The sequence below is a fragment of the Hemitrygon akajei genome, chromosome 9, assembly GCF_048418815.1.
Source record: "Hemitrygon akajei chromosome 9, sHemAka1.3, whole genome shotgun sequence".
In the NCBI taxonomy this organism is placed as follows: domain Eukaryota; kingdom Metazoa; phylum Chordata; class Chondrichthyes; order Myliobatiformes; family Dasyatidae; genus Hemitrygon; species Hemitrygon akajei.
Genome location: NC_133132.1, coordinates 167,330,345 through 167,402,433, shown reverse-complemented (window position 1 = coordinate 167,402,433; position 72,089 = coordinate 167,330,345). Strand labels below are relative to the sequence as shown.

Here is a 72,089-nt window from a genome sequence, read left to right as displayed (position 1 = left end):
GGTGCCAACATAGCATGCCCACAATGCTCGGCAGGAAACACAGAGCACAACCAGTCCCGTTTCTCCCTCCAACCCATGCATGAACATGGTCCTCTACCCCAAGATAATCCATATTCTTCAGCCTTCAGCCTCCAGTGCACTCTGTTTTGGACGCAGTCACAAAGACCTTAGTAATCTTAGTCATGAGCACTAGTCTCCGTAGTCTTCAGGCCACCTTCAAAAAGGCGGCATCCATCATTAAGGACCCCCATCACAAAGGAGGTGCCCTCTTCTCAATGATAGAATCAGGGAGGAGGTACAGGAGCCTGAAGGCACACACTCAATAATTCAAGAACTGCTTCTTCCCCTCTGTCATGTGATTTCTGAATGAACTTTGAACCCATGAACACTACTTTTTTTTTTATTTTTGCACTTGTACCGACCATGTAATCTACTCTAAAAGCTGCCTAGAATTTCCCTACCGCCAAGCCCTCTTTCTCTAGGCTCCATGTACCTATCTAAGAGTCTCTTAAAAGACCCCATTGTATCTGCCTCCACCACCGTCGCCGGCAGCCCATTCCACACACCCATCACTCTCTGTGTGAAAAACTTAACCCTCTGTACCTGTTTCCAAGCACCTTAAAACTATGCCCCCACATGTTAGCCATTCCAGCCCTGGGAAAAAGCCTCTGACTATCCACATGATCAATGCCTCTCATCATCTTATACACCTCTATCAGGTCTCCAAGAGAAAAGACCAAGGTCACGCAACCTATTATGTATTGCATTGTACTGGTGCCATAGGGACAACAAATTTCACAACATCTACTGATTCTGACTCTGATCTGAGTTCAACTATCTCAGCAGACTTTCAGATCCATAGACCCAGAGGTCTAGCCAACAGACCTCGACTTCCGGACTTCTGAGTTGACCCTCGGTGGATGCCGTGACGGGGAGATCTGTTGGGAGCAAGGCGACAACTTGGCTGACTACTTTTCTGGATAATTTATCAGCTGAATTTGTATACTGTGGTAAGTCACCCGGTTTTGCCTACACATTGTAAAAATTTGTCACTTGAGAACCAAGAATTTGTACGTACATGACCAAGGAAAACAATGCAGTTACTTTTGTGGGAAAGAAACAGGTCAGATAGGAATAAAACTTCCTGTTCACTGTCTCGTCAACACTTTCCCTTAGGTGGGGATGACAGAGATAGACACATTCAGTGGCCACTTTATTAGGTACACCTGTACACCTGCTCGTTAACACAAATATTTAACCAGCCAATCATGTGGCAGCAACTCAATGCGTAAAAGCATGCAGACATGGTCAAGAGATTTAGTTGCTATTCAGACCAAACATCAGAATGGTGAAGAAAGGTGATCCAACTGACTTTCACTGTTGATTGATTGTTGGTGCCAGATGTGGTGGTTTGAGTATCACAGAAACTGCTGATCTCCCTGGATTTTCACATTTAACAGTCTGCACTCCAGAGCAGGGGTTTTCAAACATTTTTTTGTATTCCATGGGCCTTTCCCATTAGCCAGGGGGTCCATGGATCCCAGGTTGGAACCCCTGCTCTACAGTTTACAGAGAATGGAGGGAAAATATTCAGTGAGCAGCAGTTCTGTGGGTGAAAGTGCCTTGTTAATGGGAGATCAGAAAATGGCCAGACTGGGTCAAATTGACAGGAAGGTCACAGTACCTCAAATAGCCATGCATTACCACAGCGGTGTGCAGAAGAGCATCTCTGAATGCACAACATATAAAACCTTGAAGTGGATGGGCTACAGCAGCAGAAAACCAGGAATATACACTCAGTGGCCACTTTATTAGGTACCTCCTGCATACTGAATGTGTAAATATGAGTGGGGAAGTGTGTGTGATGTGTGTGAACTTGCCCTTTGTCCTGGCTTGTCAGCGCCCAGTTCAATCTGGGGCAGGTCTGGAGCTGGAAGTAGAAGTGACCATAACTGGTAACGTAGATAGAAGCAGGAATTAATGATGTTGCCATAGCTGGTGTGGGATCATGGTAATATTTATGATGACATGCTGGAAGAAGGTAGTGATCAGGCAGCATCTGTGGAGAATCAGAATCAAAATCTGTAATTCTCTGCACTCTCCTGCAAACAGGGGCCTCCAAAGAAAAGAACAGTCAATGTTTAGAGTTGAGACTCTTTGTCTTGACTATCAGAGCTGTGCTGGCTAGAGGTACGAATGTGGCTGAATGTGCAACTCAATCTTATAAAATAAAACTATGCTAACTTCTTTATATATACGCACGGTAGCATAGTGGTTAGCACAACGCTTTACGGTACAGGTGACCTGGGTTCAATTCCCACTGCTGCCTGTAAGAAGTTTGGACATTCTCCCTGTGACCACCTGTGTTTCCTCCGGGAGCTCTGGTTTCCTCCCACAGTCCAGACACAAACCTATTGGTGGGTTATTTGGTCATTGTAAAACTGTCCCATGATAGGTTCAGATTAAATCAGGCATTGCTGGGTGGTGCAGCTCGAGGTTCCGGTACCATAAAGCCATAAGATATAGGAGCAGAAGTAGGCCATTCGGCCCATTGACTCTGCTCCACCATTCAATCATGGGCTGATCCAATTCTTCCAGTCATCCGCACTCACCTGCCTTCTCCCCATACCCTTTGATGCCCCGGCTAATCAGGAACCATCTATCTCTGCCTTAAATCACCCAATGACTTGGCCTCCACAGTCGCTCGTGGCAACTAATTCCACAGATTTACCACCCTCTGACTAAAGTAATTTCTCTGCACCTCTGTTCTAAATGGACGTCCTTCAACCCTGAAGTCATGCCCTCTTGTCCTAGACTCCCCTACCATGAGAGATAACTTTGCCACAGCTAATCTGTTCAGGCCTTTTAACATTCAAAATGTTTCTATGAGATCACCGCTCATTCTCTTGAACTCCAGGGAATACAGCCCAAGAGCTGCCAGATGTTCCTCATATGGTAACCCTTTCATTCCTGGAATCATTCTTGTGAATCTTCACTGAACTCCTTCCAATGTCAGTATATCTTTTCTAACCCAGGACGGGTTCTCCGGGCCTGTGCAAGCGAGCTAGCTGGAGTGTTTGCTGACATCTTCAACTGCTCCCTGCTTCAGTCTAAAATCCCCTCGTGTTTTAAGAAGGAGTAGCGGAACGCACAACCCAATCTACATTGGTGGTGCGCAGGTGGAACAGGTCAAAAGCTTTAAGTTCCTCGGGGTGAATATCACAATTGACCTGACTTGGTCTAACCAAGCAGAGTCCACTGCCAAGAAGGCCCACCAGCACCTTTACTTCCTGAGAAAGCTGAAGAAATTTGGCCTGTCCCCTAAAACCCTCACTAATTTTTATAGATACACCATAGAAAGCATTCTTCTAGGGTGCATCACAACCTGGTATGGAAGTTGTCCTGTCCAAGACCGGAAGAAGCTGCAGAAGATTGTGAACACAGCCCAGCACATCACACAAACCAATCTTCCATCCTTGGACTCACTTTACACCACATGCTGTCGGAGCAGTGCTGCCAGGATAATCAAGGACACGACCACCCAGCCAACACACTTTTTGTCCCTCTTCCCTCCGGGAGGAGGCTCAGGAGCTTGAAGATTCGTATGGCCAGATTTGGGAACAACTTCTTTCCAACTGTGATAAGACTGCTGAACGGATCCTGACCCGGATCTGGGCCGTACCTTCCAAATATCCGGACCTGACTTGCACTACCTTACTTTCCCTTTTCTATTTTCTAATTATGATTTATAATTTAAATTTTTATTATATTTACTTTGATTTGTACTTCAGGGAGCGCGAAGCACAAAATCAAATATTGCTGTGATAATTGTACGCTCTAGTATCAATTGTTTGGCGACAATAAAAGTAAAGTAAAGCTTATCTTTGCCACTTGAAAGAATGGTCACAAACCTGAAATGTTAGGTCTGTGTAGCTCTCCACAGTTACACACTGGCCTGCTGAGTAGTTCCTATTTTTAATTAAGGATTTACAAAATTCTGCTTCTGTAAATAGAACTTGAATGTAGTAAATGCCAACATTCCTTTATTGTGCAATAAGAGTACATCTATCATGATAATATTCACTCCTGCAGCTCTGTCTTCAATGCCTTAATATCTAGTAAGCTCATTGTTACATGCTTGGCTTCTGGATTTTCTCACAGATACAGATGAACTTTACAAGGATGTTGCCAAGACTGAAGAACTTGAGTCATAAGGAAAGATTGAATCTGTTAGGACTTTATTCCTTGGAACGTAGAAGACTGAGAGGAGATTTGATGAAGTATACAAAATTATGAGGGGTATAGGTAGGGTAAATGCAAGCAAGCTTTTTTCCATTGAGGTTGGATGGGACAATGTAATGGGTTAAGGGTGAAAGGTGAAAAGTTTAAGGGGGACACGAGGGGAAACGTCTTCACTCAGTTGGTTATGAGAGCGTGGAATGAGCTGCCTGCATCAACTGGTGTATGCAAGCTTGATTTCAATGTTTAAGAGAAGGTTCAGGAGCATGAAGATTCGTATGGCCAGATTTGGGAACAGCTTCTTTCCAACTGTGATAAGACTGCTGAACAGATCCTGACCCGGATCTGGGCCGTACCTTCCAAATATCTGGACCTGACTTGCACTACCTTACTTTCCCTTTTCTATTTTTCTAATTATGATTTATAATTTAAATTTTTATTATATTTACTTTGATTTGTACTTCAGGGAGCGCGAAGAGCAGAAACAAATATCACTGTGATGATTGTACGCTCTAGTATCAATTGTTTGGTGACAATAAAGTATGATGATAATGATAATGATAAAATAAGGAGCCCAAAACTGCACACAATACTCCAAGTGTGGTCTCACGAGTGCCTTATAGAGCCTCAACATCACATCCCTGCTCTTATATTCTATTCCTCTAGAAATGAATGCCAACATTGCATTTGCCATCTTCACCACCCAGTCAACCTGGAGGTTAACCTTTAGGGTATCCTGCACAAGGATTCCCAAGTCCCTTTGCATCTCTGCAATTTGAATTCTCTCCCCATCTAAATAATAGTCTACCTGTTTATTTCTTCTACCAAAGTGCATGAACATACACTTTCCAACATTGTATTTCATTTGCCACTTCTTTGCCCATTCCCCTAAACTATCTAAGTCTCTGCAGGCTCTCTGTTTCCTCAACACTACTCGCTCCCCCACCTGTCTTTGTATCATTGGCAAATTTATCCACAAATCCATTAATCCCATAGTCCAAATCATTGACATACATCGTAAAAAGCAGCGGTCCCAACACCGACCCCTGTGGAACTCCACTGGTAACTGGCAGCCAGCCAGAATAGGATCCCTTTATTCCCACTCTCTGTTTTCTGCTGACCAGGTCTATAGTTTCCTTTCTGCTGCCTCCCACCCTTCTTAAATATCTGAGTAATATTTGCAATTTTCCAGTCATCTGGTACGATGCCAGAATCTATCGATTCTTGAAAGATCATTGTTTATGCCTCCGCAATCTCTCCAGCTACTTCCTTCAGAACCTGAAGGTGCATTCCATCAGGGCCAGGAGATGTATCCATCCTCAGACCATTAAGCTTCCTGAGCACCTTCTCAGTCGTAATTTTCACTGCACAAACTTCATTTCCCTGACACTCCTGAATGTCCGGTATACTGCAGATGTCTTTCACTGTGAAGAATGATGCAAAATACACATTCAGTTCCTCGGCCATCTCTGCATCTCTCATTACAATATCTCCAGCGTCAATTTCTATTGGTGCTATATCCAGCCTCAACTCTCTTTTACCCTTTATATACTCAAAAAAGCTGTGCCGAAGATGTCCCTACCTTAGAACTACCTAGGCTGTACCTATAGCCCTCTATTTTTCTAAGCTCCATGTAGCCATCCAGGAGACTCTTAAAAGACCCTATCATTTCCACCTCCACCACTGCCGCCGGCAGCCCATTCCATGCACTCACCACTCTCTGTGTAAAAAACTTACCCCGATATCTCCTCTGTACCTACTTCCAAGCACCTTAAAACTATGCTCTCTCGTGCTAGCCATTTCAGCCCTGGGAAAAAGCCTCTGACTATCCACACGATCAATGCCTCTCATCATCTTATACACCTCCATCAGGTCACCTCTCCAAGGAGAAAAGGCCGAGTTCTCACAACCTATCCAGGCAATCCAGGCAACATCCTTGTAAATCTCCTCTGCACCCTTTCTATGGTTTCCACATCCTTCCTGTAGTGAGGTGACCAGAACTGAGCACAGTACTCCAAGTGGGGTCTGACCAGGGTCCTATATAGCTGCAACATTACCTTTCACCTCATAAACTCAATCCCACGGTTGATGAAGGCCAATGCACCGTATGCCTTCTTAACCACAGGGTCAACCTGCGTAGTAGCTTTGAGTGTCCTATGAACTCGGACCCCAAGATCCCTCTGATCCTCCACATTGCCAAAAGTCTTATAATGCTATATTCTGCCATCATATTTGACCTACCAAAATGAACCATCTCACACTTACCTGGGTTGAACTCCATCTGCCACTTCTCAGCCCAGTTTTGCATCCTATCACTATCCCGCTGTAACCTCTGACAGCCCTCCACACTATCCACAACACCCCCAACCTTTGTGTCATCAGCAAACTTACTAACCCGTCCCTCCACTTCCTCATCCAGGTCATTTATAAAAATCACAAAGAGTAGGAGTCCCAGAACAGATCCCTGAGGCACACCACTGGTCACTGGCCTCCATGCAGAATATGACCTGTCTACAACCACTCTTTGCCTTCTGTGGGGAAGCCAGTTCTGGATCCACAAAGCAATGTCCCCTTGGATCCCATGCCTCCTTACTTTCTCAATAAGCCTTGCATGGGGTATCTTATCAAATGCCTTGCTAAAATCCATATACACTACATCTATTGCTCTACTTTCATCAATGTGTTTAGTACTTTGATAATAAATTTGCTTTGAACTTTAAAATGCCATGGCTGCTAGAAAAACAGCAGAAAGTAGACTGAATATTCATCCCCTTGTCCAGGGGCTCTCTGTGTCAGATTAACATCAGGCAGCTGTGTTGTTTTCACCCAACAATGATGCTTGATCTTGCATTCCCTGCACACCAAGTATCAAATTAAGAATCAGGTTTAATATCACCGGTGTGTGTCATGGAAGTTGTTAACTTTGCAACAGTAATACAACACAATACACATTAATGTAGAAAGAAAATAAATAAGTAAATCAATTACAGTATGTATATATTAAATAGTTAGATTAAAAATTCTACAAAACAGAAATAATATTAAAAATGTGAGGTAATGTTCATGGATTCAATGTCCATTTAGGAATCGGATGGCAGAGGGGAAGAAGCTGTTCCTAAATCACTGAGTGTGTGCCTTCAGGCTTCTGTACCTCCTTCCTGATGGTAGCAATGAGAAGAAGCCATGTCCTGGGTGATGGAAGGTCCTTAATAATAGATGCCGTCCTTCAGAGGCATCGCTCCTTGAAGATGCCTTGGATACTATGGAGGCTAGCACCCAAGATGGAGCTAACTAATTTTTCAATTTTCTATAGCTTCTTTTAGTCCTATGCAGTAGCTTCTTCCCCACCCCCCCCCCACCCCCGTTCCAGACAGTGATGCAGCCTGTCAGAATGCAATCCATAATACATTTATTTTGGAGTAAGATTAACACGGGGCAGACAGTGTGAGTCTGCAGATGCTGAAAAGGCAGAGAGCAAAAGTGCAAACACACAAGAGGCTTGGATTGCAATACCATCTGTTGAAGAGAGGTCATTTCAGTTCAGGTGTTGCCAGTGGCCTGAGGATGTGTGAGCAGCCACGTGAATCATTCACATTACACATGGAGTGATTGGAGATACTTTCCTGGCCGACCATGTGCCCTAAGTGGACAATGCCATTGACAATGCACAGGCCTTGAATGCTGCAATGGACAGATTAAAGTTCAAAGTTCACACTAAACTTATTATCAAAGTATGTATATGTCATGCAGAGTTGAGATTCATTTTCTTGCAGGCATTCACAGTAGAGCAAAGAACTACAATAGAATCAATGAAAAGACTACACACAAAGACTGACAAATAAAGAAGACAAACTGTGCAAATACACAAAAAACAATGAACAGAAGACCAAAAGACCATAAGACAAAGAGCAGAATTAAGCCATTTGGGCCATCGAGTTTGCCATTCAATCGTGGCTGGTCCTTTTTATTTCCCCTCCTCAGTCCCATTCTCTGGCCTTCTCCCTGTAACATTTGATGCTGCGTCCAATCAAGAACCAATCAAGCTCTTCCTTAAGTATACCCAATGACCTGGCCTCCACAGCTGTATGTGGTAATAAGTTCTACAAAGTCACCACCCTCTGGCTGAAGAAATTTCTCCGCATCTCTGTTTTAAATGGATGCCCCTCGATCCTGAGGCTGTGCCCTCGTGTCCTAGACTCCACCACCATGGGAAACATCCTTTCTACATCTACTCTGTCTAGGCCTTTCAACATTCAAAAGATTTTAATTAGATCCCCCCCCCCCATCCTTCTGAATTCCAGAGTGTACAGATTCAGAGCTATCAAGCACATTGCTCACATGATAATCCTTTCGTTCCCAGAATCATCTTTGTGAACCTCCACAGAACCCTCTCCAATGCCAGCATACCTCATATCTTTTCTTAGAAGTGGAGCCCAAAACTGTTCACAGTACTCAAGGTGAGGCCTCACCAGTGCCACGTCTGAATCCAATGATTTTTGAAAGATCATTACTAATGCCTCCACAATCTCTACCACTACTTCTTTCAGAACCCTAGGGTGGAGTTCATTTGGTCTGGGTGACTTATGTACCCTTTGGTCTTTCATCTTTTTGAGTACCTTCTCTCTTGTAATAGTAACTGCACTCATTTCTCTTCCCTCATACCCTTCAACATCTGGCACACTGCTGGTGTCTTCCACAATGAAGACTGATGCGAAATACTCAATTATTTCATCGGCCATCTCCTTGTCCCCAGTTATTATTTCTCTGGCCTTATTTTCTAGCAGTCTATATCCACTCTCAACTCTCTTTTATTTTTTACATACTTGAAAAAGCTTTTACTATCCATTTTGATATTGTTTCCCAGCTTTCTTTCATATTTCATCTTTTCCCTCCTAATGATTCTTTTAGTTGCTCTCTGTAGGTTTTTAACAACTTCCCAATCTTCTGTCTTCCCACTAATTTTTGTGTTGTTATATGACCTCTCTTTTGCTTTTACATTAGCTTTGACTACCCTTTTCAGCTATGGTTCTACTATTTTGCCATTTGCGTATTCCTTTGTTTGTTTTTGGAATACATCTATCCTACACCTTTCTCATTTTTCCCCAGAAACTCACACTGTTGCTGCTCTGCTGTCATTCCCGCCACATCTCCTTCCAGTTTAATTTTGCCAACTCCTCTCTCATACCACTGTAATTTCCTTTACCACACTGAAATATTGCTACATCAGACTTTACTTTCTCCCTGTCAAATTTCAGGTTGAACTCAATCATATTGTGAGCATTGCCTAGTGAGGGTTCTTTTACCTTGAGCTCCCTGATCACCTCCAGTTCATTACGTAACACCCAATCCAGTATAGCTGATTCCTGGTAGGCTCAACAACATAAAAAGGGCATCACTAAGGCATTCAACAAGCTCACTCTCTTGGGCAGATTTTCCCAATCGACCTACCTGTCGAAATCTCCCGTGACTATCATAACTTTGCCCTTTTGACACACTTAGAACGAGTTGTAATACTGAGAACATGAGTAAACGGAGGTTTGAGATCAGAGTTTTCTTTCTCCTAGATGTGCTGCGAACTATGGCTTATGATCCTTTTTATTCCCCAAAACAATCATTTCTGGTGTGTTTTGGTTTACAATTTTTTCAAAGAATGTGTTCAATACATCATGTATTGTTTGCTGAGAAGGAAACAGGAACATAAAACAGTGCGTCCAATAAGGGGAACCTCTGAAGGATGTTCTTCACTAGGAGGGTGGTGGGAGTGTGGGAAGAGCTGCCCGCTCAAGCAGAGGATTTGGGGTCAATTTAAACAGTTAAAAGAAGTTTGGATAGGCACATTGATGGGGTAAGTATGGGGGACTCCAGTCCAGATGTGGACAGATGGGACCAAGCAGCTTTACAGTTTGGCATTGAGTCCTGAATAAGGGAGTCGGCCTGAAATATTGACCTTTTATTCATTTCCACAGATGCTGCCTGACCTGTTGTGTTCCAGCATTTTGTGTGCATTGGTAGGCATAGACTAGATGGGCTGAAAGGACTGTTTCTGTGCTACAGTATTCTATTGCTCAAAAATTTGGAGTAGAATATGAAAGAACTTTCAAATTAGACTATATATCTGATTACAGTAATATATTTAACTCTCTATAATCTGTTCCTAATATGAACTATTTACTGTAACTAAGGGACTATTTGAACGCTTTGATAGTATGTTTACCTCTGCACTGTTGTTAGAACTGACATTAGTAATCACAAACTAAAAGTTATTAAGAACTGATTATATGCAACAAATTCAATAGATGGGAAAATTTTAAATGCTTTATATAAGAGTGAAAGGTAACTCAATAAATACAGAAAAATTGTTCAAACTTCAATTAAAAATAATGGAAATCTAAATAAAAGGTTTGGTAGGTGTTTGTGAAGTAAACTGTCACTGTAAATTGGGAAATGAAAGGGAGCGAGCAACGCACATAAGTACAAGACACTTTGGAAGAGATCAGCTCTTGTCTATTCAGACAGAAATAGTGTCTGTGTTTTCAGGTCTGAAAATTTTCATCAGAACTAAGAAACTTCAGGTTTCTTACAAAGGGATCTCCAACCTGAAATGTTAACTGTTCCAGTTCCTTACAAAGGGATCTCTGGCCCGAGCTGTTCAGTGTTCCGGTTTCTTACGGAGGGACTCCAAAGTGAAATGTTAACTGTTCCAGTTTCTTACAGAGGGTCACCAACCTGAAATGTTAGATAGATAGATAGATAGATAGATAGATACTTTATTCATCCCCATGGGGAAATTCAACATTTTTTCCAATGTCCCATACACTTATTGTAGCAAAACTAATTACATACAATACTTAACTCAGTAAAAATATGATATGCATCTAAAATCACCCTCTCAAAAAGCATTAATAATAGCTTTTAAAAAGTTCTTAAGTAGTTTACTTAAATACATTGAGTCCTAACCCCGGCACTTTAACATATCTTACTCCTGGCGGTTGAATTGTAAAGCCGAGTGGCATTGGGGAGTATTGATCTCTTCATCCTGTCTGAGGAGCATTGCATCGATAGCAACCTGTCGCTGAAACTGCTTCTCTGTCTCTGGATGGTGCTATGTAGAGGATGTTCAGGGTTTTCCATAATTGACCGTAGCCTACTCAGCGCCCTTCGCTCTACTACCGATGTTATACTCTCCAGTTCTGTGCCCACGACAGAGCCCGCCTTCCTTACCAGCTTATTAAGACGTGAGGCGTCCCTCTTCTTAATGCTGCATCCTGACCTGGTGAGTATTTCCAGTATTTTCTGTTTTAGACTTTGATTAGTTGAAGGGCACCACGGTGGTATAATGGTTAGCATAAATCTATAACATTTTGTGACATTGGAGTTTGGAGTTCAATGCTGGCACTGTCAGTCCTCCCTGTAACAGCATGAGTTTCCTCCGGGTGCTCTGGTTTCCTCCTACAGTCCAAAGATGTTCCGGTAAATTAGTAATTTTAAATTGTCCTGTGATTAGGCTGGTATTAAATACATGGGTTGCTGGATGGTGCGTCTTATTGGGCCGGAGGGACTTGTTTTGCACTGTATCTCTCAAACAAACATTCCTGCATCTGCAGTTTTGATCTGATTTCCACCAGGGGCCTGGCATTGAGCTAACTATTGGAGGTGAGAATGTCTATGTCCTGATAATCCTAATAAAAGATATGGCCACTGAGATGGTTGGCACATTGGTTTAAATCTTCCAATGGAATACGAAAGTAAGCTAGGCAGTAATATTAAAGAGATTACCAAAAGTTTCTTCAGATACATAAAGTATAAAAGAGACAAGAGTGGATCTTGGACTACTAGAAAACCATGCTGGAGAGATAGAAATTGGAGGACAAGGAAATGGCAGGTGAACTGAATAAGTATTTTGCATCAGTCTTCGCTGTGGAAGACACTAGCAGTGTGGTGGAAGTTCCAGGTGTCAGGGGCCATGAAGTTACCATTGCTAGAGAGAAGGTTCCTAGGAAACTGAAGGGTTGGAAGGTAAATAAGTCACCTGGACCAGATGGTGTACATCATCTATGGATGCTGCCTGGCCTGCTGAGTTCCTTTAGCATTTTTTGTGTATTGCCTGGATTTCCAGCATCTGCAGATTTTCTCTTGTTTGGGACTTTCACTTATTAGTTTCATTAGTTTCCAAGTACCCCGAAACCTCATCCTTAATAATGGACTCCAACACTTTCCCAACCACTGAGGTTAGGCTAACTGGCCTATAATTTCCTTTTTTTTGTCTTCTTCCCTTCTTAAAGAGTGAAGCGACATGCGCAATCTTCTGGTCTTCTGGGACCATGCCAGAATCAAGTGAATCTTGAAAGATCTTCAGCAACCTCTCTCAGGACTCTGGGATGTAGTCCATCTGGTCCAGCTGACTTAACCACCTTAAGACCTTTGAATTTGCCTAGCATTTTTTCCTTTGTAATAGCAATGGCATTCACTCCTGCTCCCTGACACTCATGGATCTCTAACACACTGCTAGTGTTTTCCACAGTGAAGACAGATGCAAAGTACCCATTATGTTCCTCTGCCATTTCTTTATCCCCCATTACTACCTCACCAGCATCATTTTCCAGTGGTCGAATATCAACTCTCACTAAAGAGTAAAAACTCTTTATATAACTGAAAAAAACAGTTGGTATCCTGCTTCATATTATTGGCTAGTCTGCCCTCATACTTCATCTTTTCCCTTCTTATAGCTTTTTCAGTTGCCCTTTTGTTTTGCTACCTTACATGCTCTTTATTTGGCTTTTATGCTTTTCTTTAATTTCCCTTGTCAACCACGGCTGTCTACTCCTACTATTTGAGAACCTCTTCCTCTGTGGGACATATCTAACCTCAACCTTGTGAACTATTCCCAGAAGCTTGAGCCATCTCTACCCTGCTGTCATCCCTACCAGTATCCTCCAGTCCACCTGGGCAAGCTCCTGTCTCATGCCTCTGTAATTCCCTTAATTCTATTGTGATACCGATACATGTGACATGCTTCTCCCTCTCAAATTGCAGAATGAATTCAATCATATTATGATCACTGCCTCCTAAGGGTTCCTTTACCATAAGCTCTGTAATAAAATCTGGATTACACCACAACACCCAATCTAAGATAGCCTTTCCCAAGTAGGCATAGGCACAAACTCCTCCAAATTACCATCTCATAGGTATTCAACAAATTCCCTCACTTGTAATCCGATACCCCAACCTAATTTTCCAAATCCCCTTGCACGTTGAAATCCCCCATTACAATTGTGACATGACCTTTATTACATGCCTTTTCAACCCCACATGTTGGCTACTATTCAGAGGCCTATATAGGATTCACATAATGGTTTTTCACCCTTGCAGTTTCTTAACTCCACCCACAAAAATTCTATGTTCTCTGACCCTATGTCAACTCTTTCTAAAGATGTAATTCCATCTCTTACCAACAGAACTACACCACCACCTTTGCCTTCCTGCCTGTTCTTTCAATACAAAGTATATCCTTCGATATTAAGCTCCCAACTGTGTCCTTCTTTCAGCCACAAATCATTGATGCCCACAACGACATACTGACCAGTCTCTAAATGCACCAGAAGTTCGTTCACCTTATTCTGAATACCACCTTGCATTTAAATCTAGCACCTTCAGTCCTGCATTCTTCACCCTTTTGAGTTTTGTCTCTGTGGTACAATTTAACTCTTTGTTCTGTCTGTATTTGTACCCAATCATTGGCTTGTCCTTCCTTACATTCATATCACACCCATCATCTATTGTAAACCTTCTGGCTCATCCTCAGCTCTATCATACTGGTTCCCATCCCCCTGTCATATTCGCGTAAACCACTCCCAACAGCTCAATCAGATCAGCCTGTGAGGATATTGGTTCCCATCAGATTCAAGTGCAAACCCTCCCTATTTGTACAGGTCCCACCTTCCCCAGAAGAGGTCCCAATTATCCAGAAATCTGAATCCCTGCACCCTGCTCAAATTCTTCAGCCACACCTTTATCTGCCACCTCATTCTATTTCTATCCTCACTGTGATGTGGCACAGGCAGCAATCCTGAGATAACTACCCTTGAGGTCCTGCTTTTCAGCTTCCTTCCTAACTGCCTGTACTCTGTTTTCAGGACCTCCTCCCTTTTTCTACTTGTTGGTACCAATATGTACCATGGACTGCTCACCTTCCCTTTTCAGGACATTGTGGATGCGTACAGAAACATCACAAACCTGGGTACCTGGGAGGCAAACTACCATCTGTGTTTCTTTTTTGTGTCCACAGAATCGCCTACCATTCTGAGCCGCAGGGCCAGACTCAGAGCCAGAGGTACTGCCACTGTTGCTTCCCCCAGGTAGGTTCTCCACCATCCCCCAACATTACTCAAAATGGAGTACTTATTATGGAGGTGCACAGCCACAAGGGTGCTCTCCACTATCTGATGTTCTCCCTTCCCTCTCCTGACAGTCACCCATTTATCTGTAGCCTTGGGGTGACTAGCTCCCTGTAGCTCCTGTCTATCACTACCTCACTCTCCCTAACAAGCTGAAGGTCATCGAGCTGCAGCTCCAGTTGCCTAACACGGTCTCTAAGGAGCTGCAGCTTGATGCACCTGGTGCAGATGCGGCCATCGGGGAGGCTGGGAGTGGTCTGGAAATCCCACATCTGACACCCAGAACAGAACACTGGCCCTGCAGACATGCCCCCTATTCTTTCAATAGTTAAGGCCTTTGACAAAGTCCTTCATGGGAGGTTCGTTAGGAAGATTCAGTCCCTAGGTATACATGGTGAGGTAGTAAATTGGATTAGAATTGGCTCAATGGGAGAAGCCAGAGAGTGGTAGTGGAGTATTGCTTCTCTGAGTGGAGGCCTGTGACTAGTGGTGTGCCACAGGGATCAGTGCTGGGTCCATTGTTATTTGTCATCTATATCAATGATCTGGATGATAATGTGGTAAATTGGATCAGCAAATTTGCTGATGATACAAAGATTGGAGGTGTAGTGGACAGTGAGGAAGGTTTTCAAAGCTTGCAGAGGGATTTGGACCAGCTGGAAAAATGGGCTGACAAATGGCAGATGGAGCTTAATGCAGACAGGTATGAGGTATTGCACTTTGGAAGGACAAACCAAGGTAGAACATACAAGGTAAATGGTAGGGCACTGAGGAGTGCAGTAGAACAGAGGAATCTGGGAATACAGATACATAATTCCCTAAAAGTGACGTCACAGGTAGATAGGGTCGTAAAGAGAGCTTTTGATACATTGGCCTTTATAAATCAAAGTGTAATGCTTACACGACCGGCTGGTGTATGTCTAGGGGAAAATTCGTCCACCCGCCAAACCGCGTCTCCTGTATACGTGGATGCTGTGAAATATACACTAATACAAACTCGCACACACAATATCAAACTCACACCAGGTACGTTTACAGAATACACTTTATAAATCTTACTGGAACTAAGTGATTAATAACGATACAATATATATGAAGGGAAAGAAAATAAAGAAAAGGCGCCAAAACTTATCAGAGTTCAGTCAATTAGTGCACATTGTTGGAGCTCAAACATCGAATCTTCCGACCACTCGTCGATCTTCTCCGACCTCCGCGACCCGCGCACCTGGGACCACCCTTGGTGATCAACCAGCAGTGCTGCACCCGTCCGTCTTCCTCGTGGTCTTCTTCCCGACTCCCAAAAGTCCACGCAATCACAGCTCACAGACCCACAAGAGAAAATAACATCTAACCCAATTGGTTATCAAATGAATACAATCCCCGTTATCAGTAACTATAACCTAAACAAGCTTTGAGAAGCTTCGAGAGTGCTCTGCAAGAAAAGCGCTCTCTCACCAGTTAGCATAACAAAGAAGCATTTTTACTTTTAACAAACAAAGAAGCCATCTTGACTAACATACGCAGTACAAAAGTACTGAGTATAGAAGTTGGAATGTTATGGTGAGGTTGTATAAGACATTGGTGAGGCCGAATTTGGAGTATTGTGAGCAGTTCTGGTCACCGAATTACAGGAAGAATATTAAGAAGGTTGAAAGAGTGCAGAGAAGGTTTACAAGGATGTTGCCGGGACTTGAGAAACTGAGTTACAGAGAAAGGTTGAATAGGTTAGGACTTTATTCCCTGGAGCGTAGAAGAATGAGGGGAGACTTGATAGAGGTATATAAAATTATGATGGGTATAGATAGAGTGAATGCAAGCAGGCTTTTCCCACTGAGGCTAGGGGAGCAAAAAACCAGAGGACATGGGTTAAGGGTGAAGGGGGAAAAGTTTAAAGGGAACATGGGGGGGGGGCTTCTTCACACAGAGAGTGGTGGGAGTGTGGAATGAGCTGCCAGTTGAAGTGGTGAATGTGGGCTCACTTTTAACATTTAAGTCTTACTGCTCCGACTGTGATGATGACCATTCCACTAGACAGTATCTCTCTTGTATGGAGACTGGGTTTTTCAAGCTCTGCTCCGGACATGTGCAGGAATGCTTCTGCAACCCCGGTATTCTACATTCAAATCTGACCTTTCAAAGCGGTTCACTTCATACTTCTCCAAGTTGAACAAACTTAACTCAAACGGGAAGAGAGACAGGTTACAGGCAACTACAGGAGATTTAACAACATCTGTTATAGGGGAAATGTTGGCAGCTATTATTAAAATTGTAATCGCCAGGCACTCAGTAAAATTTAAGGTAATCACATGAAATCAACATAGTTCTGTGGAAGGGAAATTACATTTGGTCAATTAATTTCAGTCCCTTGAAGTTATGAGGAGTGCATAAACGGGAAACAGTGTGTATTTATTTAGATTTCCAGATTGTATTTGATAAAATGCCACATCAAATGTTGAGTCAAATAACAAATTGCCATGGGTAGAAGATTGGTTGGTGAACAGGAGATAGAGGTTCAAAGGAAGTTCACAAAAATGATTCTGCCATTGTATGGTTTGTCATATGAGGAGCATTTGATGGCTCTGTGCATCTATTCATTGGAAATCAGAAGAATAGGGGGTGACCTCATTGAAACCAATCCGATGTTGAAAGGCCTCGATAGAGTGGATGTGGAGAGGATGTTTTCCTGTGATGGGGGAGCCCCAGACCAGAGCAGACAGCTTCAGAATAGAGAGGTGTCCTTTTAGAATGGAAATGAGGGGGATGTTCTTTTGCCAGAGAGTGGTGTGGAATCTGTGGAATTCACAGTTATTGGGAATAACTCCTTTCCACAGGATCATGCTTTCTCTGACTTCTTGGTACAGTCATCACTCCTCAACCACTTAGACAAGCTTGAGTATAATTAAGGCAGAGGTTTATAGATTCTTAATTAGTCAGGGAATGAAGCGACTTGGGAAGAAGGCAGGAGATTGGTACTGAGAGGGAAAATTGATTAGCCATGATGAAATGGTGGAGGTGACCCCATGTGCTAAATGGCCTAATTCTGCTCCTACATCTTGTAGTTTTATAGTAAGTATAATTGGGTATTGTCTTGTTGGCAAGACATGACAAGAAGTGTCCTACAAGCCTCCCTTACACCCACTCACACATAAAAACAAACCTCCAACCCCACAATCACCCACCTCTGAACTTCCCGTCATTTCTTCAGCAGTTTGATCAGGGAACGACTGCGCAAGCGCATGGACGTCAGCCAGAGAACAGCGAGAAGAGTTTAAAAGGCGTCAGCTTTATAGAGCGGGCGAAAGAATAGAGGGAGACAGAGTAGGAAGGCTTTGGCTCAGCGGGGCTTGGGTGATAACGGGTTGAGGCGAGGTAGGTTATCTGTGTAGATTAGAGAGAGGAAGTATGTGTGTGAGGATGGTGTTCTGTGCTCAGTGTCAGATGTGGGGAGTCCGGGAAACTCTGAGCAGGAAATAGGCATAGGCAGGAAAAGGGAGGAGGTCCTGAAAACAGACTACAGGGAGTTAGAAAGGAAGCTGAGAAGCAGGAGCTCAAAGGTTGTCATCTCGGGATTATTGCCTATGCCACGTGACAGTGAGTGTAGGAATAGAATGAGGTGGAGGATAAATGCGTGGCTGAGGGATTGGAGCGGGGGGCAGGGATTCAGATTGGGGAGATTTTAAAATAGGATTGCTGGTGAGGGGGTGGGAACAAAACTGAAGAGATGGAGGAAGAGGTGGTTGCATCACAGATACAGAAGGAGGGAGGATAGGCAGGTGATAGAGAAGGGACGCGCTCAGACCAATGATTTGAGATGTGTCTATTTTAATGCAAGGAGTATTATGTACAAAATGGATGAGCTTAGAGTGTGGATTTGTACTTGGAGCTATGATGTTGTGGTCACTATAGAGACTTGGATGGCTCAGGGCAGGAATGGTTACTTCAAGTGCTAGGCTTTAGATGTTTCAGAAAGGACAGGGAGGGAGGCAAATGAGGTGGGGGTGTGGCACTGTTGATCAGATGTAGTGTCACGGCTGCAGAGAAAGGAAGACATGGGGAGATTGTCTATGGAGTCTCTGTGGGTGAAAGTTAGGAACAGGAAGGGGTCAATAACTCTACTGGGTGTCTTTTACAGACCGTCCAGTAGTAACAGGGACATCAAGGAGCAGATAGGGAAACAGATCCTGGAAAGATGTAATAATAACAGGGTTGTCATGATAGGAGATTTTATTTTCCCAAATATCGATTGGAATGTCCCTAGAGCAAGGGGTTCAGATGGGGTAGAGTCTGTTAGGTGTGTTCAGGAAGGTTTCTTGACACAATATGTAGATAAACCTACAAGAGGAGAAACTGTACTTGATCTGGTATTGGGAAATGATCCTGGTCAGGTGCCAGATCTCTCAGTGGGAGAGTATTTTGGAGATAATGATCACAATTAATTGGAGAGGGATAGGAACAGACAAGTTAGGAAAACGTTTAATTGGAGTAAGGGGAAATATGAGGCTATCAGGCAAGAACTTGGAAGCATATATTGGGAACAGATGTTCTCAGGGAAATGTATGGAAGAAATGTGGCAAATGTTCAGGGGACATTTCCGTGGGGTTCTGCAAAGATATGTTCCAATGAGATATGGGAAGGATGGTAGGGTAAAAGATCTGTGGTGTACAAAGGCTGTTGTAAATCTCATCAAGAAGAAAGGAAGAGCTTACGCAATGTTCAAAAAACTAGGTAGTGATAGAGATCTAGAAGATTATCAGGCTAGCAGAAAGGAGCTTAAGAAAGAAATTAGGAGAGCCAGAAGGGGCCATTGGAAAGCCTTGGTGGACAGGGTAAAGAAAACCCCAAGGCATTCTACAAGTATGTGAAGAGCAAGAGGTTAAGACGTGAAAGAATAGGACCTATCAAGTATGACAGAGGAAAAGTGTGTAGGGAACTGGAGGAGATAGTGAAGGTACTTAATGAATACTTTGCTTCAGTATTCACTATGAAAAAGGATCTTGGCGAGTGTAGGGATAACTTACAGAAGACTGAAAAACTTGTGCATATAGATATTAAGAAAGAGGATGTGCTGGAGCTTTTGGAAAGCATCCAGTGGGATAAGACAAGATGTATCCCAGGCTACTGTGGGAGGCGAGAGAGGAGATTGCTGAGCCTCTGGCAATGATTTTTGCATCATCAATGGGGACAGGAGAGGTTCCGGATGATTGGAGGGTTGCGGATGTTGTTCCGTTATTCAGGAAAGGGAGTAGAGATAGTCCAAGAAATTATAAACCACTGAGTCTTACTTCTGTGGTTGGTAAGTTGATGGAGAAGATCCTGAAAGGCAGGAATTATGAACATTTGGAGAGGCATAATGTGATTAGGAATAGTCAACATGGCTTTGTGAAAGGCAGGTCATGACGGAAGTTTTTTGAGAATGTGACTACACACATTAATGAAGGTAAAGCAGTAGATGTAGTGTCTATGGATTTCAGCAAGGCATTTGACAAGGTACCCCATACAAGGCTTATTGAGAAAGTAAGGAGGCATGGGATCCAAGGGGACATTGCTTTGTGGATCCAGGACTGGCTTGCCCACAGAAAGCAAAGGATGGATGTAGATGGTTTGCATTCTGCATGGAGGTCGGTGACCGGTGGTGTTCCACAGGGATCTGTTCTGGATCTCCTCCTCTTTGTGACTTTTATAAATGACCTGGATGAAGAGTAGAAGGGTGGGCTAGCAAATTTGCTAATGACACAAAGGTTGGGAGTGTTGTGGATAGTGTGGAGGGCTGTCAGAGGTAACAACAGAACATTGATAGGAAGCAAAACTGGGCTGAGAAGTGGCAGATGGAGCTCAACCCAGTTAAGTGTGAGGTGGTTCATTTTGGTAGGTCAAATATGATGGCAGAATATAATATTAATGGTAAGACTCTTGGCAGTGTAGAGGATCAGAAGGATCTCAGGGTCCGAGTCCATAGGACGCTCAAAGCATCTGCGCAGGTTTACTCTGTGGTTAAGAAGGCATACGGTGTATTTGCCTTCATCAATCTTCGGATTGAGTTTAGGGGTTGAGAGGTAATGTAGCAGCTATATAGGACCCTTGTCAGACCCCACTTGGAGTACTGTGCTCAGTTCTGGTCACCTCATTATAGGAAGGATATGGAATCCATAGAAAAGATGTAAAGGAGATTTACAAGGATGTTGCCTGGATTGGGGAGCATGCCTTATGAGAATAGGTTGAGTGAACTCAGCCTTTTTTCCTTGGAGTGACGGAGGATGAGAGGTGACCTGATAGAGGTGTATAAGATGATAAGAGGCATTGGTTGTGTTGATAGTCAGAGGCTTCTTCCCAGGCTTCTGGGAAGTCAGAGGCTTCTACTCACTGTGAAAGAGTCTGCCGTTCCTCCGCACCCGGGGTCAGTCACTGTCAGTGCTCACCGTGACAGAGTCTGTCGTCCCTCCGCACCCGGGGTCAGTCACTGTCCGTACTCACCGTGACAGAGTCTGTCATCCCCCCGCACCCGGGGGTCAGTCACTGTCCGTACTCACCGTGACAGAGTCTGTCGTTCCTCCGCACCCGGGGTCAGTCACTGTCCGTACTCACCGTGACAGAGTCCGTCGTTCCTCCGCCCCCGGGGTCAGTCACTGTCCGTACTCACCGTGACAGAGTCCGTCGTCCTTCCGCACCCGGGGTCAGTCACTGTCCGTACTCACCGTGACAGAGTCTGTCGTCCCTCCGCACCCGGGGTCAGTCACTGTCCGTACTCACCGTGACAGAGTCTGTCGTTCCTCCGCACCCGGGGTCAGTCACTGTCCGTACTCACCGTGACAGAGTCCGTCGTTCCTCCGCCCCGGGGTCAGTCACTGTCCGTACTCACCGTGACAGAGTCTGTCGTCCCTCCGCACCCGGGGTCAGTCACTGTCCGTACTCACCGTGACAGAGTCTGTCGTCCCTCCGCACCCGGGGTCAGTCACTGTCAGTGCTCACCGTGACAGAGTCTGTCGTCCCTCCGCACCCGGGGTCAGTCACTGTCCGTACTCACCGTGACAGAGTCTGTCGTTCCTCCGCACCCGGGGTCAGTCACTGTCCGTACTCACCGTGACAGAGTCTGTCGTCCCTCCGCACCCGGGGTCAGTCACTGTCCGTACTCACCGTGACAGAGTCTGTCGTCCCTCCGCACCCGGGGTCAGTCACTGTCAGTACTCACCGTGACAGAGTCCGTCGTCCTTCCGCACCCGAGGTCAGTCACTGTCCGTACTCACCGTGACAGAGTCCGTCGTCCTTCCGCACCCGGGGTCAGTCACTGTCCGTACTCACCGTGACAGAGTCTGTCGTTCCTCCGCACCCGGGGTCAGTCACTGTCAGTGCTCACCGTGACAGAGTCCGTCGTTCCTCCGCCCCCAGGGTCAGTCACTGTCCGTACTCACCGTGACAGAGTCTGTCGTCCCTCCGCACCCGGGGTCAGTCACTGTCCGTACTCACTGTGACAGAGTCTGTCGTCCCTCCGCACCCGGGGTCAGTCACTGTCAGTACTCACCGTGACAGAGTCCGTCGTCCTTCCGCACCCGAGGTCAGTCACTGTCCGTACTCACCGTGACAGAGTCCGTCGTCCCTCCGCACCCGGGGTCAGTCACTGTCCGTACTCACCGTGACAGAGTCTGTCGTTCCTCCGCACCCGGGGTCAGTCACTGTCCGTACTCACTGTGACAGAGTCTGTCGTTCCTCCGTCACCCGGGGTCAGTCACTGTCCGTACTCACCGTGACAGAGTCTGTCGTCGTCCCCCCGCACCCGGGGTCAGTCACTGTCCGTACTCACCGTGACAGAGTCCGTCGTCCCTCCGCACCCGGGGTCAGTCACTGTCCGTGCTCACCGTGACAGAGTCCGTCGTCCCTCCGCACCCGGGGTCAGTCACTGTCAGTGCTCACCGTGACAGAGTCCGTCGTTCCTCCGCACCCGGGGTCAGTCACTGTCAGTACTCACCGTGACAGAGTCCGTCGTTCCTCCGCACCCGGGGTCAGTCACTGTCAGTACTCACCGTGACAGAGTCCGTCGTTCCTCCGCACCCGGGGTCAGTCACTGTCAGTACTCACCGTGACAGAGTCCGTCGTTCCTCCGCCCCCGGGGTCAGTCACTGTCCGTACTCACCGTGACAGTGTCCGTCGTCCCTCCGCACCCGGGGTCAGTCACTGTCCGTACTCACCGTGACAGAATCAGTCGTTCCTCCGCACCCGGGGTCAGTCACTGTCCGTACTCACCGTGACAGAGTCCGTCGTCCCCTCCGCACCCGGGGTCAGTCACTGTCCGTACTCACCGTGACAGAGTCCGTCGTCCCCTCCGCACCCGGGGTCAGTCACTGTCCGTACTCACCGTGACAGAGTCCGTCGTCCCTCCGCACCCGGGGTCAGTCACTGTCCGTACTCACCGTGACAGAGTCCGTCGTCCCTCCGCCCCCGGGGTCAGTCACTGTCCGTACTCACTGTGACATTCAGTCCTTAGCAATGAGCTCTCAGTCTCACAGACATCCATCCTCCTACTTTGGACTTCACACCAGGACTTGTTGATCATGGTTTTGACATTTAGGACTTGACTTATGGATGCACAGAAACCCCTGACTCCAGTGACTCGGGCCCTTGTGACTATGTCAGTCCTTCACCTTTGGTCTTCGATCTTCAGGCTTCTACCTCTGGACTCGCCATCTTCTGGACCCCAAAGCCAATGGAGAGTCTGCACAGGAATGCCAGCCTCACTTGGACGTATATGTAGGTCTCTGTATGATGCCAAGGGAGGTGGCACTTTGACAAGCTTTGCAACTGGGAAGCAGTGGTCGAGGAGTGGTGACTGTACCAAAAAGTCAGAGAGAGCATGATCCTGAGGAAAGCATAAAATGAAGGAGAGGGGACGATGTAATAGGCAGCGGGATAAATGGTGAAAGATGATATGCTGGATATTGAGGATGATGATGATAAAGGAGCTCGATCTCTGTCTATCTGGCGGGAGACAGGATGAGGCCAGGTGGCCAGGAAATGAAAGAGAAGCTGGTGAGAACTCCATCAAAGATTGTAAACAGAAGGCCGCGTTTCCTTAAAAGAGACTACATAGATGTACAATGGAGAACATCCTAACTGGTTACATCACAACGATACCAGGGCGGCATGGTAGCACAACACTTTACGATGACCGTGGTTCAATTCCCACTGCTGCCTGTAAGGAGTTTGTACGTTCTCCCCATGACAGTGTGAGTTTCCTCTGGGTGCTCCGGTTTCCTCTAACAGACCAAAGACGTACTGGTTGGCAGGTTATTTGGTCATTGTAAATTGTCCCAAGATTAGGCTCGGATTAAATTGGGGGTTGCTGGGCGGCGCAGCTCAAAGGGCCAGAAGGGCCTATTCCATGCTGTATCACAACAAATAAATAAAAGTAAAGAAAAATAATGCCTAGGAATGGAAAAGGCTACCGAAAGTGGTAGATGCAATCAGTCCATCACAGTCAAAGGCCTCCCCACCATTGAATACATTTCATTTGAGCTCTGCTACAAGACAGCATGTTCATCAGGGACCCCCACCATCCAGGCCATGGCCTCTTCTGTACGGGAGATACAGAAGCCTTGGGTCCTCCACCACCAGGCTCACAGAGTTAATACCCTACAACTGTCAGAGTCCTGAATTAATGTGGATAACTTCGTTCCCCACAACTCTGAACTGATTACTACAGACTCATTTCAAGGACTCTTTACAACTCGTGTTAAAAGCATTACTTTTTATTTGCACAGTTTATCTTCTTTTGCACATTGGTTGTTTGTCATTCTTTGTCTGTTTATGTGTAGCTTTTCATAAAATCGTCTTGTATTTCTTTTCTTTCTTTTGTGGAGAGGATGTTTCCTTTGGTGGGGGTATCCAGAGCTAGAGGACACAGCCTCAAAATTGAGGGGCGACCATTTACCACAGCGGGAAGGAGGAATCTTTTTAGCCGGAGAGTAGTGAATCTGTGTAATGCTTTGCCACAGACTGCGGTGGAAGCCAAGTCCGTGAGTATATTTAAGGCAGAAGTTGATAACTTCCTGATCAGTCATGCCATCAAAGGATGTGACAAGAAGGCAGGTGTATGGGGTTGAGTGGGATCTGGGATCAGCCATGTTGGAATGGCGGAGCAGACTCGATGGGCTGAATTGGGAAGAAGTGGGTAGAAGGAGAGGAGATGAAATAAGAAGCTGGGAGGGGATAGATGTGAATGAAAGGTAAAAATACAATGATGAAGCCGTTCATGGAAAATGGAGGATTTTCATTCCTTCCTTGCTCTATTTCTACAGCCAGGAATTAAAATGAAATAGTCTTGATTATGTCAATTCCCCAAGGCATTAAGACAAAAGTTAACCAGGCAGGACCAGGATCAGAATCAGATTTACTACCATTAGCATACGTTGTGAAATTACGGCAGCAGTTCAATGAAATACATCATAAATACATATAGAGAAAAAAACTGGAGTTACATTAAGTATATATGTGTCTATTTAACAGTTAAGTTAAAATAAGTACCGTAGATTCCGGACTACAGAGCGCACCTGATTAAAAGCCGCTGGCTCTAATTTTAGAAAGAAAATCAATTTTTTACTTGTACAGGCCGCACCGGATTTTAGGCCGCACCGGATTTTCGGCCGCACCGGATTTTCGGCCGCAGGTGTCCCACGTTGTAATATGAGATATTTACACAGAAAGATATTACACGTGAGGATTTTTTAACTTTTAATTAAATCCATATGGTAACATAAACAAATACATATTGCAAATGCTTTTTTTTCGAACCGTGCCTGTAACGCGGCTACTTTTAAATATACGTTGCGTATACTTTTTTACTGAACAACATTCCAATATCTCCTAACGACTGGTAAAAAATATATATACTGCAGCCTACCAGGAAAAGTTATTGATCGCCTTTAACTTAAAAGCAGCGTTCGCTCAGATCCAATGCCGCTCGCGTAATGTGCTCGCCCCCCTCCTTCCCGTTTATCGCAAACTGGCATTTTTCCCACAAGACGCGGCGAAACCGGGTGTGACGTCATAGCATCCCGCGATGTAGTACAGAAAACAAATATAGTTAAAACACTTCTAACTTTAACTAGAAAATGAATTACTAAGCGAAAATATTATAAACTAAATAACTGCCATAAAGGCAGCACAATGCTTTTCTTCGAGTGTTTTCCATGTTGATGAGGGTGAGTACAAATGATTGATTTACAATAATTTAATTGTGAAAGTGCGCTTGATTTATCGTACAATTTCATTGGACCTCTGTGAACTACTCATCAATTTTATTGGTCTACTGTTACGAGGCAAAATGTTTTTGGCGGCATGAAAAAAATCATGCATTAGCCGCACCATATTAAAGGCCGCAGAGTTCAAAGCTGTTCAAAATGTGGGAAAAAAGTAGCGGCTTATAATCCGACATCTACGGTAGTACAAATTAACAGAAATAAAAAAGTAGTGAGGTAGTGTTCATGGGTTCAATGTGCATTTGTAAATCGAACATATAAATTTGGGGTGGGGGGAGTTAGCAGAGATAAATGATCTTTGTCGATCGACAGTTAGGTTCCCACGTCACTGTCTCATTCAGATCATACAACCTCACACCATGATCCTGTAAGAAAAGAGTTAAATGTGATTACTCCTTGATATATGCTAAAATAAAATGTTAGTTTGCAAGATAAAATGGCATTAGTTCAGAGCAGGATTGTTCTGAGAAATTACAAGAGAACCAATCCACAGGAATGTTGTGATAAAGGTCGGGAAGTACAAGTCTATGGAAGAGGGGAAAAACATGTTTTTCACAAGAAACAACACACACCAAATGCTGGAGGAGCTCAGCAGGTCAGGCAGCGTCTATGGAAAAGAGGAAATAGTTGACATTCCAGATCTGATGAAGGGTCTTGGCCTGAAACATAGAAAACCTACAGCACAATACAGGCCCTTCGGCCCACAAAGTTGAGCCGAACATGTCCCTACCTTAAAAATTACTAGGCTTACCCATAGCCCTCTATTTTTCTAAGCTCCATGTACCTATTCAAAAGTCTCTTAAAAGACCCTGTCGTATCCGTCTCCACAACCGTTGCCGGCAGCCCATTCCACGCACTCACCACTCTCTGAGTAAAAACCTTACACCTGACATCTCCTCTGTACCTACTCCCCAGCGCCTTAAACCTGGGCCCTCTTGTGGCAGCAATTTCAGCCCTGGGAAAAAGCCCCTGACTATCCACACGATCAATGCCTCTCATCATCTTATACACCTCTATCAGGTCACCTCTCATCCTCCGTCACTCCAAGGAGAAAAGGCCGAGTTCACTCAACTTGTTTTCATAAGGCATGCTCCCCAATTCAGCCAACATCCTTGTAAATCCCCTCTGCACCTTTTCTATGGATTCCACATCCTTCCTGTAGTGAGGCAACCAGAACTGAGTACAGTACTCCAAGTGGGGTCTGACCAGTGTCCTATATAGCTGCAACATTACCTCTTGGCTCTTAAACTCAATCCCATAATTGATGAAGGCTAATGCAACGTATGCCTTCTTAACTACAGAGTCAACCTGTGCAGCTGCTTTGAGTGTCCTATAGACTCGGACCCCAAGATCCCTCTGATCCTCCACACTGCCAAGAGTCTTACCACTATACTATATTCTGCCATCATATTTGACCTACCAAAATGAACCACTTCACACTTATCTGGGTTGAACTCCATCTGCCACTTCTCAGCCCAGTTTTGCATCCTATCAATGTCTCTCTGTAACCTCTGACAGCTCTCCACACTACCCACAATACCTCCAACTTTTGTGTCATCAGCAAACTTTCTAACCCATCCCTTCACTTCCTCATCCAGGTCATTTATAAAAATCACAAACAGTAGGGGTCCCAGAACAGATCCCTGAGGCACACCACTGGTCACCAACCTCCATGAGAATATGACCCATCTACAACCACACTTTTCCTTCTGTGGGCAAGCCAGTTCTGGATCCACAAAACAATGTTCCCTTGGATACCATGCTTCCTTACTTTCTCAATAGCCTTGTATGGGGTACCTTATCAAATGCCTTGCTGAAATCCATATACACTACATCTACTGCTCTTCCTTCATCAATGTGTTTAGTCACATCCTCAAAAAAATTCAATCAGGCTCGTAAGGCACAACCTGCCCTTGACAAAGCCATGCTGACTACTCCTAATCATATTATACCTCTCCAAATGTTCATAAATCCTGCTTCTCAGGATCTTCTCCATTGTTACGAACCCCGTAACTGGGTCACTTACCAGCAAAGATAAAGAGGTCCGTTGAAGTCTGATGGTACTATTTTTAACAGTATTTATTAGTAAAAATACAAAAAAAATCATATCAATGCAAATATACAGATAATATACGTCGTCAATACTAAATCTAAAAGTGCGGGTATAATAATAATCAATACGAAATAAGCTCTTTCGTTGTCTAGGGGATAATGAATTGTCCGATGGAAATATAAAAGTCACTCAGTTCATGCAGGCTGCAGCCTTTGGGGACCGCTGGGTTTTCAATGGCCGGCTTTCCTTTTATGATTTTGATCCGTTGGGAGTCCCGTTGGTGTGGCCGTTCACTTGTGGCCTCTCCTTTAGCTAAGCCGTTCTTCCGTGGCGAGCCCGCCAATCCCAGGCAAGGGAAGGATGCACACGAGCCCCCCACCGGCTGTCGCTATTAAACGCTGTCACGGGATTTCTAGCGTTTCTCCTGGTGCGTCTAAAGGGGTTGTTCCCCATTTCCTCTTTTATCCTTACTCACGGGGTCTCAGATGTCAATCAGGTTGGGATGATGCAATCCCTCAACCAGCCCACTCTGGTCGTCCCCTGAGGGCTTCAATGAATAGTACAGTACTCAATACACAATTCCGTCTCCAAGAGACAATAGCCGTTATCAGTGGCTTTGTTTCGCTGAGGCCAGGACACATTCCAAATCTTGTGGATTCTCTCTCATTTCCTGGGTCCCAGACCCGAATTAATAGCGATCTTGCAATTCTCAAAAAGGAGGGGGCGACTTTGTACCGTTCGGCCCCTCAGAGTTGTGGCACATTCGTAACACCATCAACTTACCAACCACTGAAGTAAGACTCACTGGCCTGTAATTTCCTGGGCTATCTCTACTCCCTTTCTTGAATAAAGGAACAACATCCGCAGCCCTCTAATTCTCCGGAACCACTCCCATCCCCATTGATGATGCAAAGATCATTGCCAGAGGCTCAGCAATCTCCTCCCTCACCTCGCACAGTAGCCTGGGGTACGACTTGTCTGATCATGGTGATTTATCCAACTTGATGCTTTCCAAAATCTCCAGCACATCCTTTTTCTTAATATCTACATGCTCAAGCTTTTCAGTCTGCTGCAAGTCATCACTACAATCACCAAGATCCTTTTCCATAGTGAATACTGAAGTAAAGTATTCATTAAGTACCTCTGCTATTTCCTCTGGTTCCATACACACTTTCCCACTGTCATACTTGATAGGTCCTATTCTTTCACGTCTTATCCTCCTGCACTTCACATACTTGTAGAATGCCTTGGGGTGTTCCTTATGCCAAGGCCTTCCCATGGCCTCTTCTAGCTCTCCTAATTTCCTTCTTAAGCTCCATCCTGTTCGCCTTGTAATTTTCTAGATGTCTACATTGCCCAGCTCTCTGAAAGTTTTGTAAGCTTTTCTTTTCTTCTTGTCTAGATTTATTACAGCCTTTCTGTATCCTACCATAACTTCCCTGTCTCATTGGAACGTACCTCTGCAGAACTCCACACAAATATCCCCTGAACATTTGCCATATTTCTTCCGTACATTTCCCTGAGAACATCTGTTCCCAATTTAATCTCCCGATTTCCTGCCTGATAGCTCATATTTCCCTTTATTCCAGTTAAACGCTTTTCTAACTTGTCTGTTCCTATCTCTCTCCAATGCTATTGTAAAGGAGATAGAATTATGATCATTATCTCCAAAATGCTCTCCCACTGAGAGATCTGACACCTGACCAGGCTCATTTCCCAATACCAGATCAAGTACAGTCTCTCCTCTTATGGGCTTATCTACATATTGTGTCAAGAAACCTTCCTGAACACACCTAACAAACTCCACCTCATCTAAACCCCTGCTCTAGGGAGGTGCCAATTGATATTTGGGAAATTAAAATCTCCCATCACGACAACTCTGTTATTATTACACCTTTCCAGGATCTGTTTCCCTATCTGCTCTTTGATATCCCTGTTACTATTGGGCAGCCTATAAAAAACACCCTGTAAAGTTATTGACCCCTTCCTGTTCCTAACCTCCACCCACAGAGACTCCATAGACAATCTTGCCATGGCATCCACCTTTTCTGTAGCCGTGACACTATCTCTGATCAACAGTGCCATGCCCCCACCTCTTTTGCCTCCCTCCCTGTCCTTTCTGAAACATCAAAAACCCGGCACTTGAAGTAACCATTCTTGTCCCTGAGCCATCCAAGTCTCTGTAATGGCCACCACATCATATCTCCAAGTACTGATCCGCGCTCTAAGCTCATCTGCTTTGTTCACAATACTCCTTGCCTTAAAATAGACAAATCTCAAACCATCGATCTGAGCTCATCCCTTCTCTATCACCTGCCTATCCTCCCTCTCATACTGTCTACAAGATTTCTCTATTTGTGAGTCAACCATACTCTTCCCCAGTCTCTTCAGTTCGGTTCCCACTCCCCCAACAATTCTAGTTTAAACTCTCCCCAGTAGCCTTAGCAAACTCCCCACTAGGATAATGGTCCGCCTCAGATTCAAGTGCAACTCGTCCTTTTTGTACAGATCACACCTGCCCCAGAAGAGGTCCCAATGATCCAGAAATCGGAATCCCTGTCCCCTGCTCCAATCCCTCAGCCATGCATTTATCCTCCACCTCATCCTATTCTTATTCTCACTGTTGCGTGGCACAGACAGTAATCCCGAGATTACATAGAACATAGAATATGGAACATAGAATAGTACAGCACAGTATAGGCCCTTTTTATAGAAAACAACTATAAAACTGTCAGCTACTGGTGGATAATCGGCTGACTGATAAAATATCCATGACACGTTAAGCACATACAGTACTGTAACGAAAGTCTTAGGCACATACATATAGCTAGCATGCCTAAGACTTTTGCACCATATTGTACTGGTCAACGTGGAGCAGAGAACAAGTTTGTAAAGGGATCAAAGGATGTTGGGAATGGCGAGGATGAAGCCTCATGGGAGGGTTGTGGGATAGGTGGCAGAGAAGGAGAGCCAGCAGCAGGTGGGTGGCATGGGTGCAGATATAACCAGCCCTGAGACACCAGGCAAGGTCATTTGATTCCAAACAATTGGCTTATTGATCATTACAGAATGTCTCTCTGGTCCTTCCTACTCTCTCCCCTTTCCCTTCCCATTTCCCAACCATGATTCCCCCCTCCCTACCCCCTTCCCACTCTCTGTCCACAATAGAGACCCATATCAGAATCAAGTTTATCATCCCTCACATATGTCATGAAACGTGTATTTTTTGTGGCAGCAGTACAGTGCAATACGTAAAATTTTTACAGATCTGTGAAAAAGTCTCGGGCAAACTAACTATATATACGTGCACAGTGTTATATTTCAACACTAGTGATAACAGCTCATTTAAACATTATCAAAACAGCCATCCCTCTTCTTATTGACAAGTCCCAAATGAGTTTTTTTCTGCTAATTAGACCCCAATAGTCCAGAGTCAGAAACAAGATCAAAATTGGGCTTATTACAATTGACATACGTTGTGAAATTTGTTGTTTTTGCAGCAGCAGTGTAGAGCAGTGTCTAACTCAATGTCCCCGTCAGGAGAGGGGGAAATGGGTAAGCCCGGCCAGCAGGTGAAGCTGTACTGGCCAATCCCCTGTACACTGGATTACAGAAACATTGATGAACTCGACTTTAGACAATGGAGACGGGAGGTCATCAATGGCCTGTGTTTCATTGGGAGCTAAATACCCAAGAAATACAGTGCAACACATAAAAAAACTGTAAACTACAATAAGTATTAGATAAATTGAATAAGTACTGCAAAAATTGTGAGGTTCATTGTCTGTTTAGGAATCTGAAGAACCTGTTCCTAAAATGTTGAGTGTGTGGCTTTAGGCTCTTGTACTTCCTCCTCGATAGCAGCAATGAGAAGAGAGCATGTCCCGGCTGGGTGGGGGGGTTCCTTAATGGTGGATGCCACCTTTCTGAGGCATCGCCTTTTGAAGTTGTCCTCGATGCTGAGGAGGATAGTGCCATAGAGTGATAAAGCCATAACACAGAAACAAACCCTTCAGCTCATTTAGTCTGTACTGAGCCATTTAAACTGCCTACTCCATTGACCTCCACCAGGATCATAGCCCTCCATACCCCTACCATCCATGTACCTACCCAAACTTCTCTTAAATTTTGCAATTGAGCTTGCATTCATGACTTGTGCCAACAGTTCGTTCCACACTCTCACAACCGTCTGATGAGAGCTGGAAAGAAGCAGTCCTGATGGAACCAGCTGAGTTTAGAACCCTGTCCAGCTTTTTGCAACTCTGTGCCTAAGCCTGAGTAAACATGGCTTCACAATTCACTTCATATCTTTGTGGTCCTGTCCACTTATGGAGAATTTGTTCCTCATTTAATGTTGAATATTTATCAGCCTAAGAACAACTGAGTGAAACATAATATGAAATCATAATTTAATGCCTGCATAATGCGAATCCACCGAGCTCGTTTGATTGACACCGATAGTGTTTCTGCAATCCAGGAAATCACCTACCAAACCAACAGGAGAAGCTAAAACAGATTTAAATAGGGTGTGGTTAAATACTTACGACATGATTTTCTATGTAACCATGAGATACCAGGAACTTGTGAACTCTGTGAAGGTAATCACTACCCGAGCTAACCGCTCCAATTAGAAAGAAAATGGCAAAATTTTCCATAATGGCATTTCTAATTCTTGTCTTGTTTGTGGTGCATGCCTCATCGACCAAAGCACCAAGTACCTGCAAAACTATGTATGAATCTTACCAGGTCTGGTCTCCAGGTGATATCATGATTGGAGGTCTCTTCCCAGTACATGTGAAGATTGCAAATGAACTGGATGCCAAAAAACCAGAGGGTCAAACTTGCAAAGGGTGAGTGACTGATTTAAAATATTATCAAAGGCATTTTAAGTTAACTAAAGTCTATATGGCATATGAAGCCATCGGTTTAAATTTTACAAGTAATTCATGAATTAATAAATGGCATAAAATAAGGTAAGTGATACAAGTTTATTTTCTATCTTACTTTTTTTCTTGTAGTGAAGAGGGGAGAGGTGACATTGACCATGGTAGTATATTCTGTAACACAAGTAATTTAGTAGAATTCCTATCATCTCTTTTAGAGTTAGTAATACAAATTAAATCTGTCTATTGATTATTTAATGTGTTAAGTCAAGGAAATAATTCTGCCTTTATAATAGAAACAATCATGAGAAAATCTGCAAATGCAGGAAATCCACAGCAACACACACAGATTGAGGGTCTCGGCCCGAAACGTCAACCGTTTACTCTTTTCCGTAGATGCTGCCTGACCTGCTGAGTTCCTCCAGCATTTTGTGTGTTTAATGTCATTTCTAGTACACATGTGTGAAAGGGAACAAAATATTTGTTACTCCAGATCCGATGCGGCACAAAAAGAAAATGCAATAAGATAAAGCGCACAATAATTAAAAAACTACAATAAATATAAATACATAAGACAGCTTATATACTTAGATTAATTGTATATCCATAAAGTGACACTCGGCACAGGAGAGCCTGTATATAAGGTGACTCTGACAGGAGATGATAATGTCGTGGTAGTTCAAGGTGTGGAGGTGTGGGTTAGTGGGTGGAGATGTCATACTGCTTTTGGAATGTAACTGTTTTTGAGTCTGGTGGTCCTGTCGTGGATGCCACGTAACCTCCTCCCTGATGGGAGTGGGATGAACAGTCCATGAGCAGGGTGGCTGGGATCCTTCATGATATTAATACCCTTTTCTGGCACCTTTCTGTATAAATGTCCTTGATGGGAAGTAGGCTGGTGCCAGTAATGCACTGGGCAGTTTATAAGATTACAAAATTCAGATCAAAGCTGCAAAGATTCATTTAACGCTCATAGATATTTAGTCTTCCCCTGACAACACAATTAGATGGGGAACATATTAGCTGTGATCCTACTCATCATCCTCATCATGATCATTACGTGCCATACCGTATGACATCATCATTATGAGCCGTATCGTATGGCGTGGACGATCATAGTCTTTGACCATGATTGTTGTTGGCAATTTTTTCTTCAGAACTGGTTTGTCATTGGTTCCTTCTGGGCAGTGTCTTTATAAGACAGGTGACACCCCCCCCCCCACCACCACCAGCCATTGTCAATACTCTTCAGAGATTGTCTACCTGGTGTCAGTGGTCACATAACCAGGATCTTGTAGTATGCTCCAGCTGCTCATACGACCATCCACCACCTGCTCCCATGACTTCATGTGACCCTGATCAGGGTGGAGGGGCTAAGCCGTTGCTACACCTTGCCCAAGGGTGACCCGCAGGCCAGCGGAGGGAAGGAGCGTCTTACACCTCCTTCAGTAGAGCCTTCCCAGGATCGGATTAAAGCTTTTAATTAGCAGCAAAGGTACATGCTTCAGTATTATATCTACACACCTATGCGTGATTTACCATGGAGCTTTAGAGTCAGAATTAGAATCAGGTTTAATATCATCGGCATATGTTATGAAATTTGTTGTCCCCGCAGCAGCGGTACAATGCAATACAAAATAATAGCATAAAAAACATGAATATGAGTATATAAGTAGTTAAATTAAATAAATAGTACAAAAAATAGTGAGGTGGTGTTCATGGGCTCATTCAGAAGGGGAAGAAGCTGTTCCTGAATCATTGAGTGTGTCCCTTCAGGCTCCAGAACCTGCTTCCTGATGGTAGCAATGAGAACAAGGCATGACCTGGGTGGTCCTTAATGATGGTTGCCACCTTTTTGAGGCACCGTTCTCCTGGTTACTAAGGAGGTTAGTGCTCAGGATGGAGCCGCTGATTTTACAACTCTCTGCAGCTTATTTCTAACCTGTGCAGTGGGCCTCCCATACCAGCTGGTGATGCAGTTCGTTAAAATGCTCTCCACGGTACCTCTGTAGTAATTTGAGAGTCTTTGGTGAGATTCCAAAGCTCCTCAAACTCTAATGAAATGTTGCCACTGTCATGCCTTCTTTGTAGTTGCATCAATATGTTGCGTCCAGGAAATCACTGACATATGTCATGAAATTTGTTGTTGATGACGTATTTCAGTGATATTAAATCTGCAACGTAAAAGCTCAGCATAACTATCCCAAGCTTTGTCTGCATGTTATTGTTCGTTAGTTTGATGAAACGAAATGGATTTTGAATCCATTTCAGAGGTGCTTAAGTGTAAAAGATTTGGGTCTGGGGCTTTTCCTGACTCTACCAACTTTGCCTGTTTTCCGTCTTTATAATTAATGCTGTCATCGCTACTGGCAAAATACTTAACAAACACAAGAAATTTTGCAGATACTAGAAATCCAAAGCAACGCATGCACACACACACACAAAATGCTGGAGGAACTCAAAGTTGCCCTTCAGGCCAAGACTGCTTTTCAGGACTAGAAAGGAAGGGGGAAGGCACCAGAATAAAAAGGTGGGGGGAGGGGAAGGAGACCAGCTGGAGAGTGATTGGGGAAGCCAGGTGGGTGGGAAAGATCAATGGCTGGAGAAGATAAAATCTAATAGGAGAGGTTAAGAGGCCAGTGTGGGGAATAGAGAAGAGTGGAGGGAAATTTTTAAAATACTCATCTTTGTCCTCAAATCCTTTAATGGATCCTTCTCAGTATATTTCTGTGGTCATTTTCAATCTCACAGCTCTCTGGGTTCATCGAACTCTGAGCTCCTCTGCGCCCCAGTTTTCTTCAGTACATCACTGGCACCTCCCTTGTTTATTGACCAGAAGCACAGCTACAGAATACCACTCACGCCGAACTTTACTGATTTACCATTTCACTCCAGCCTGAAGATCAGTCATAGAGCCATATTTTTCCATGAAGTTATTGATCATCTGACCTGTTATGTCTTCTTTGGTACTAAATTAAATTTTGGTTGAGAATGCTTCTTTGAAACCCTGTGGCTTACTTTTGTGAATGAGGGTGAATGACATGAATACCGACTTGGTAGCAGACTGTAGATACGTCTCTACCAGAGGAGGTGTAACGCGCTCCTTCCCTCTGCTAGTCTGCAGGTCACCCTTGGACAAGGTGTAGCACCTGTGTAGCTCCCCGATTAGGGCCACATGAATCCATGGGAGCAGGTGGTGGATTGTCATATGAGCAGCTGATGGACATCACAAGTCCTGGTTAGGCGACCACTGATGCCAGGCTGACAATCTCTGAAGAGTATTGATAATGGTTGGGGTCACCCGTCTTTTAAAAACACTCTAAAGAAGAAGACAATGGCAAACCACTTCTGTAGAAAAATTTGCCGAGAACAATCATGGTCATGGAAAACCATGATCACCCACATCATATGACACGGCATATAATGAAGGAAGGCTATGAAAACGAGGAAGAGAATGATAACCTAAGACAATATACCCACGATCAACATGACCATAAGACATTAAGACCAAAGAGAATGGAGCAGAATTAGGATGTTCAGCCCATGGAGTCTCATCTGCGTCATTCAATCATGGCTGATTTATTTTCCCTCTCAACTCCACTCTCCTGACTTCTCCCATAACTTTTGAAGCCCTTACTCATCAAGAACCTACGAGGTCCAAAACTGCTCACAATATGCCAAGTGTATCTGATCGATGCCTTATAAAGCCTCAGCGTTACATCCCTGATTTTATATTCTGGTTTTCTCATAAGACAAGGTATGGATAGATAACAGGACAATCCGGGAATATAGTTCTGAGGGAGATAAGCAGCCATGATTGTATTGAATTCTGGAGGCTGCCTCAGAAAGCTTGCGGAGGTGGCATGTCACGACTGAAATGTTCTTTTGGTTGTCTACTCAACCCCATCCATTGTGTCTTCTTGCGTGCATTAGAACATTTAAGGCCAACGTGCTCAGAGTTTTTTGTGCAAGAGTAGTTGCACAAGTGCTCTGCATGGCTCAAAAATTACTTCCCTGTCCTATGCTGGGGTTAGAGGCCTGTCTGTGTGTGTGGGGGGAGGTAAAGGGATTATTTTCCTGAGATTGGAGGTCTGTCTGTGTTTGTGGGGGGTGGTAAGGGGGTTTGTTTTTCTGATATTAGAGGCCTGTCTGTGTGTGAGGGGAGTTAAGGGGGTTCGTTTTCTGATATTAGAGGCCTGTCTGTGTGTGAGGGGTGGTAAGGGGGTTTGTTTTTCTGATATTAGAGGCCTGTCTGTGTGTGAGGGGTGGTAAGGGGGTTTATTTTTCTGATATTAGAGGCCTGTCTGTGTGTGAGGGGTGGTAAGGGTGTTTGTTTTTGTGATATTAGAGGCCTGTCTGTGTTTGTGGGGGTTGGTAAAGGGATTTGATTTGCTGGTGATCTATTGTTTTGTACTGGTTTAGTTGGTGCTGCTTGCATTGTTCTGTGGTGTGTTCTTGTGGTTCATTAAGGTTGTTATAACCGGGAGGGGGTGCGTCTCAAATAGCCTCTGACAACCAAAAACAACTCAGAAACTAAGCCCAGCGGAGCCACTTCTACTGACAGGAGAAGGGGCAAAAACAGGTTACCGGCACATTAAAACCAGTCATTTCGGGCAGATGGGGCTCTTCAACCGTGGTTGGCAGCTCATTGAGGAGAAGGAAAATTCTGATCTCAAACCTCCACTACCTTGTGGTTATACCCTCTCATGGGGAAGGCTTTGGGAGTGAATCCCAAGGAAAAATCCGGAGCTGAAGTCGCTAAGGCAGTCCCACATTGAGTTCAACACTGACTGGCAACTCCTGCGACATTGCTGGCACCAAATTATCGGTCTCTGCCGTTCCTTTGGGTTCATCAGATGCGTGGAGACAGGAAGCTCGCTACTTGGGCAGCAGCTTGCTCTCCATAATCGTACTGCCCAGGCTTGCGTTTGACAGCTAGATGCAGCATCCATGGTCAACCAAGACCAACTGAGGGCCTCACTCACTCACTCACTGCTGTACATTGGAAATTGTCGGCAGGCTTTGAGGGTGACAGGCGTAAAGTTCAGCAATGAATCCCTGCGAGTCTGCTGGGGAGGTCAAGGCCTGGAGTCACAGGCCCAAGGCTGGTGGTTGGAGACCTGACTGTGTATGAGTGTGAGTGGGAGGGAGGATTGCTTATGCTGTTGTAGTTTGTCATTTATTGTGCTCTGACTCGTTCTGCTGAGCATTGTGGGTATGCTATATTGGTGGCGGAATGTGTAGTAACAGTTGTGGGCTGCCCGGAGGGACACCCTTGGGTGTGTTGGTTATTAATACAATCAATGCATTGCACTGGATGTTTCCATGTATGGGTGATCAATAAACTTGAATCTTGACAATAAAAGTGGAAAGTGGTCATCTGGCTATAGGACTGGAAAAACATCTTACTGTTAATAATAATTTTTAATTAAGCCTCAGATGATGACCTTGGGAGAAATAGAAGGCCAATGAACAGGCAGTGGAGTTTGTCATTTGGGTTGAATGCAATGGCTCTGGTCTTGCCAATATTTAGTGTCAAGAAACATCTGCTTGTCTGATATCTGAGAATTAGGCCGACAACTTAGACAGAAGGAAGTGTTGAGAACTGTAATAGGCATTCACTTTCCAGGGCTCGAGATGGTTATTGCCAGCCTCAGCTTTCTGACCTTTCCAAAGGGTCAGAGTGGTTGGTGACTAAGATAAACTCTTAACAAATATTCCTTTCTCGACCTTTTGTTCTAAACGAGTAAACAGTGAGGTTTTGTAGGCCAATATTTAATCAGCGTAAGATAACAGGGATATGTTAATAGGCCTGCATCAAACCAGACAACACTGGTTTCTGCCGTTGTGACTGAGTTCAAGGAAGCTTGCAGACCAGACTGATGTTGTTACTTAGCACATCAAACATGGTCACAGGTATAGTTGATCAATCAATAGTTGGTATATTTGTGTATGCAGAGAGTCAGCCCTTACTGCATTAATCTTAAGTGTCTGAGATCTTTAGGCCATCTGTGTGAATGACTTTGTCCCAGCAAAGGTATCTGAAGAGCATCACATGCAGATAATGTCAACTGGTAGCAACAGCATAGATGTTAGAAAGCGTTGGAGATTGTTAGAAATGACAAGGAGAATGATGGGAAGACCGGGTGACACTGGATCACTCAGCCTATTTGGTACTCTATCCCAATAATTACAATGAAGCAAGCAGAACTGAACACAATATTCCAAATGTGGTCCATTCAGTCTCGTGGAACTTGACAGCAGGAGGGGGAAGAGAGAAGGTAGTTCCGTCAAAGGTTTAGAGAGTTGAATAATCTTTGTCATCACCACATACTATGTCATCAGTGACTTTAATAGGGAATGGTACCATAACGCTTTACAGTGCCAATGGTCAGGGTACGATTCCTGTCACTGCTTGTATGTTTCCCCATGACAACGTGTGTTTTCTTCAGGTGCAAGTCGGTTTCCAAAGAGTTACGGGTCAGTAAGTCGTGGGCATGCTATTTGGCACTGGAAACAGGCTGACAATTGCCATCCTTTTATTACGTTAGTCGTTGTTTGTTATACATGTGATAAATAATGCTTAATAAAAAGGGCAGAGACAGTACTGTGTCAGAGAGAGAATCAAGTCGAGTCATTCAAGCAAGGAAGGATGGCAGACTGGAGCAAGGACTGTGAGGAGTCAGAACATGTTTTGATAGAGATTTGGTAGAGGTATACAACATTTGAGGGGTATACGTAGGGTAAATGCAAACAGGCTTCTTCCACTGAGGCTGGGTGAGACAACTAGAGGTCATGGGTTAAGGGTGAAAGTTGTAAAGTTTAAGGGGAGCGTTCTTTACTTAGAGGGTAATGAGAGCTTGGAACCAGCTGCCAGTGCAAACTCTATTTCAATGTTTAAGGAAAGTTTGCATAGGTACATGGATGGCAGGGACTTGCAGAGCTATGGTCCGGATGCAGGTCGGTGAGAGTAGGCAGTGTAAGCGGTTCAGCAGGGTCTAAATGGGCGAAGGGCCTCTTTCAGTGATGCACTTTGCAATGACTCTGCGACTCTGTGCTAGCTCACTGGATGGTGTGGACAAGGCTGATCAATGCCAGACTTAGTAACAAAGGAATACACTTGAATCGAGCCCTGCTTCTCTTGGAACTGAACGCAGAGGATGCGGACAATAGGGGTTAGAGAAGATGACTTGTGGTTTAGCAACAAAAATATTTATTTCTTTTTATTTATTGAAAAACAGCATGGAATAGGCCCATCCGGCCCTTGAGCCACACCGCCCAGCAACCCCCCGATTTAATCCGAGACTAATCACAGGACAAATTACAATGACCAATTAACCTACCAACCCAACTGGTACGTCTTTGGACCATGGGAGGAAACTGGATCATCAGGAGGAAACTCACACAGTCAACAGGAAGACCATACAAAATCCTTGCAGGCAGCGGCTGGATTTGAACCCGGGTTACATTGTGCTAACCACTATGCTATCGTGCCATCCTACTTTAAAACTGATTGATTGAATTGAATTGGTTGGATTTCCGTTTATTGTCATTTAGAAACCACAACTGCAATGCAGTTAAAAAATGAAACAACTGTAGCCCCCTGGCTCGCCTCAGGCTCGCTCAGCTCGCTTCCGTCTAGGGGGAGCAGCCTTCGGCCCCGTCAAACTGCGTAATCAGCTTGTGTGGATGCTGTGTGATGTCCCCACCCTGCCGAATAACAGACAGTACACCATATGTGATTAAGTGATTACACTTTATAGATCTTACTGGAACTAAGTGATTAATAATGATACAGTATATATGAAGGAAAAGAAAATAAAGAAAAGGCGCCAAAACTTATCAAAGTCCAAACCACTTCATGCACAACTGTTGGAGCTCAATTAACAAAGTCTTCTGGCCACCATTCGATCCCCTCAGACCTCCTCGACTCGCAGCTCAGGACCACCTGAAGTGATCAACCAAGCACCCCTGGCACGTCTGTCTTCGTCTCCTCTCCTCGCCGAACCTCCTGGCCTCGGACCCCTGTTCCATCGCCCGGTTTACAGCATCGTGCCCCCTCTCTCTCCCCCTCACGCCGACTCCCCAAAATGCCCTCCAACAATCAGCTTACAGACCCAGAAGAAAGAATAACATTAATCCCAATTGGTTAACAAATGAATACAATTCACAATATCAGTAATTTTAACCCAAACTAACTGCGAGAGAACGCACTTATCATAACAAAGAAGCATTCCTACTTTTAACAAAACAAAGAAGCTATTTTGATTAACATACGCAGTAACAAAAGAACCCCCTTACACACAAAAAAACCCACAAAAGAAGAAACCCCCTTACACAACGTTCCTCCAGAATGATATCACAAAAGCACATGACAAAACAGATTACACCAGAAAATCCACATAACGTTTGGCAGTCCCCAAATCCAGAGTCCGGAGAGGCTGCTGCCTATTAATATCGTGCTAACATATCTTCATTAGTGATCATCTTCTGGATCTGAGCAGGCTGAGAACTAAAGAGCTGGGAGCCAGCATAAGGACCAGAGAGAGCAAAGAAACGATTAGCAGCACACAAGATGCAGGAGGAACTCAGCAGGTCCGGCAGCATCTGTGGAAGGGAATAAAGAGCTGACGTTTCAGGCCAAGACCCTTCATCAGGACAGGGAAGGAAGAAAGAGGAAGCCAGAATAAGAAGGTGAGGGGAGGGACAGGACCACACGGGGCAGGTTGAAAGGTGAAGGGAAAGGTGGGTGGGACGGGGGAGGGGACAATGAAGGTGGAAGCTGAGAGGTGATAGGTGGAAAAGGTAAAGAGCTGAAGAAGGTAGGAGAGGACAGTGGACCATGGGACAATGGGAAGGAGGAAGAACATCAGGTGAGGGGGGTTGATGAGAAATGTACTGTATGTATGAAATGTAGTGTGAAATCCTAACCAGGAATTAAATCAGAAACGAGATTGACAAACCAGTAGAACCAGTCACACATACTGGCAATGACAGGTACTGAAGACGGAAAGAAAAACAATACCTGACAGAGCTGTGGGCCAACAAAATAACTCCAGCATTTAAATAGCTAAACAGCAGATCAGAGGCACCTGGGTCGTGCAGAGAGTCTTAGAGCAGGTCAGTGTTGAATTCAAACAACAAAAAGCTGTCATCGTCATTATGTGCCGTGTCATATAATGCGGGCGATCGTGGTCTTTCCATGACTGTGATCGTCCTTGGAAAATTTCTGTACAGAAGCGGTTTGTCATCACCTTCTTCTGGGCAGTGTCTTTACAAGGCAGATGACTCCAGCCATTATCAATACTCTTCATAGATTGTCTGCCTGGTGTCAGTGGTCACATAACCAGGACTTCTGATCTGCACCGGCTTCTCATACAGTCACCCACCACCTGTGGGGCAGCATGGTAGTGTAACAGTTGGTGTAATGTTCACAGCGCCAGTGATCAGGGTACGATTCCTGCCGCTGTCAGTTGGGTATATGTCACAGCGCCAGTGATCAGGGTATGATTCCTACCGCTGTCGGTTAGGTATATGTCACATTGCCAGTGATCGGGGTATGATTCCTGCCGCGGTCGGTTCGGTATATGTCACAGCACCAGTGATCAGGGTACGATTTCTGCCGCTGTCGGTTAGGTATATGTCACAGCGCCAGTGATCAGGGTACGATTCCTGCCGCTGTTGGTAGGGTATATGTCTGTTCTCCCCATGTGAGTAACCTCTTACTGCTCTGGTTTCCTCTCATAATCCAAAAGACGTATGGTTTAAGGTCAGTAAGTTGTACGCAAGGGTATGTTGGCGCCAGAAGTATGGTGACTCTTACAGGAGGTGCCCAGCACATCCTCAGACTACATTGGTTCTTGACACAAGCAGTGCATTTTACTGAGTGTTTCAATGTAAATGGGATAAATAATGCTAATTTTAATCTGGTTTTCACTCGACTCACCTAGGTTACTCGATGAATACTGGAGCCTTCAGCCACACTGTCCTTGCCCAGTAAACACCCTGTCGTTTGTAGCAGCGGCCCCAACAGCGGGCACTGGCCTGAGTGACTCAGTATCTTTGGTCACACCACAATTAAACCGTAAGACACAGGAGCAGAATGAGGCCATTTGGCCCATTGAGTCTGCTCTGCCATTCCATCAAGGCTAATTAATTATCCCTCAACCCCATTCTCATGCCTTCTCCCTGTAACATTCGACTTATCAAAAACCTATCAACCTCAGCTTTAAATATACCCAATGACTTAGCCTCCACAGCTGTCTGTGGCACAGAATTCCACAGACTCATCACACTTTGACTAAAGAAATTCCTCCTCATCTCCATTCTATCAGATATCCTTGTAATCTGAGGCTGGACTCTCTGATCCTAGACTTGCCCACTCAACAAAGGTTCAAAGGTTGATTTTATTGTTAAGGCATGCATGTACAATACAATTCTGATATCTGTCTTCTCCAGATGGCCAGGAAATACAGAAAGACAATGCATCAACTCTGCCCCCACATCAAAAAAAGAAAAAGAAACATAATTTGTGAACCCCAAAATCCCCTACCCCATCCCCACAGAAAAAACAGCAACAATAGCATCAAATCCTCCACCCCTCCCCTGCAGGAAAAAAACAGTGATGATAGCAACAAATCCCCAACCCTTCCCCTGCAGAAAGAAGTGACAATGACAATCCCCTACCCCCTCACTCACAAAAAAGAACTACGACAAAAACTGTCGACCCGTCCCTCCCATGCACAAAGAATTAATAGATCATCCACCCGCCAATTGGTCACAAGCGAGAAAACACCAAAAAACTAAAGGAGACCAATATAAAATACAGTCCAATCACATTGAATAGTCAGAACATTGAATAGTCCTTCCGTGACTCAGAACGCCTAGGTGGTCTCCTTGGGGAATGATCACTGACCGTCTGGCCTGCATTGGGTACAATCACTGACTCCTTCCGCATTCACTTCAGTGGGCTCCATAGGGAACGATCGCTGGCCACCTGGCCTACATCAGGAGCGATCGATGACCCCCTCCGCATTCACCTTGGTGAGCTCCATAAGGAGAGGTCGCTGACTGGGTCAGAATGCTGCCAACCCAGCGGCCTCTGTTGCGAGCAATCACTGATCTCCTCCGCATTCACCTCGACGTTTCAATCTGCCTCGCCACTTCGAGATGGAGTGGTTCATGACCCCCACGTCCCGCCTCTGGTCTTTTCCGTGAGTCAGCTCATGTTCTTGGTCCTTTTGGGGTCCACGTCTCTGATCTCCGGGCACAGCAGAGCATAGATCATTCGATCAAGTTCCAAACTACCCATCACAGGGTCCAACAGTTTCCGTAACACAAACAAGACATGAAGAACAGGCAGAAAGCATAAAAAATAAATAATGTAAGAGATTTGCCATTGTTGTTTGCTGATGCCATCTTGGAAGATCTTGAGATTGTGAAAGAATATGCACAGTTAGAAGTTCTTTGTGTTGATCAGAATAATAATCATCCTGGCCAAGTAGCTTTCATGATCAGAATAAAAATAGAAATAACAAAAAGATCAAAAATTATTTTTCACATGTATATTGATGTAGTATCATTGTTTTAGTACTTTAATAATAATTTAGTGTTATTTATCTACTTATTATCATTACTTGTTTCTTTTTGGATTTTCACAATTTGTCAGTTTGTGTGTGTTGTTTTCCATTGATTCTATTACATTTCTTTAATCTACTGGGAATGCCTGCAAGAAAATGAATCCCAGGGTAGTACTTGGTGTGATATATTTACTTTGATAATAAATTTACTTTGAACTTTGAAACATACAGTGAAAGGTGCCGTTTGCCTCAACGACCAATACAGTCCAAGGATTGTGCTGGGGGGAGCTGTAAGTGTTAGCATACTTCTAGCCCCAACTTATTATCCTGTATGTCTTTACAATGTGGGAGGAAATCCATCCCATCACAGGGAGAACATACAAGCTCCTTACAGGAATGGGTGGAATTGAATTCAGGTTGTAGGCATTGTACATTACTGTGTCGTCCACAATACAAGGATTATAATCAACGTTCCCTCTACGTTTTACAGCTGAACAGACCAACAGCTCTTAGCATGAAAGTTTACATAGCCTGTAAACTGTATTGCATTTTAATTTTTTTTGTAATATACACATCAAACAAACACAAACCACAACTTACAAGACAAGTAAACAATGTCAGATAGTCAAAACAACTGATAGGCACAATGATAAAAGTAAAATATTTGGACTAGTTGGCATTGGCGTTCAGCGGGCTTGTAGTTTATTAACAACGAACTACCAACTTCCATTCTGTGTTTATTGTTACAATTTATAACAGTAATGTAACTTGAAACACTGACAATGTAATATGTCAAAGCTATAAAAGGTTTCAAAGTAAAGGTAAACATTTATATTTAGAAAATTTGTGGATTATATTCATTAATACATAATTACATAATGGTATTTCACAATTATATTAACATAGATTTCAAAATTCTAAGACCATAAGATATCGGAGCAGAATTAAACCATTTGGCCCATTCAGTCTGCTCCACCATTTTATCATGGATGATCCAATTTTCCTCTCACCCCAATCTCCTGCCTACTCCCTGTATCCCTTCATGCCCTGATCAATCAAGAATCTATCAAACTCTGCCTTAAGTACATATAAAGACTTGGCCTCCAATGCTGCCTCTGCATCAAATTGCACAGAATCACCACTCTCTGGTTAAAGAAATTTCTCCTCATCTCATAGAATGTCCCTCTATTCTGAGGTTGTGTCCTCTGATCTTAGACTCTCCCACCATAGGAAATATCCTTTCCACATCCACTCTATCACAGCCTTTCACTATTTGACAGGTTTCAATGAAGTCACCTCTCATTCTTCTGAATTCCAGAGAATACAGGCCCAGAGGCACCAAACACTTTCAAATACAAGTCATTCAATCCTGGAATCATTTTTGTGAACCTCCTTTGAGCCCGCTCCAGTTTCAGCACATCCTTTCTAAGATAAGGGGCCCAAACTTGCTCACAATACTCCATGTGAGGCCTCACCAACGCTTTATAAAGTTTCAACAGTACATCTTTGCTTTTATATTCTAGTCCCCTTGAAATGAATGCTAACATCTCATTTGCCTTCCTCACCATAGGCTCAACCAGCAAATTAACTTTTAGGGAATCCTGCAGAAAGACTCCCAAGTTTCTTTGCACCTCAGATTTTTGAACTTTATTTGAATTTAGAAAATAGTCTACCCTTTTATTTCTTTTACTAAAGTGCATGACCATACACTTCCTGACACTGTATTTCATCTGTCACTTCTTTGCCCATTCTCTTAATCTGTCTAAGACCTTCTGTAGTCTCTTTACTTCCTCAAAACTACCAGCCTCTACCTATCTTCATATCATCCACAAACTTCGTAACAAAGCCATCAATTTTCCATCATCTGAATCACTGACATATAACATAAAAATTCCATGCTAGAATCATTCCTGTAATACCAGGGGCTCTTAACTTGTTAAGTAGCCTCATGTGCAGCACCTTGTCAAAGGCCTTCTGAAAACCCAATTACAGAACATCAACCGATTCTCCTTGGTCTACCCTGCTTTGAAATTATATTAGCATAATTTCAAAGTTATATTGCCATTATATATGAAAGGGAATTCCAGCCGCACAACAACAAAGACTACATGCGCTGGAGCATTTCAGTTACTGTGCGGCCGCGGACCTGCGCAGCTCAGAGGGAACAGTGATTATACTAACATTAACGTATGCCTACTGCATAATTTAGTCATCTTTATTTCTCTTCACTTTCCTCTCTGATCTTCAGGTTTGACGTGCGAGGTCTGGTGAAAATTCTTGCCATGATCCACTCCATAGAGATGATAAACAATTCGACTCTGTTACCTGGAATCAAGCTAGGATACAAAATATATGACACCTGTACGGAACCCACGATGGCATTGAGGGCAGTCCTGAAGTTCCTTTCCAAAGCCAACTCTTCAGATAACTGCATTGAAGTTCACTGTAATTATACCGATTACCTGCCAGCGGTTAAGGCAGTTATTGGAGCTGCTACATCAGAAGTTAGCATTTCAGTGGCACGGTTACTGAACATAAACCTTATGCCTCAGGTAATGAAATCATCGGAGTCTGATAATTTACGGTTACCTATAAAATATTCATTTTTCTCTCCTACTCTGAGCTCATTTGGTCTTGCTGATCATGAAATACAAGAGATTCTGCTGACGTTGGAAATCCAGAGAAACACATCAAAATGCTGGAGGAACTCAGCAAGTCCGGCAGCGTCTCCAGAGGGGAATAAGCGGTCAATATTTCAGGCCAAGGCCCTTCATCAGGACTGGAAAGGAAAGGGGGGAAGTAGCCAGGATAAGAAGCAGGGGGAAGAGGGGGGGGGAGTACAAGCTCGTAGGTGATAAGAGAAGCTAGATGGGTGGAGAAGGGGGGATGAAGTCAGTTGATTATCTTGCAGGCTGGCCATCTGTTGTGCCTACACTATCCCTCAATAATGAACACAACAGCTGATCCCCTTCCCCATCCCTCCTCTTTCATTCCTCACTCTGTCTCCCCTCTTACCTTTTCTCCTCTCTTGCCTACCCCCTCCCCTCGGTGCCCATCCTTCCTCCCTATCTCCCATGGTCCACTCTCCTCTCCCATCAGATTCCACCCTCTTCAGCCTTTCAGCTTTCCCTCCTATCACTTCCCAGCTTCTCTCTTCATCCTCCCTCCCCCATCCAGTTGGCTTCACCTATCGCCTTCCAGTTTGTAATCCTTCTCATGCACTCACCTTTTAATTCTGGCTCCTTCCCCTTTCCTTTCCAGTCCCACTGGCGAGTCATGGCCCGAAACATCGACTGTTTATTTCTTTTACACATGTCGACTGACTCTTTTGAGTTCCTCTAGCATTTTGTATGTGCTGCTACAATCTTTGATGGTTCTGCTTACATTTGTACTGTACAGAGTGGTACATAGCTAGAATTTTACTAGATTATGCATGTTTAGAATCAAAGAAAATTAAAATTAGAAAGAGGATAAATGATTAGGTGAATAAATTCTAGAGCTACAGTACGGTGCAAAAGTCTTGGGCACATATATATATGGCTAGGGTGGCTAAGGCTTTTGCATAGTACTGTACGTTATATTATACACCCAGCCTTGAAACACCAGGCAAGGTTATTTGATTCAAAGCAATTATTTTATTGATCATTACAGAATGTCTATCTGGTGCTTGCCGCTCTGCCCCTCTCCCTTCCCTTTGTCATGGTCGTGTACTGGTTAGCACAACGCTTACAGTACCAGCAACCCGGGTTCAATTCCCGCCGCTGACGTTTGTACGTTCTCCCCGTGACCGCGTGTGTTTCCTCTGGATGCTCCGCTTTTCCTCCCCACAGTGCTTGGTAGGTGAATTGGCCATTGTAAATTGCCCCATGATTAGGCTAGGATGAAACTGGGGGAGTTGCTGGACGCATGGTTCGAAGGGCCATAAGGGCATATTCTACACTGCAACTCAATAAACATAAATAAATTACTCCCCTCTCCCTTCCCACTCTCAGTCCTCAATAGAGACCTGTATCAGAATCAGGTTCATCATCACTCACATAAATGTTTTTACATCAGCAGGATGGTGCGATACATGAAATTACAAAAGTACTGTGCAAAAGTCTTAGGCACATATAGTCAGGGTGCCTCACTGGGCATATAAAAGTAGGAGGCACCCTAGCTATATAGATACATATATACTTTGTGTATATGTGTGTGTATATATATACACACACACCTGTGCCTATGAGTTTTGCTGAGTGAGTACTATATATTACATTGCCATTTCCAAGAGCGTCTTCCCTCTGCCATCAGAATTCTCCATAGTCCATGGACTCATGAATGCTACCTCGTTACTCCTTTTTTCATTATTTAATTTTTGATGCCTTTGGTGATTTTATCTCTCTGTGCTGTTGCAACTGCAAAACAACACATTGCACATCATCATCATCAACATGTGCCATGTCATGTGACATCATCATTACGTGCCCTATTGTATGATGTAGAGAATCACGATCTTTCCATGACCATGATTGTTCTTGGCAAACTTTTCTGCTGAAGTGCTTTGCCATTGCCTTCCTCAGGGCAGTTTCTTTACACGATGGGTGACCCCCGCCATTATCAATACTCTTCTGTCTGCCTGGCATCACTAGTCGCGTAACCAGGACATCCACCACCTGCTCCCATGGCTTAATGTGACCCTGGATGGGGGGAAAGGTACTAAGCAGATGCTACACCTTGCCTAAGCAGAAGGAAGGAGCACCTTACACCTCCTTTGGTATAAATGTATCTCCATCCTGCCACCAATGTTCCCTGTAAGGTGGGCGAGTGTGAGTGCACACACATCTTTTGCTGGTAGTGCTCAAAGGAGTTCAAACTACATGTGAAAGGTTGTCACCATCTACCTCGTTGGCATGTTAAGTATATTTCACAATTGTACACAATCATATTTCCTTCTCCGGTTTCTGATGTAGACAGTGTTGACAACGTGGAGTTTGCGATGATTTGTCTGCAGATTTTAGAACTGGCTTATTTGTACTGTTTTTATTGAAGAAATTGTTCAGTGCCACATGTTGTTGTCATAGGGCAAAAAATTGCCCAGCACAAGGTTTTTGCACACATAGTCATTACAAGTTAGAGGGAACATCACCCAACACCCATACAAGACCAACAATGCAGCTGATGACAAGATAAATCACAAATACTAAGGGCAAGTCATAGGTAAAAGTCAATTTTGAACAAACCCACTAAAAGTTATCAGAATACCCAGAGCAACATACACAACATGCTGGAGGAATTCCACAACCAAGCAGTGTCTATGAGGGAACAAGTTGTCTTTTCGGACTGAGAATAAGAATAAACCTGATTCTTATTCTTCTGTGAAACTAAAGACACTTTTTAAAATTTATTTATTTATTCATTCATTCATTCATTTCCTTATTCCCTAATTTAACATATTCTAACTTGGTTCGTGAGTGGCCGGTTTTAATTTAATCACATTCCTTTATCTGGAATATAGATATCCAGTGGTACCGGAGCGTAGTAGTTGGTACAACATTTTACAGTCCCACTGATGCCTATAAGGAGTTTGTACATTCTCCACGTGACCATATGAGTTTCCTCTGGGTGCTCTACTTTCCTCATACAGCCCAAAGACTTACCGGTTGGTAGGTCATTGTAAATTGTCCTGTGAATGGGAGGATTGCTGGACAGTGAGACTCGAAGGGCCGGAAAGAGCCTATTCCGCGCTGTACCTCAATAAACAAGTAAATTTAGACTTCAAAGTGAGGCTTTACTTTTGACCATCTGAATCTCTTACAGATCAGCTACTCGGCTTCGGCTAGAATTCTGAGCGATAAGACTCGATTCCCGGCATTCCTGAGAACTATTCCAAGCGACGCCTTCCAGAGTAAAGCCATGGCCAGTTTGGTTCACACCTTTGGTTGGAACTGGGTGGGAACGATTGCAAGTGACGATGACTACAGCCGTTCGGGGATAGACGGCTTCATTTCCGAGGCGGAGAAACTGGGTATATGCATCGCTTTCCATGAGATTATTCCATTTTACTCGTCTGATCAGGTAACAACTTCCAGGATAAAAGGAGTAGCAAGCACCATCATCAACAAGACACGGGCGAATATCATCATTATGTTCGCTAGAGCGTCTCATGTCGTCGAGCTATTCGAAATATTAAGTGTTCACAACCTGAGGAAAATCTGGATTGCCAGTGACAGCTGGTCGAGTAACAATAACATCACTCGCCTGGAAAAAGTTCATAACATTGGGGATATTGTGGGATTTTCATTTCAAAAAGGGAATATCTCAAAGTTTGAAAAATATGTGAAAAATTTGTCACTTAGTTTGACACATCCAAACACCTTTCTAAAGAAATATTACATGATTTACAACTCTTGTAAGGGCGATCAAAATAAAGATATAGATACTTGTATTTCAGATGAGAGATTTCAGAATGGTGATGCTGTCACCAATTTTATGACATTGCAATCCCAGCAAAATGACTTCCTTCTGAGAAACGTTGAACCAGGTGTTACTTCAAGTATACAGTGGTCAGTGGTTGCTCTTGCACACGCACTCCACGCTCTCCTTCAATGCGATGAAGGAACTTGCCGACGGTCATTAGATTTCGCACCTTGGGAGGTAAGTCTTTACTTATAGGTCAAAACCCCTTCTCACAGACTAATTGTGTAATTGATGCAGATACTCAATGCGATGCTCATGTGATGAACTGATAATCGATACCTTGAGCCTACTCCGGGATTTAGATCTGAGGACTCAATTTTGGTTCAGAATGCTGTTGTTCACTTCAATTGTTTGCAAGATTTACTTTTTCCTTGGCATCGAGGGTTGGTCTTTTGTTTTTATTTTTATTCTTTAATTGGGTTCTTTCAGATTTCTTGCTACCTGTGAGCAAGCTAACCTCAAGGCTGTATAATTTATACATTCTTTTGATAATAAATGAATCTTGAATCTTGTTATTGTAAATGAGATCACCTTTAACAAAACTATGTGCTTTGGTCCTCGATTCTAAGTAAGTGTGACACTAGCCCTAATTATGAGAGAACTAGAATATAAAAGCAAGGATGTAATGTTGAGGCTTTGTAAGGCACTGGTGAGGGCTCACCTGGAGTATTATGAGCAGATCTGGGCCCCTCGTTAACTTTATGTATTTATTTATTTAAATCCTGCATCCATCCCACAACGTGAGGGCATTTAGATCTTTGCGTTATGACTCCATCGCAACGTACAGGCATGTGAATTTATAAGTCTATTGGCTTGTAGTAAGAAGCTGTCCCGTAGCCTGTTGGTCCTGGCTTAAATGCCACAATACTGTTTGCCAGATGGAAGCAGCTGAAACAGTTTATGGTTGGGGTGACTGGTGTCCTCGATGATCCTCCAGACCTTCTTTCTGCACCTGCTGCTATAAATGTCCTCAGTGGAGGGAGGTTCACATCCACAGATGTGCTGGACTGTCCGTACCACTCTGCAGTGCCCAGCGAACAAGATTGGTGCAGTTCCCATACCAGAGTGTGATACAGCCAGTCAGGATGCTCTCAATGGTACCCCTGTAGAAGGTCCTGAGGATTTGGGGGCCCTCGATGAACTTCTCCAGTCGCCTGAGGTGGCAGAGACTCTGTTGAGCTTTTTTTGCCACAAAGCTGGTGTGTAGAGTCCAGGTGAGATCTTCGGTGACGTGTATACCGAGGAACTCGAAACTCCACACCCACTCAGTTGCAGACCCATTGAAGTTGATTAGGGTGAGCCCGTCTCCTTCCTCCTATAATCCATAACCAGCTCTTTTGTTTCTTGGACATTGAGGGAGAGGTTGCTACCTCGGCAGCACTGTGTCAGGGTGTCACCCTCTCCTCTGTAGGCTGTCTCATTACCACTAGAAATAAGGCCAATCAAAGTCATGTCATCTGCAAATTTGATCAGCAGACTGGCAGCACAGTCATGGGTGTAAAGGGAGTAAAGGAGGGGACTCAGGATACAACCCTGGGGGGCACCTGTGCTGAGGGGCAGAGGTGAGGGAGCCCTTCCTTATCACCTGTCGGTGATCTGATAGGAAGTCTAGGATCCAGCTGAACAAGGTGGGGTGCAGGCCGAGGTCTCTGAGCTTCCTGTCAAGTCTGGAGGGAGTTATGGTGTTGAATGCTGAACTGTAGTCCAGGAACAGCAAGGTATGCATCCCTTTCCTCCAGGTGAGTGAGGATGATGTGTTGTGCTATGCCTATGGCATAGACCGGTTCCATCAGTAGGCGAATTGTAGGGAGTCCAGTGGATGGTAGCAAGCTGCAGATGTAGTCTTTGACCAGCCTCTCAAAGCATTTACTTATTGCATTGGAGAGGGTTCAAAGGAGGTTCACAAAAATGATTCTGGGATTGAAAGCCTCATTATATGAAGAGTGTTGTTGATTCTGGGTCTCTACTCAATGGAATTCAGAAGAATAAGAAATGGCCTCATTGAAACCTATCGAAAGGTGAAAGGCCTCAGAAGAGTGGATGTGGAAAGGATGTTTCCTATGGTGGGGAAGCCTAAGACCAGAGGACACAGCCTCAGCATAGAGGGACGTTCTCTTAGAACGGAGATGAGGATGAACTTCTTTAGCCAGATAGTGGTGAATCTGTGGAAGTTGTTTCCACAGGCAGCTATGGAGGCCGTCATTGGGTATATTTAAGGCAGAGATTGATATTTTTTAATTAGTCAGGCAAAAGGACATGGGGAGAAGGCAGGACGTTAGGGCTGAGCGGAAAATGGATCAGCCATGATGAAATGACAGAACAGACTCAATGGGCCAAATGGCCTAATTCTGCTCCTAAATTGTATAGTCTTATGGTCTTATAGTTAACAATTATTTCCCAGCATTACCATTCATTAACATTCTGACACATTCTACAACCTGCAAATTCACTTTCAAAGACTATTTCCAATTCATGTTCTCAGTATTTTTTTTTCATTTGCACAATTTCATTTCTTTCGTACTTTGGTTGTTTGTCAATCTTTGTGTATTTTTAATTAATTTTTCTTAAATTTAGAGACGCAGCACAGTTACAGGCCTTCCTGGCCCAAAGTGTCCACAATACCCAATTACACCTCTGTGACCAATTAACCTACGAAGCTGCACATCCTTAGAATGTGCCAGGAAACCGGAGCACTTCAGAGTATTGTGTGTACAGTTCTGGTCACCTACCTACGGGAAAGATGTAAATAAGGTTGAAAGAGTACAGAGAAAATTTACAAGGATGTTGCCAGGTCTGGAAGACCTGAGTTATACGGAATGTCTGAATAGGTTAGGGCTTTATTCCTTGGAACACTGAAGATTGAGAGGAGATTTGACAGAAGAAACAGAATTATGAAGGGTATAGATGGGGTCAACATAAGCAGGCTTTTTCCACTGAGGCTGGGTCGGACACTCAGAGGGTCGTGAGAGTGTGGAATGAACTGCCAGCGCGAGTGGTGCTTGTAAGCTCGATTTCAACATTTAAGAGAAGTTTGGATAGGTATATGGATAGTAGGGGTGAAGAGGGCTATGATCCTGGCGTAGGTTGATGGGAGAAGGAAGACAGTTTAAATGGTTTGGTATGGTCTAGATAGGCCAAAGGACCTAGTTCTATGCTGTACTTTTCTATGACTCTATGACACTTGGCAGAAGTAAGCAAGAATGAACCTACAGACAGCAATGAGAACTGATTCCCAGTCGCTGGCGCTATAAAGAGATGCACTAACCACTACACTATCATGTCGACCAGCAATATATTAGAAATAGGGTTTCTTTTTCATTACTTTTATTGTACAATATTAGAGCAGTAATTCGATGTTGATTCATGTTATTACGAGACAATATTAACCAAAGCAATGTTCCCTTAACAAAAAATATACATTGTATTCTTTGAATTTTCTTACAGCTATTGGACTCATTGAAGAAAGTGAATGTAACTGAAGATGGCAGTAGAATCCACTTTAATACTTTGGGAGATTTTATCTCTGGATATGATATCATCCTGTGGAAATCAGTCAATGGAAAGATGTCATTTAATAACACGATTGCAGAGTATGATATCGAGAAGGATAAATTTATAATTAAGAATCCACAGTTCAATTTTTTAAAGGTAATTTTTATATATTTATACATTATAGATTTTAATATACACCCTCGTAACTACAGGTACAAATGTAGAGCTAACCTGCGTATAGCTGATAAGCAAATATACATGTCAACCAAGTTCAAAATTCAAAGTAAAATTTATCATTACAGTACCTACATGCTGCCATGTACAGCTCTATAATCTTTTATCCTGTGGGCATACTCAGCAAATCTATAGAATAGTAACTGTAAACAAGATCAATGAAAGAGCAAGAGCATAGAAGACAACAGACTGTGCAAATACAAAATATAAATAAATAGCAATAAATAATGAGTGCCCTAAATAACAAGATAAAAGAGTCTTTAAAGTGAGATCATTGATTGTGGGAACTTCATTTTTTTATTACTATTTCTGTTTTTGCAGTATTTTTAATTTAACTATCTTATATACATATATAAACTTACTGTAATTGATTTACTTATTTATATTTTTATATTATCATGTACTGCATTGAATTGTTGCTGCTCAGTTAACAAATTTCATGACATATGCCAGTGAGATTAATCATAATTCTGATTCTGACAATAGATGAGTGTAATTATTCTCTTTTGTTCAAGAGCCTAACAGTTGAGGGGTTATCCAGGAATCAAAGGGTTATCATACAAGGAACGTTTGATGGCTCTGGGTCTGTACTCACTGGAATTCTGAAGGATGAGGGAGGATCTCATTGAAACTTTTCAAATGTTGAAAGGCCCAGACAGAGTAGATGTGGAAAGGATGTTTCCCATAGTGGGAGAGTCACAGACAAGAGAGCACAGCCTCAGGGTAGAGGGGCAACCATTTGAAAATGAGATTCAGAGAAATGGAGAGATAGTAAATTTGCTGATGACACAAAGGTTGGGGGTATTGTGATAGTGTGGAGGGCCATCAGAGGTTACAGCGGGACTTTGATAGGATGCAGAACTTTGCTGAGAAGTGGCAGATGGAGTTCAACCCAGATAAGTGTGAGGTGGTTCATTTTGGTAGGTCAAATATGGTGGCAGAATATAAGCATTCTCAACAGTGTGGAGGATCAGAGGGATATTGGGGTCTGAATCCATAGGACACTCAAAGCTGCTACACAGGTTGACTCTGTGGTTAAGAAGGCATATGGTGCATTGGCCTTTATCCACTGTGGGATTGAGTTTAAGAGCCGAGAGGTAATGTTGCAGCTATATAGGACCCTGGTCAGACCTCACTTGGAGTACTGTGCTCAGTTCTGGTCGCCTTACTACAGGAAGAAAGGGTGCAGAGGAGATTTACAAGGACATTGCCTGGATTGGGGAGCATGCCTTATGAGAATAGGTTGGGTGAACTCGGCCTTTTCTCCTTGGAGCGATGGAGAATATTACTCCACTTTTTTTAATGTACAGTATTTCTGTTTATGCACATTTTTAAAAATCTATTTAATATATGTAATTGATCTACATGTTTATTTATTATTATGTTTTATTTAAGTTATTTTTTCTCTCCCTCTCTCTCTGCTTGATTATGTATTGTATTGAACTGTTGCTGCTAAGTTAACAAATTTCTCATTAAACAGTCTGTTGCACAATGTTGGAGCTCACTGATAAGCCGATTGTCCATCATCGACCCCCTCCGATCGTCGCTGCCCTTTGGACCCTCGCTCCAAGTCCACCCTGTCTGGCAGGCTACCAACTCTCTCCATTCGCATCTTCTCTCCTCCTCTCTCCCCGGCAAAAGACTACAAAAATCTCCCTTCCAGCTCACAAGAAAGAACAACAGCATTCCTAACCCCATTATCTCTAGTCATAACCCAAACATCGCTGCTATAGAGAAACCATTACATTATCAGTGAAATAATGTACAGCATTTTGCTAAAGGAAGGATGCAGAGGAGATTTACAAGGACATTGCCTGGATTGGGAAGCAATGCTTATAAGAATAGGTTGTGTGAACTCAGCCTTTATTCCTTGGAGTGACTGAGGATGAGAGGTGACCTGATAGAGGTGTATAAGATAATGAGAGATATTGATCATGTGGATAGTCAGAGGCTTTTTCCCAGGGCTGAAATGGCTAACATGAGAGGGCACAGTTTTAAGGTGCTTGGAAGTAGGTACAGAGGAGATGTCAGGGTAAGTTTTTTACGCAGAGAGTGGTGAGTGTGTGGAACGGGCTGCCGGTGACAGTGGTGGAGACCAAAACAATAGGGTCTTTTAAGAGACTCCTGGATGGATACATGGAGCTTAGTAAAATAGGGGGCTATGGGTAAGCCTAGGTAATTCTAAGGTAAGGACATGTTCAGCACAGCTTTGTGGGCTGAAGGGCCTGTATTGTGCTGTAGATTTTCTATGTTTCTAATGATGGAATGGTGGAGCAGACTCAATGGGACAAATTGCCTAATTCTGTTCCTATATCTAATCTTATGGTCTCTTAACTCTTAAACTTGCTTTTAGTATGATATCCACCACTATATATTTTCCCAATGAACAATGTCCTTATCCATTTCCTTCTCTCTACTTTGATGACCTTGACATCAGCCAAGGCCTTAATCTCCTGACAATCCCTCACTTAATCTTCTATCCAGCTTTGAATCTCACGTCCTAGAAATGTAGTCGATACCAGTTAATCAGCCATGATTGAACGGTGGAGCAGACTCAATGGGCCGAATGGCCTAATTCTGTACCTAAGGTTTATAATCCTCTTGTCTTATAATTTATCTTCCTAACATTAGATTTGATTGCACATCATACCCTCTTCTGAAAACATTACCTGAAATAATTTCGATCTTCTTTACTCTCCAACGAATGGTCTCCTTAATCCATCTCCTTTGCATTTTCTGTAGCAAATAACGGGGACCAGGAGATCATAGGCGCTTTGCTTCTTGACAAAAGTCAGAAAATTACAATAGTTAAAGAGAGCACGGTTTCATGAATAGAAACTGTTTGACAAATCTATTTGGAATTCTTTTGAAAAGTTAGCTGTCAAGCATCAGTTCCTTGAGCTTCCCTGAAGGGCAGTAGAAAGGGAGAATGAACAAGTGAACAGGTGTACCTATTAGGGTGGCCACTGAGTGGGCATCTTTATCTTTCAATTCAGCCAATCATGTGGGAATAGGGAAGAAATGTGATCTAAATTATTTTGACCGTGGAATGATTGTTTATGCCAGATAGAGCGGTCTGAGTATCTCAAAAACTGCTGATCTCCTGAGATTTTTACATGCAACAGTCTCTAGAGTTTAGAGGGAATGGGTGTGAGGGAAAAAAAATTGAGTATCAGTTCTGTGAGTATCAGCTCTTGTTAATTCGAGAGGTCAGAGGAGAGTGGCCAGACTGGTTCAAGCTGACAGGAAGATGACAGTAACTCAAATAAACTTGCATTACAACAGTGGTGTGCGGTAGGGCATCTCTGAATGCACAGCTCGTCGAACCTTAAAGTGGATGGGCTACAGCAGCAGAAGACCATGAACGTACACTAGGTGTACGTTTTATTAGGTACCAAATGTGGTGGCGACTGAGGGTATATGCTCGGTATGCATGGGGTGAAAGATTACTTGGGGTTGGAAGGGAAGATGAATTTTGGTCAGAACCGGATCAGCCATGATCCTATTACATGCTGAAGAAATCTCAGAGGGCCAATTCCTCAACTATTGCTTCCTATCCATATTTGTATGCTCCCAACACATAATTTAGAAACCTATGATATGAAACTGATGGGTTGGATCTACAACCAGATTCTGTATTTTTTAATGTGATTTGCCAGATGCCATGAACCACCACAGCTCAGCAGTGATGTTAATTTTCATGAATCTTTCAAGCATGGAAACGTGGAGAAGTTTTGTTATTTATGCAAATATATATAGAGAGAGAGTGTGTTTGTGTGTGTGTGTGTGTGTGTGTGTGTGTGTGTGTGTGTGTGTGTGTGTGTGTGTGTGAACTAGTTTAATAATTTAATTTGGGTGTGGCAGTCAGTTTTTTTCATAAATCAGGTGAAAATTAATTTTAAAGATTTTTATCTTCCGAGCCTTGGTTTCCACTGGCTGGGCTCAAAGTCTCAAATAAAGCCATTCAGGACTGAAACAAAGAGAAATTTCTTCTCCAGATGGTGTTGAATATTTGGAATTCTCTGCCCAGGAGTGCTGTAGGATTCTGCTCAGCTCACAGTATATTGAAGACAGTGATTGATAGATCTTTAGCTATTAAGGTTCCCTTGGGATTAGTGCTGTGGTAAAAGACCAGATTTGATTTTATTGAATGCCAGAGCAGGGTATGGTCTATTCGGGTTTCCCTCTCTCTCTAATATTCTTCCTGAAAGATATCAAAAAGTGGAACTAAGCACAAACTGCACACCAAATTTCGCAGTCATTTGCTCTGATAATAAATGTACTTTGAACTTTGATGTATATAAATAATACTAAGAATATCATACCAATTTTTATTGAAAAGATGTGATAATGGACTTGTATATGATTTATTTGGTGAAAGCAACCATCAAGCACCTGAACTGGCACGGATAACATCAGTCATCTTAACTCTGAAGTGATTCCACCGGACTCCCCAGGATCCAGGACATCTTCAAAAAGGACCCCATTGCCCATAACGTGCCCTCTTCTCATTGCTACTATCAGAGAGGAGGTACTGGAGCCTGAAGGCTCACACTCAACATTTTAGAAAAATCTTTTTCCCTTCCACTTGAGTGGATAATGAACCAGCACATGATCACTACATCACTGGTTTTTCCCCCTTTTTTGCTCTCTCTTTGCATTACTTACTTAATTTAATTTTATATTTTTATTGTAATTTGTAGTTTTTTTATTATGTCTTGCAATGTATTGCTGCTGCAAACATCAAATTTCACAACATATGCCAGTGATACTAAAACTGATTCTGATTTTGAAATATATATACATACGTATACAGTGTGTACCACTATTCATCACTCGATATATATGTAGTGCAGAAAAAGACCACAAATAGTAAGAAAAAGTTCATGGCTTTATTGTCCATTCAGAAGCTTGATAGCAGAGGGAAAGAAGCTTTTCCTAAAATGTTGAGTATGCATCTTCAGGCTCCTGTACCTCCTCTCTGATGGTAGTAGTGAGAACATCCTGGATGGTTTTTGCCCTTAATGATGGATGCCCTGATTTTGAAACATTTCCTTTTGAAGATGTCCTCAGTGCTGGGGAGGCTAGTGCCCATGATGGAGTTGGCTGAATTTACAGCTTTCTGCAGCTTATTTCGATCCTGTGCAGTGCCCTCTTCCCCTCCCCCATACCCAGTCACAATGCAGCTGTAGAAATTTTCCACAGTCTTTGGTAATATACCAGATCTCCTCAAAATCCTAATTAAATTAGAATTGATGGTGTGCATTCATCAGAATGCTATTCTTTGCTTTATATTACTAGTATATATTACCCTGAGAACATATCACCCCTAGTTGTTGGAACAGATAGAGAACATATTTTTTGAAGTTTCTAAACAGTTGTTTCAATTTTTGTTTTAAAGAATGTGAAATCAATATGTTCGAGCCCCTGCCAACCTGGGCAGCTAAAACTGTCTTCTGAAGGCCAACACACATGTTGTTACAACTGTAAAAACTGCAGTGACAATACATTCTCGAATACAACTGGTAAGGAACAAACAAAATTACCAGTAAACTATTTGTCTGTGTTGTCCATTTGTATAGCCAAACTTTTTACCATAGAACAGCAAAATGGTACAGCATAAAAATGAGGCCTTTGGCCCACCTACATTAATCAGAGGCATCAAGGTAGTGTTGTTGTTAGCACGAGGCTATTACAGCTCTAAGAAGATATCCCTCTACACCAAGAATTCCCAAACTGGGGTCCACAAACACCTTGCTTCATGACATTGGTCCATGGCATAAGAAAGGGTTGGCACCCCCTGCTCTAAGCCTTGCCTATTTAAATATTTCTTAAACCTAACTGTTGTATCTGATTCTGCCACTTTCCCTGGCAACACATTCTATATATCAAATACTCTCTGTATATTAAAAACCTACCGCTCAGATCCCTTTGAAATACTTACTTCTCACATTTGTAAAGTACAAAAATCCAAGCATAGTGGCAATATTTCTGAATAACTCCCTTTTTAATAAGGAATGCAGTGGAATCAATTCATTTATAGCCAATTCCTAATTAACAAAATGGTGCACACTTTTTCTGCGGTCTTGAGACTGTTGTGTGTGAAAATCCGAGGAGATCAGCAGTTTCTGAGATACTCGAACCACCCCATCTGGCACCAACAGTCATTCCATGATCAAAGTCACTCAGATCACATTTCTTCCCCATTCTGATGTTTGGTCTGAACAACAACTGAACCTCTTGACCACGTCTGCATGCTTTTATGCACTTGAGTTGCTGCCACGTGATTAGCTGATTAGATGATTGCATTAATAAGCCGGTGTAAGTAATAAAGTGGCCACTACATGCTGTCTTTCTAATTGCTACCTTTATCAATAATGTGTTGCTAGGTTGTTCACTGGGCAAGCTCATCAATACCACACACAAAATGCTGGAAGACTCAGCAGGTCAGGTGGCATCCATGAAGGGGAATAAGTAGTCAATGTTTTGGGCTGTGACCCTGATGAAACTGGTGCCTGATCTACTGAGTTCCTCCATGATCTTGCCTAGGTGTGCTATTCTGGATTTCCGGCATCTGCAGAATCTCTTATTTACGTATTTACAGATGCAGCTTTAGCCCAACAAGCTGCACCGTCCAGCAACCCACATACTTAACCTTAACCTAAGCACAGGACAGTTAACCTCCTAACTGGTACACCTTTGGACTGTGGGAGGACACCAGAGCAGACCCACGTGGTTCAAGGGGAGAACGTACAAACTCCTTACAGAATTGAACTCTGACCTCCGGAATGGCCCAAGCTGTAATTGTGTCTCAGTAATGGCATGGCATGTGTTCATTCATCAGTAAATCCTTTGGATGGGCCCTAATGATATTTTTCCCCACTGAAACAGGGGTTCTCATCCTTTTTTATACCACGGACCCCTACCACTAACCGAGGGGTCCATAGACTCCAGGTTGGGAACCCCTGCACTAAAGGTATATATAACCAAATAATTTAATATATTAACTTGTATCATTTTTTACCTTCATTTCAGATGCACAGGAATGCTTTTATTGCCAAGAAGATGAGTGGGCTCCATCGGGAAGTGCTTCGTGCAACAAAAAATCCATCGTGTTTCTTGAGTGGAGGAATGCGTTTTCTATAGTCTTGCTGGTACTTTCAGCGCTGGGAATAGTTTTAATCTTAGTGATAGTTGTTATCTTCATCAAGAATATTGACACGCCAGCCGTTAAGTCCAATGGCGGTAACCTATCACTCATAATGCTCTTCTCTTTGATGCTCAGTTTCGCAAGTGTTTACTTTTTTCTTGGAAGGCCAAGCGACATCACTTGCAAAATTAGGCAGTGCTTATTTGGCATCAGTTTCACTCTCTCTGTTTCATGTGCTCTGACAAAGTCACTCGCAATACTAATAGCATTTAACTTCAACCCGGCCAATCGAGATTATTTGAAAACTCTCTACAATCCATGGCTCATCATAAGTTTCTGTACAGGACTTCAGGTTATTATTTGTGTAATCTGGTTAATCTTTAATGGTCCTCTGGCTTTCCGGGATGTTAACAGACACCCCACAGAAATCTTGTTGGAATGTAACGAGGGTTCTTATGTAGCATTTGCAGTTATGTTGGGGTACATAGCATTTCTGGCACTGATTTGCTTTATATTTGCCTTTAAAGGTAGAAAACTACCAGAAAATTATAATGAGGCCAAGTTTATTACATTCAGCATGTTAATATACTTCATTTCGTGGATTACGTTTGTACCTGTCTATGTCACCACTAAAGGTCAGTTTCTCCCTGCAGTGGAAGTGGTTACAATTCTATCTTCAACCTATGGAATACTGTGCTGCCAATTTTTCCCGAAATGTTACATTATTTTGTTTAAGAAAGAAAATAACACCAAGAGTTCATTTTTGAAAAATCTCTGCGACTACTCCATGAAAAATGTAAAAAATATTTCAAACAATGTGACTTCCTCAAAATCTTTACCTAGCTTTCTTCCCCCCTTGTGCCTGGAAAATAACAGCTCACAAACCCCAGTAATAAACTCAAGAGTAAGTTTTATTTCTTTCAACAATAACAACAGAAGCAATTCGGTTTCAAGGAAGAGATTTGCCAGTATGTAAATGTTTAAATGATGAAATAGATTTAGACAATAGACAATAGACAATAGACAGTAGGTGCAGGAGTAGGCCATTCGGCCCTTCTAGCCAGCACCGCCAATCATTGTGATCATGGCTGATCATACACAATCAGTACCCCGTTTCTGCCCTCTCTCCATATCCCTTGACCCCGCTATCTATAAGAGCTCTATCTAACTCTCTCTTGAATGCATCCAGAGACTTGGCCTCCACTGCCTACTGGCAGAGCATTCCATATATCCACCACTCTCTGGGTGAAAAAGTTTTTCCGCATCTCTGTTCTAAATGGCCTACCCCTTATTCTTAAACTGTGGCCTCTAGTTCTGGACTCACCCATCAGCGGGAACATGCTTCCTGCCTCCAGCGTGTCCAATCCCTTAATAATCTTATATGTTTCAATCAGATCCCCTCTCATCCTTCTAAATTCCAGTGTACACAAGCCCAGTCGCTCCAATCTTTCAACATATGACAGTCCCGCCATTCCGGGAATTAACCTTGTGAACCTACGCTGCACTCCCTCAATAGCAAGAATGTCCTTCCTCAAATTTGGAGACCAAAACTGCACACAATACTCCAGGTGGGGTCTCACCAGGGCCCTGTACAGCTGCAGAAGGACCTCTTTACTCCTATACTCAATTCCTCTTGTTATAAAGGCCAGCATGCCATTAGCTTTCTTCACTGCCTGCTGTACCTGCATGCTTGCTTTCATTGACTGATGTACAAGAATTTCTTCTCAAAATACTCACTTTATTTTGAGGGCTAATCATCTAGATGTGGGTATATATTGTGGTCATTTCCCTTTTGACCACTGCAAATGCACTTTATTACCTCTGTGCCTCGCTTTTTGGGAACAATGAATTGGACCTTAGCGGTAGAGCAAAAACCCATTCATTTCCTTCTATTTCCAAAAGTTCAAAGTTCAAAGTGTATTTATTATCAAAGTGTGTATACTATATACGAACTTGAGATTCATCTCATAACCGGCAACCAAAATGCAATGAAATCCAATAGAAACCATTAAAAAAGAGGCCATCATATACCCCAATTGTGCAGAAGAAGATACAAGTCATGCAAACAATAGAAGTAAGCAAATAGCATTCAGAACTAAAGTTCATGAAAGTGAGTTACAGCCAGTTAGTTACAGACCACAGCTTTAGTTCAGCGCAGAGATGAGTAAACCTCGCAGAGCAGCGAGCTGAGCCAGCCGGCCGAGTCTGCACACCTCTATTACACAGTCAGTAAAGATGGGCAGAATGGGGACGGAGGCTGGCGTAACACTAATATTGCACCAGCAGTAAGATTGGGGTTCAATTCCTGCTGCTGTCTTTAAAGAGTTCGCACATTGTCCCCATGACCACACGGGTTTCCTCTGGGTGCCCCGTTTCCTCCCGCATACCAAACACATACAGGTTAAGGTTAGTTAGTGGTGAGCATGCAATGCTGGTGTCAGAAGCGCGACGACACTTGGAATGTAGAAGATTGAGAGGAGATTTGATAGAGGTATACAAAATTAAGAGGGGTATAGATAGGGTAAATGCAAGCAGGTTTTTTCCACTGAGGTTGGGTGGGACTACAAACAGAGGTCATGGGTTGAGGGTGAAAGGTGAAAAATTTAAGGGGAACTTGAGGGGAAACTTCTTCACTCAGAGAGGTTGTGAGGGGATGGAACAAGCTGCCACTACAAGTGGTGAATGTGAGTTTGATTTCAAGGTTTAGGAAAAGTTTGGATAGGTACATGGATGGTAGGGGTATGGAGGGCTATGGTCCCAGTGCAGGTCGATGAGAGTGGGCAGTTTAGATGGTTCAGCATGGACTAGATGGGCCAAAGGGTCTACTTCTGGGCTGTTCTTTTCCATGACTCTTTGACACTTGCAGGCTGACCAGACACAATCCTCGTTAATTTGATTTGATGCAAATGACACATTTCACAATATGTTTTGATGTACACATGACAAATAAAATTAATCTCTTTATCTCTTTAATCTTTTTCATTGTTGTAGCAACTCAAGAGTTAAAATATTTTCCATTTTGCTCAGGCAGGGGAAAAAGTAAGCCATGGCCTCTATCACCCATAACTTGTGACAGAATATGATGTCACTCTTAGAAACTTCCCTTTCCTCACTAGGGTGCCATTTGTTACCTTAGGAGGTCTCTGGAGCAGCATAAAGTGAATCATTTCTGATTCTCAATCTCTGTCAAATCAAACTCATTCTGTAAGCAAATCTTACAGAGCAAACAATTTGAACAATCTCACCATCACTCCAATAAGCCCCAATTATTCCACAACTTCTCTCTTGTTAATTATAGCTCAGTGAGAGAAAATTCTCAGTCCCGTATTCTAAATGTTTTGTTCATTACCAGTGCAGAGTAGGCTCAATGGGCCAATGCCTAATTCGGCTCCTCTGTCCTATGGTTATATAATGCAAGTGTAACCATGGTAATCAGCCGGCATTAGCCAGCTGGCGGTGTAGTGGCAGCCACACCAGACTTTGAGGCAAGTGGTCCTGGGTTCGAATCTGGCCAGCTCCTTGCACATTTTCCATCGGTGCTGGGTTCTGTATCAAACACCTCAGCCTCAACGAGAACAGACAAATGCTAAAGAAGCAGTAAGGTTGCCGTCCGATGTGCCATGAGATGTAGAGAGGAACAGAAAAAAAGCATTCTCCATGGTAGACAGATACTAAAAACACGCACAATTTATGACACCTGCTTAAATATCAACTTTTACTTTTATGTTAATACGTTGGGCATTTTGTTTGTAGTAATTGTATAAAGAAAATTTTTTATATCTTCATGTCTGAATATTTTATTGCTGTTCAAATACTAAAGTCTTGTCACTTTGTAAATTTAAGTCTGATGTATATTCTTGTACAATAAGTTCATACAATTATTAATAATTGTTCTTCATACTGGACAAATTGGAACAACTGTGTAATATTCTGACTAAAATAGCAACTCGGAAATTATATCCATATATATATATGGATATTTCAATTGTTCCACACACTCTTGTGAATCAAATGATCTACTGATACTGATTTACTTTTAATTTTACTTCTTCAAGGTTATGAGTATTTAAGTACCTCAAGAACTAAAACTTCAACATTTAAATTGTGAATTACTTTGAATGTAATACAAGTTATGGTTTAATAAAACTCAACTCAAATTAGGCTGGTTGTGGCATCCTTGCACAAGAATTAACTAATTAGAAGAATGTGTCAAAGAATTTCTTTACTTGTCTTTAGAGAGACTCTTACATTAACTTCAACATTGATTTGGCTCATAAAATATTTACTGCCATTACATCTTGTGGCATGATGTTATACTATCCAGGTTTTTCACTGTCCTAATAATGTCCAAGCCACAAAGTCCTCTTCTGTTGTCATTGATTTTGACTATTACATTGTACTCTGCAAAAGTCCTGGGCACGTACGTATATGTAGCAAGGATGTCAGGGCTTTTGCTCTCTCTACTGCCCATTACTCTACTGGCATTTCAGGCAGCAATGATGGAACTCAATTTCTGCCGGGGTTCAGGGCTTCCTTCATCATGTCAGCAGCTTCCTTTCGGTCAGTCATGCAAGTCCCGGGCGGAGACTCAGGAATACTGTCACACTCAGATGTAGAAGGATTCTTCATTGCTGTTTCCATCACAGTTTTGTTTGACCGGTCAGGGTTGATTGGTCCTGAGCTGAACCCTCAAACCTGGAGGACCGGTGGACCACTCGTAGTCTGGCCTCTACCCTTTGACCTGTTCGTCATGGGTGACCCTACCAAGAGCCAAATCATAAAGACCTGACTCCAGCCAACATAGCTCTCCGGGTCATTGAGACATGCAACCCACCGTACCCCACGACAAGGTTTCAGAATCAGAATCAGAAACAGAATCAAGTTTAATATTAATTATTAATTTCACAGTACAATGTAAAATATGATAATATAGAAAAAAACCATGAATTACAGTAGCTGTATATAGTACTGTATATACTGTATATAGGAGCTGTATATAGTACAGTTAAATAAACAGTGCAAAAAAATAGAAATAAAAAGTAGTGAGGTAGTGTTCATGGATTCAATGTCCTTTCATAAATCAGAAGGCAGAGGGGAAGAAGCTGTTCCTGAATCAATGAGTGTGTATCTTCAGGTTTCTGTACCTCCTTCCTGATGGTAATAATGAGAAGAAGATATGTCCTGGCTGGTGGGGGTCCTTAATAATAGGTGTTGCCTTTTTGAATTGAATAGAATTAACTTTATTTCTTACATCCTTCACATACATGAGAAGTAAAAAATCTCTATCAAAATGTGCAATGTGAAATTTATAGTAATTTGTAATAAACAGTATATACAACAGGACAGTCAATTTAGCATAGAAATACAATTGTATCAGCACGAATTAAGCAGTCTGATGGCCGGGTGGAAGAAGTTGTCCCGGAGCCTTTAAAGAGACAGGGTGATGACTTCTTCTCTGTAGGCTGCCTCATTATTATTTGAGATTAGGCCAATCAGTGTAGTATCATCAGCAAATTGGAGCTGTGGGTAGCAACACAGTCATGGGTATACAGAGAGTAAAGGAGGGGGCTTAGGACACAGCCCTGAGGGGCACCTGTGTTGAGGGTCAGAGGGGCAGAGGTGAGGAAGCCCACTCTTAACTGCTGGCAATCTGACAGGAAGGCAAGGCTCCTTTTGCACAATACTATATACCACGTCTTTCCAGTTACCAAATAACATTTAATACTACTGAGTTAATACAAAGCTAAAGCTCTTCTTTCTGTTTCCCAACCAGTTTCCTATTGTAACCAATGTACAGTACTGTGCAAACATCTTTGGCACATACATATAGCGTAGGTGTGGGTGTGGGTGACTAAAATAGTACTACATCGTTGTTTACTCATTTTATTTAGAGATCCAGCATGGTCCCAAGGTTGTCAAGCCAAGGAGTGGTAGTGAGGACAAGCTCCCACTACCTAAAAGTGCTCCTCACGGCATGCGCCTCAAATAGCCTCTGACAACCGAGTCCAACTCCTGGCCTTCTTGTGTGGCTTAGTCTCTAAGCCCAGCAGAACTGTTTCTACTGACAGGAGAAGGGGCGAAGGTGGGTCCTGGTGCTTTAAAGCCAGTGCTTCGTCAGCCTGGGAAGGCAGTCCATCTAAGAGAGGGAAAACTCTGATTTCAAACCTCCGCTGCCTTGCGGCCATACCCACTCATTGGAAAGGCTTCGGGAGTAAACCCTGAGGACAAATCCGGAGCTGGAGTCCCTAAGGCAGTCCGATGTTGCCTTTACCCTCGCTCTGGCAACTCCTGTGACGACACCGGTGCCAAGCTGTATCAGCCCTTGCCCTTCCCTTGGAAAAAATCAGTGGTGTGGAGAGGGGAGACTTGCAGCATGGGCAACAGCTGGTCTGCCATACAGCCCTGCCCAGGCCTGCGCCCTGGAGAGGACTATGCAGGCTCAGATCCATGCTCTCGCGAGACTAACAGATGCCATCCCACAACATGGAGCAGACTCTTTCAGCCAGTCCCCCAGCTACCCACTTACTTAACACCATCCTAATCACAGGACCAATTAACCTACTAGCCAGTAAGTCTTTGGAATGTGGGAGGAAACCAGAGCACCCAGAGGAAACCCACACATTCACAGGACTGACGCACAAACTTCTTATAGACAGCGTCAGAACTGAACTGCGAACTCTGGCATCCCGAGCTGTAATACCACCGCGCTAAGCGCTACGCTACCATGGAGCCCCCTGTTCTTTCTCAGGTAAAACCTTCCATGGTTGTATACTGATAAACATGTGGTGGGTGAAGGCTATTGTAGTAGTTGGTTTAATTTTACCAATCCTCTTCAGGCATGATTCTGTGAGCTTTAGACTTTGATTCTCTGACTGTGAATTATGGACTGAGGGTTAAGTGAATGGACAAAGATCTGACAAATGGAGTATCACAGAGAAGGTGAAAACATCCACTTTGTCATGTTACGAACCCCGTAACTGGGTCACTTACCAGCAAAGATAGAGACGTCCGTTGGAGTCTGGTGATACTATTTTTAACAGTATTTATTAGTAAAAATACACAAAAATAATATCAATGCAAATATACAGATAATATATGTCGTCAATACTAAACCTAAAAGTGTGGGTATAATAATAATCAATAAGAAACAAGCTCTATCGTTGTCTAGGGGATAATGAATTGTCCGATGGAAATATACAGTTCGTTTCAGTTCACACAGGCTGCCGTCGTTTGTTTGTCGCTGTGTTGCAATTGTTGGAGAGAGAGAGAGATAGGAGAATGGGAACAGTTACCGCTAAGTGTTTTGCCAACCTTCCTTTATGATTTCGATCCGTCAGGAGTTTCGTTGTCGTGGCCGTTCAAGTGTGACCTCTCCTTTAGCTAAACCGTTCTTCCGTGATGAGCCCGCCACCTAGGCAAGGGAGGACACACACGAGCTCTCACCAGCTTTTGCTATAAAACGCTGTCACTGGATTTCTAGCGTTTCTCCTGGTGTGTCTAAGGGGTGTTCCCCAGACCCGTCTTTTATCCTCACTCACGGGGGCTCAGATGTCAATCAGGTTGGGATGATGCGATCCCTCAACCAGACCACTCTGGTTGTCCCCTGAGGGGTTTCAATGAATAGTACAGTACTCAATACACAATTCCTTCTCCAAGAGACAATAGCAGTAATCAGTGGTTCCGTTCTGCTTATGTCAGAAGACATTCCACCTGGTTGTGTATTCTGCGTCTCTCTCTCTCTCATTTCCTGACATGCTGTGTATCTCTCTCATCTCCTGGGTCTCAGACCCGAAATACTAGCGATCTTGCGATTCTCAAAAAGGAGGGGGCGACTTTGTACCCTTCGGCCCATCAGAGTTGCTCCACATTCGTAACAATCAAGAAAAGAAATGAAACACAAGCGCACTCTCCAAATGGTGAGCACTTGAGGGATGTGGACGTGACAGTGAATGCTTCACAATAGGCAAGCATGCAGGTAGAGCAAACGTGCAGCAAAGAAAAGGGTCGGCACAGCCATTACAGCACCAGCGGCCCAGCTTCAGATCTGTTCTGTCTCCCTGTGAACGTGTGGGTTTCCTCCTCCCGCGTTCTACAGAGGGAGGAGTTAGCAGGTTAATTGGTCACATGGGGTAATTGGGGCTGTGGGCTCGTTGGGCCGCAGGGGCCTGGCACTGTGCTGTATCTCTAAAATTAAAAATAGCTAGAAGAATATTATAGCTTATAGCTATGGAAACTCCATCGAAAAAGGAGGCTATGCTTTTGCTAGATAGGACATTGGAAAGCCCGCATCTACACCATCACCTAGAGTACTGGAATTCTTATTTAAGGAAGGACATTGATGAGTCCTAATAGTTGTCATAGCCAGGGGTGGCAGTGGGGATAATCACCCGCTACCTATCAAGTGCACCCAATGGTGTGCATCTCAAATAGCCTTTGATAAGCAAGTCCAAATCCCAGCCTTCACGTGTGGCTAAGCCCTGCAGAACTGTCTCTACTGACAAAAGGCAGATTACTGGCGCCTTAGAATCAATCACTTCAGGCAGATGGGGATCATCAGCTGTGGTCAGTAGCTCATCTAGGAGAAGGAAAACTCAAACCTCTGCTGCCTTTCTGCATGGGCAACAGCTTGCTGTGCATGATGTACAGCCCTGGCTTGTGTATCGTGTAGACAGCTAGGATGCAACATCCCTGACTGACCCTGATGAACAGAGGGCCTCCACGTTAATGTGTTGGAGTCAGCTGGGAACAGATTTACTGGACAAGTATCTAGAATGGACGTTCTGTGCTCTGAGTGCCTGTGGGGCATAATTTTACAATAACAGGTGGAAAGTATAATGGGATGTCAGAGGCAGGCTTTTTTACACAGAGAGTGGTAAGTGTGTGGAACGTCCTGCTAGGCGTGGTCATACAGGCAAACACCTTAGAGACATTTAAGAAATTCTTAAGTTAGGCACATGGATGATAGATAAATGCAGGAGGGAAGGGTTAGATTGATCTTAGAATTGGTTAAAAGGCTGGCACAATACCGTGTGACAAAGGGCCTGTACTGTGTTGTAGTTTTCTATGCTCTAAGCTCCAATTTGTTATTTGATCAGTCCACACACAATCACATTGCACTCAAGATCAAGTTCAAGTGCAGTTTATTGTCATTCAATGTATACCTCCAAACGAAATAATGTTGCTCAGGACCAAGGTGCACAACTCACGCACACAACACAAAAAGTAATATCACCACAAATAAATTAACACAGAATAAGGTGCATTTACGAGACAAGTTAAGAAGCAAACAGCATAAAGCTATTGCTGTTTTATACGTGATGAGTCCTGGGTGGTGACAGGGAGCTCAGTCATCTCACGGCCTGCGGGGGGAAGAAGCTGTTTTCCATCCTAACAGTCCTTGTCCTAATGCTACGGTGCCTCCCGCCTGATGGTAGGGGTTCAAATACGGGAGGGAACATTAACAACACTAAGGGCCTTGCATATGCAGCGCACTGGGTAAATATCTCTGATGTGTGGAAGAGAGACTCTGATTATCCTCTCAGCAGTCCTCACAATCCTTTTTAAGGTCTTGTGCTGCCTTACAATTTTTGTACCAGATGGTGATGCAGCTGGTCAGGACACTCTCGACGGTGCTCCTGGAAAAATTGGTAGATTGGGAGTGATGGGGTGCCTCGCTCACCTCAATCACCTCAGGAGGTGCTGATATCCTTTCTTGACCAAAGAAGGACTGCGTGAGATCATCCGATATGTGCCGTGCCAGGAACTTGGTGCTTCTAACTGTCTCCTAGAGGAGCCATTTATTGGAGGTGAGGTGTGGTCAGCCTGCATCATCCGAAAGTCCACAATCATCTCTTTGGTCTTATTCACTTTGACGCTCAAGTTGTTGTATTCACACAGTTCTACCAGCTGTTCTACATCCTCTACGTCCTCAGTGTCATCGTTGTTGGCAATGAGACCAGCCACCCTTGTGTCATCAGAGAACTTGATGGTTCGGTTTGAACTGGATCCAGCAATGCAGTCATGCGACAGCAGTGTGAACAACAGCGGGCTGAGCACGCAGCCCTGGAGGGCGCCGGCGCTCAGCGTGATGAAGCTAGAGATGTTCCTGCCAGCACAGACTGACCTTGGCCTGTCAAGAAGTCCAGGATCCAGTGACAGAGAGAGGAGTTGATACTCATCGAAGACAGTTCACCCACCAGCTTCTAAGGGATGATCATATTAAATACTGATGTGAAGTCAATAAATGGCATTCTGGTGTATGAGGAACCATTGTCCAAGGGGGTCAGGACAGAGTGAAGTGTAGAAGCGACAGCACCATCATATATTCCTAATGTGTCGTGTCATATGACATTGGCGATCA

General features: G+C 43.5%; 1 protein-coding gene across 1 annotated transcript; it reads left to right on the top strand.

Annotated features, from left to right (window-relative positions):
- Positions 1–32,511: 32,511 nt before the first annotated feature.
- Positions 32,512–65,886, top strand: gprc6a (G protein-coupled receptor, class C, group 6, member A). The gene is made up of 6 exons (XM_073057440.1): positions 32,512–32,782; positions 46,643–46,946; positions 50,194–51,030; positions 54,298–54,501; positions 59,981–60,104; positions 61,615–65,886. The coding sequence occupies exons 1-6, from the start codon at positions 32,571–32,573 to the stop codon at positions 62,703–62,705; spliced, it is 2,772 nt and encodes a 923-aa protein (XP_072913541.1). The 5' UTR covers positions 32,512–32,570; the 3' UTR covers positions 62,706–65,886.
- The last annotated feature ends 6,203 nt before the right edge of the window (positions 65,887–72,089 follow it).

Coding starts and splice junctions, on each gene's coding strand:
- gprc6a (XM_073057440.1), top strand. CDS start 32,571: ATGGCAAAATTTTCCATAATGGCATTTCTAATTCTTGTCTTGTTTGTG. Junction 32,783..46,642: donor GAGGGTCAAACTTGCAAAGG/GTGAGTGACTGA, acceptor TCTGATCTTCAG/GTTTGACGTGCGAGGTCTGG. Junction 51,031..54,297: donor TAGATTTCGCACCTTGGGAG/GTAAGTCTTTAC, acceptor ATTTTCTTACAG/CTATTGGACTCATTGAAGAA.